At 53.1% G+C, this 70535-nt stretch overlaps 1 protein-coding gene across 3 annotated transcripts; it reads right to left on the bottom strand.

Annotated features, from left to right (window-relative positions):
• Positions 1–29865: 29865 nt before the first annotated feature.
• On the bottom strand, positions 29866–65920 carry LMO1 (LIM domain only 1). Of its 3 annotated transcripts, XM_037050143.1 has the most exons (5): positions 65566–65919; positions 60812–61070; positions 34551–34764; positions 31895–32020; positions 29866–30168 (listed from the first exon to the last, which is right to left on the bottom strand). In XM_037050143.1, exons 2-5 carry the CDS (start codon positions 60834–60836, stop codon positions 30063–30065), a joined length of 471 nt encoding a protein of 156 aa, XP_036906038.1. In that variant the 5' UTR covers positions 60837–61070; positions 65566–65919; the 3' UTR covers positions 29866–30062. The 3 variants fall into 3 exon arrangements, with proteins under 3 accessions (XP_036906038.1, XP_036906039.1, XP_036906037.1); XM_037050144.1 differs by lacking the exon at positions 60812–61070 and having other exon boundaries at positions 65566–65920; XM_037050142.1 differs by lacking the exon at positions 65566–65919 and having other exon boundaries at positions 60812–61336.
• Between the last annotated feature and the right edge of the window lie 4615 nt (positions 65921–70535).

The following is a 70535-nucleotide window of genomic DNA, read 5'->3' as shown; positions in this document are numbered from 1 at the left end:
GAAGCAGTCCAAGTGTCCATCAGTAGATGAGTGGATAAAACAACCATGGGGCATTTATACACTGGAATTCACTCAGCCATAAAGAACAAGAAAATTTTATCCTTGGCAATAGCATGGATGGACCTGGAGAACATTATGCTAAGTGAAATAAACCAGTCAGAGAAAGACAAATGCCATATGATCTCACTCATGTGTGGGATCTAATAAACAAACTGAACTAACAAGCAAAAACAGAGACAGACTCATAGCAGATGACAGCTATGGGGGGGTGGTTGGGGGTGGAGGGATCGAGCAAAAAGGAAAAAGGGCTCATGGACATGGACAACAGTGTGGTGGCTGCTGGGGGGAGGAGGGTGTAGGGGATTAAATGGTAGTGGGAAAAATATTAGAAAGATTAAATTAGAAAAAAGAATAATAACTTTTTGTCTGAGTACCTATATCTAGGTACATTGGTATATATAAATTATATTTCTTTATTTTAAATAACCCTTGCATTTTTGCTATGAATTTCATTTGGTAATTGTTATGTTTGAAAATACATCGCCAACTTGTTTGCTAATATTTTATTTACAAGTCTCTCTTTGTTGTTCAAAAGCGAGATTATCTGTAGTTTCATGTCTTGTCCAGTTTTGCCATCAGGGCTGTATAGCTTTCTCGGGGAAAAAGGAGACGGGGTTAAGAAGTACAAATTCCCAGTCATGGAAGTGCCAGTACCGCATAGGGACTACAGTCAGCACCGCGGTAACAATTCCATGTGGTGTCGGAGGGGTGCTAGGCACATCGGGGTGGCCCCTCTGTGAGTTACATAAGTGTTTAATCACTATGTTGTATACCCGAAACGGATATAACACTGTATGTCCACTGCAATTGGAACTTTTTCAAACCTAAAACAATATTTTACTAGCTTTGTGACAGATAACCTGGAGATCCCCTTTTCTTTTCAGTCACTGGGACAGTCCAATGTCAGACACCTTTGTTCCTCACAGGTGCGAATGGACTCGCTTGTAAAACTCTGTTTCGTGAGCACGGGTACAGACACGTATAAGAGAAACATTTGGGGCAGTTTTCTCAGTGCCTCCCATGATTATTAACATGCCTTTGTCAATTTTGGTAATAACATTTTCCTAGAAATAATTTTACATAGTTTTGAAACTACATTAATGTAGCATATATACAATTTTTACATTGTAATTATTTTAATTTTGTACCTATTTGCGGTTATTTCCCTGTTTTATGTGCTTGTGCTTCTTCTTTTTAATCTAATTAATTGATAATGCATGCATTTTATTTTAGTCCTTTCATCTGGACAGTTAATAAATTGTTCTTAATGGATTGGTTTCGATTTTTATTATTAATGTCTTCTTACTACTTAGGATAATTTTTTTTCTGATTTCTTTAGTTGGGTGCTCAAGTCATTTATATTCATTGTTTCCTGCCTAATGTTTAACGTGTGGCTGAGACGATGCTCTTTGACACAGGTGTGCTATTTCCCTACATAGTACAGGGCCCCTGAAGTTTGGTTTCAGCCATGTGACTAGTTCTAGCCAATGGACTGTGAGCAGAAGTGATGTACGTTTTGTCTGGGCTGAGATAGTTAAGACCCAGTAAGTTTTCTCCCTCCTCATCCTTCCACTTCAGCACAGGTTTGCAGGCCCGGTGTTTCAGGTGGCCCAGCTCCAAGGCCGAAGGTCCTCTGCTAGCCTGCACCCCCGAGTGACTGACACAGGCACGTAGCAGGAACAGGAAATAACCTCTGTTGTGTGAAGCCTCTGCAGTTTGGGGATTTGCCTGTTGCATTAGCTATTAATGATCTTGTTGAACAATGTATTTGAGATATGACTCTTCCTGTGAGTATAGCTTCAGACATACCCAGAGGTTCAGAGAGGCAATTAAAATAAAGATTTAGTTTCTGCTGCTCAGAGATACAGGTACCAGTTCTCCTTTGCTGTGTCTCACGGTTGCAGGACACATCTGCTTGGTGCAGTTCTTCAGACCACAGTCTGGCCAGAACTCCAGGTCCTCCCATTCTATCCATACAACCTGTGATTGCCCACCAGGCGCCTCCTTGCCTGCTGGATCTGCCCCTGACTCGCTCCTGCTCAAATGCCATGCCCCACCGGTTTACCCACTCTGGGCTGCATCTCTCCTTCACAAACCTGCTTCTTTGCCTTTGGTCTTGGCCTTTGCAATCCATCGTCCAATGTCTTGAGGCTCTCCTGTAGACTACCTTGGGTTCAGCTCACTCCCTTCAGATGGCCTCAGGCAGCGGGCGCCCAACCCAGCCCTGCCTGGCCATCTCCGGAAGCTGGTGTGGGGGAAATGCTCTCCTCAGGTTTCCCTGTGCATCTCACCTACTCTCCTTCCTCCTCCCTCTCACATTCCCTCTATTGAGGGTCAGATGTACATGCTGCACCGAGTGGGTGCACGGAGAGGCCTAGGTGGTCTCAACTCGGCATAGTGAGGGCTTCCTGCAGCTCCATTGGGAGGCCCGAGGGGGGATGGGACACAGTGCCCCTACCACCACCGTTTCACAGCTTTGCAACAATTCGCATTCTTCAGGGAAAAGTCCTTAAGAAGGAGTGTGGGAATACATCTGATTTATGATGCAAACCATATACACTGACAGGATTGCATGAATAAAGGGTGAATAAATAAAGTGCAGGAGTAAATAAGCCTCCTGCCTTGGCCTTGCTCTGAGCAGTGAGGGAAATGGTAGGAACATCACACAGCAGGGCAGGGCAGGGCTGCCGGCGGCTGCCGCCTCGGCCTTCCTCCTCACCAGAGCCTGGGCGGCCTCCCTACCCCCTCCATCCCCTGCAGCCCCCCTGTCCCAATCAGCCACCCAGATCCTACATTAGTAGCTGGCCTCTTCAAGCTGGGGCAGTCAGGAGCCCAGAAAAAGCACAGGACACATACTAACTAGCATCTCAACCTCAGGCAGGACAGCATCCCTCCGTCCTGTGGCCCTCCAGGCCTTGGCTTCCCCACCTGTAAGTGAAAGGATCAGACTAGATGAACTTTGAGTCCTTCAGGGAAGAGCTTTCACGGTTCCTCTTATCAGAGGATTGGCGTGATGTGCCCTATTTCTGAGCCTCAGTTTTCCCATACAGAAAGTGGGGGTTCTGGTGGGAGGTCTCAGAGGGTCTTCCCACTCCAACTCTCCGGACTTCCTTCCAGATTCCACAGGCAGGGACACACCCCTCCCCTCTGCCTTCAGTGCAGCCAGCTCCAGAATGGACTCGGTTCTCTGGACTGGTGGTCCTCAGGCAGACTGAGTACCACATCCAGGGAGCCTCCCGTCCGGACCTATGACAGGTCAGGCCCTGTGGCCCCCTCTTCCCTGCCTGGCCTGGTCCAGCATGACAGAGGGGACACACATCATTTCCCATCTAAGGGGCCACACTCCCCAAAGCCCCTGTTCTGTGCTTGCACTCTGTGCTGGGTCAGAGAGCAAGTACCTAAGGTGGGAATTTGGGGAAGAGGAACCCGAGCAGGAGGAGGACCAGTACCCTAATGAAGCACAAGAGGGTTTGGGGGGCCAAAGGAAGCTGGCAGGGAGTCGGGGAGGGAGGTTGCAAGACCAGGGGGCCTTTTCCTCGGATGGGAGTTCTGGCTTGAGCCCAAACACAGGGCAGCTTCTGGGTTGTTCTTCTGTCTTCCCAGCAGATGGCAGCGTGTGTATGAGAACCAAAGTGAAGACAGCTCCTGGGATTATCAGAGGATGATTTTACAGGCTGGAAAGCAAAAAGAGGACCACTGTCCTTCTTGTCAAAGAACTGGATGACCAGATAAGGGATCCTCTAGCCTGCTGAAGAGTCACCAACTGCCCTGGTGAGCCCCTAAGGGGAGGCTTGTCCAGGAGGTGCTGACCCAGTGGTGGAGGTCCCTTCTGTCTCCCAGGGGTCCCATTCACCTGCTCTGTCCAATGCTTGGGCTCCCCTGGGCCTGGGTGGGGCCAGGATTGGTCACAGTTCCTCCAGGCACCCCTACATGGGGAAGCCCACCATTGTACAGCTAGCTCTGTGGTTGCAGCTTTCCCCAGCCCTCAGATTAATGCCGCTTCTGGGTAGCTTCCCCCCTCCATCTGTTCCGTGCTGTCTCCTGGGCCCCATTGCAAGGCTGGGTGTGAGCCTGAGCTTATTTCCAGTGGCCCCTAAAGCTCAACCTCACTGACCTGGCCCCTTCTCCAGATACAACTCTGTATGTCCCCCATAGGGCCCAAAAGAACAGACTCAGAGAAGGAGAGAGCCGGATCTTTTCCCCGCTACCCCACCCGGAGCCCCAGGCTGGCTTCTCAGCCCAGACTGTAGGGAGGAAGGTTAACAGGTGGGCAGGGATAGAGTTCACCTGACTTGGGCTCTGTGGGGCCTCTTTGGTTTTCCTCAGGGGTCTTTGGTGTAAGAGGAACAGAGCAGCCCAGGGAGGGAGGCAAGTAAGCAGGGAGTCTGAGACTTGCAGCAACACAAGGGCAGGGCCCTAATGGTACAAGGTGTCAAGAACGTGACTGGAAATTGGCCCCAGACCCCTGGTGGCTAGAGGGCCTCAGTGGCGCGCCCCGCCCCCCCCCCCCACTGCATTGCTCTGGTGCTAAGCGGACCGAGTGCTCCCTGTGTGCCTGCTTCTCCTTCACATGCCGTCTGCGTGCCTTTTGGGTTTCCAGCTCCTTTGTACTTACCGCTTCTCAGCTTCAGCTCCCCACGACCCTCCATGGCCCTTCAGAACTGACGCCCCCCATACTCAGCTGCAAGACCTTTCTGGGAGCATCTTTTTTACTCTCTATTACCATTCACTGTTTTTTTTCTCCATATTCTATGATCCAGATTCCAAAAGCAAGACTCTCACTTGCCACCTCCTGATCAGATAGCAGACTCTTGTTTGATCAGCTATATGGGAGGGTGCTCAGTACAGCACACAACGCCTGGGGAGAGCGACTTCAGGCCTGTCAAGAGGCTACTTGCCGTGGGCAAGTGGCGCCCTGCACAAGCGTGCCTGGCCGAGGGGCACGTGGGGACTGTCATTCCATCTGCACTCCCTGGCAAGCCATGCAGCTTTGTGGGGGGCTGCATCAGCCCAGAGGAAGGGAGGAGGGGTGCCTTGGCAGAAGAGAAATGGTCCTGTGATGTGTCAGATACTATGATTAGCACATACTCTTTTTATTACTTAGGACGATGCATCTTGTCCATTTCCATTCCACCCTGTATCTGCTAGCTTTGGCTGCATGATGAAACCCCCATGCTATGCGCTGATCATTTGCATCCCCTCCAGATTCATACATTGAAGCCCAATATACCTTACGTAATGGCATTCAGAGGTGGGACCTTTGGGAGATAATTAGGTCATGAGAGTGGAGACCTCACGAATGAGATTAGTGCCCTAATAAGAAGAGTCACGGGAGAGATGATCTTCATTCTCCTTCACATGTGAGGTTACCACAAGGAGGTGGCCATCTACAAACCAGAAAGAGAATTCTCATCAGGAACCAAATCAGCCCCAGCCCCTTGATCATGGACTTCCCAGCTTCTGGAACTGTGGGGGGAAAGTGTTGGTTGTTCAAGCCAACTGGCCTATGGTATTTTGTTTTAGCAGCTCAAGCTAAGAAGTGACTTAAAATAACCACCATTTATGATTGCTCTTAAGTCCATGGCTGAGTGGATCTGCTGATTTGGCCCTGGATTTATCGGTCTAGGTTTAGCTTTTCTATGTGTCTGCCTTTGGCTGGAGGCTTAGCAAGGGGCTGGATCAATCATTCACGTGGTTGACATTTCTGGTTCTGAAAGTTGGCCAGTTGTCTTCTGGGGGACCAGGGGCAACCGGCTCCCTGTCTGACATCAGCTGGCAAGGTAGCCTGGAATTATCCACAAGGCGGCTCAAGGTTTGAAGAAAGTGAGTGGAAGCATGAAAGGCCTCTTTTGTACAGACTCAGAATTTGCATAATATCTCTTCTGTCAAATTCTTTTGACCCACAAGTCACAAAACCACCCAAGATTCAAGAGTTGGGAAAACGACTCTTCATGCAAGAGGCTACAAGTCACATTTTTTAAAAGATTTTATTTATTTATCTTTAGAGGGGAAGGGAAGGAGAGAAGGAGAAAAATATCAATGCATGGCTGCCTCTCGTGAGTCCCCTGCTGGGAACTGGCCTGCAACCCAGGCATGTGCCCTGACTGGGAATCAAACCGCGATTGTGTGGTTCACAGGCCCGTGCTCAATCCGCTGAGCTATACCAGCCAGGGCTTTACAAGTCACATTTTAAAAGGGCAAATAAAGGAAGTATAATTTGCAGCCATTTCTGCAACCTACCACACACTACTAACTCTGACTGTGAGGTTCCTTTGCAAGCAGGGAGATGGTGACCAGAGAGGGGACCCAAACATAGTCCAAGGGAGCTCTTGTGGGTAGTCCTAGGAACAAATAGGACTGCTCCTAAGCCTTGTACACAGATCTAATGTTCTTAGTTACAGGCTGGGTGTTGGGTGGGGGTTGAGGGGAGGAAACCATGGAACTTCTTGTTCACTAAGTGCCATATCTTTGCTCTCACTGTTCATGTAACATGGAATTCTCATAGCTGCCAATGGCTACCTGAAACCGATGCCCCTAGGACACACTCCTCGCTGTGCTGGGTGGTGGGGTAAGAGGCTCTGGTATCTAGTGGAGGCTCGACTTAATACCCTGACCCCTCAGTGGCTCAACCTCCTTCCTCCCTCTGCACATGGCTCCATTCCCCACCTTCACATTATTTTAGCAGCCCTTACCTAGAAACACACTCTTTTTTTAAAAAGCATTGTATTTATTTATACAGAGAGGGGAAGGGAGGGAGAAAGAGAGGAGGAGAAACATCGCTGTGTGATTGCCTCTTGGGCACCCCCTACTGGGGTCCTGGCCCACAACCCAGGCAAGTGCCCTGCCTGGGAATCGACCCAGTGACTCTTTATTTCACAAGCCGGCACTCAATCCACTGAGCTACACTAGCCAGGGCTAGAAACACACTCTTGACCCTGTCTGTACTCAAAGTATTTCACCTGCTGAAGCCTCATTCTCTAGTATTTCTTGGTGACTACAATATTCTGTGGGGGTATTGCCCCTGTTTCTACTGATTTGGCCCTTTCTGAGACTGGAAATTCTTCAAGTTCTTTTTCTAAAAATGTCCATCTTCTCCTGGCTTCAGTTCCTCTCGATCTTTCCATTGATCCATCACTTTTACCACTGGCTTGTCAACAGAGTCAATTCAATTGACCTCTGTTTTCCCACTGCCCTTGTTAGTGAACTCCTAATCCTGTGTCAATCCAAGCATTCATCTTTCCTTCTCCGAATTTAGGGAGCTGAGTTTGGGCAACCCAAACATGAGGCTCAGGGTACTACCAACTATGGGCTCCTTTCTGCAGGCTCTTAATACCGCCCATCCCTCCTTCTGTTGGTCCCCAGTATCTCTGTCTCCTGCTGCCCACAGAAACTATTTCAAATTGTTCTTTCTCTTCTTTAACTTCCCTCTTATTCGCTCATATTGGAAAACCTGAGGACTAGAGCCCTTCACATGGCAACTCCTTTGATGGACTTCCCCATCAACAACACATCGCAACCTGGCCCAGTCCACTGGCTCTGCGCTAATACTTCTCAAACTCCAGCTCCTCCTTCCTCTCCCAGCAAGTCACCTTGAAGATATGCCCACACAGGCCATCTCTTTAGGTTTAGCCTAGAGGGAACACGGCGCTGTACCTGATGTTGGGGTCTGAGTGCCATGTGGGGGCTCCCCCCCCGAGGGAAGACAGGAAAACTCTAAATAAGTCTGGATGTCAGGAAAAACCAAATTCTGTGCACTAGAAACACCCAGAACAAACTCGAAGACATCGTTAAAAGGATAGTGGCCGGAACAGAGTTTGGACTGTGGAGCAAGAGTTCATCGTCCCAGGAGATAGCACCACAAAGAAAAGCAGGTGAGGAAGGAACAAGGGGGAGTGGGTCTGGGTGATTTCTCTGAGCAGCTTTAGAACATTCAGACATTCTTCCTTGGCTTTGGGGTGCCATGGGCCAAAAGGTTGGGGGTATAGATTGATTTAAATGTGTGGGGAAAGTGGGGTGAAAGCAGGTTTCCCCTGGATTCTCCCAGAGGAAAAGAGACTGTCCCTAGGAAAAGAGGAGGTGGGTAGAGCCTTCTGCCTTCCTGCCTGGCCTGTCTCTCTCTGACAAGTGCACTGAGCTGCTCACGGTAACCTTCCCTTTCTGGGCGGTGACAGCCAGACTGAAGGTGGGATAAGGAAGAGGGAAGAATCTGGGGGTTGTGACAGGATGTCTTACACATCCAGGATGTCCTGCAGGACAGTGTGTGGTATAGACTTAATATTTATTGAATGAATAAGAAATTACTCAGGACACTCAAGCAGGTGCGGGCATATCTGGAAGAGGATTTGACCCTGTGTTGCTTTCTTCCATCCAGATGAGGGTATTTGCACCCGGCTTCCTGCAGACTCATGCTGTCTGGGTGGGTCCCAAGGACCAGAGGAGCTCTGCCCCGTTCACACCACTCTAGATCAGTCCTGGCAGAGCAGAGTTCTCCCCTCCCACCATCCCATCCAGGAGCTGGTTTGCTTTGGTGAGAAGAGTTCTGGACTCAGAGTTAAACACTGGTGTCACGGTCCCTTAATCATCACTGACTTGTTGATCGAGCTTGAAAAGGTCACCTACTCTTGGGTCTCAGTTTCCCCTGAGAATAATGATCTCTGTCTTTATAGGGTCATTGCAAATTTAAATAACTCAATAAATTGAAAGAGTTATATAGATCATAAAACATGGTACATGGGGGTAGGACTGTGATGGTAATGATATCAGATGTGGCATCCAAGATAAGATAAGGTCTTAGCCAGGCAAAATATGCAAGCTCAGTGATAGCAGAGCATGTGGCTAGTTCTCTGTAGTCCCCCAGGACACAGTGAGGGAAGTACATAGATGCCAAGTAAGTCATCAAATGGAACTGGACTTCTTTCTTAAAAGACCTTACAAGTAACACAGATCTGGAGGTTTTAGGCCCGAGAAAGGTGAGATACTCCATCACCTGTTATTCCCCAGGGACTAGCTATTCTTCCTCTGACTCCCACCACCTATCCCTCTGTGTCTCAAGGAAACAGGCTGGAGTCTGAAGCCTCCAACTGCACCAAGGGCCTCTTCTGCTATCATCACTGTGTGCAATGTAGCTGGCCACCCAAAGGGAGAGAAATGCACATCGTCAGCATCTGCTAATCAATCACTACCTTGTGGAAACACTACTCAATGCAAAACTGAAAGCAACAATCATGCTAACTACATCCATCTCTTGTTAGTGGAAGCTGTTCAATAGAGTAGCTATAATTATTGTACAGCTATGTATCATTTAACAGTTTTTAATTTCATAGCCATATTTGACCAAAACTTGATAAATATGTAAACTGTAGCCCAGCCCGCTGATTTATACCTTGCATGGGACCATGGGGCACCCCCTGAAGCTGCTGTACCACTGCCCACAATCCTTTCCCTCCCTCTAGAGCTGGCCACTGGAGATGCCCAAGCTGAACCCCTGGGCATTGTCATGGGGCAACACTGAGAGAAGAGAAGAAGCTGAGGTGTAGGTGGCTGTGGGAGAACCGATTGGAACTGAGCCCAGAGAGCAGACCTGGGGCTCAGAAAGAAAGGCCTCTCAGTGCTCCAAAAATACATGTGGTGCAAGGTCTCTCTGATGATAGTGGACCATTTCCAGTCTGTTTGCAGCTGATCTGGATGGGGCCCTTGGATACATGGAGGCTCTACTCTCCAAACCTAGTCAGTCATGGTGGCTTATGGTGTGGTGGTTCTGCTCACCTCGTCTCCCTTCCTCTGCTCCTCCCAGATGACGCCCCGTCCTAGTGCTCCACCTCAGACATGCGGTTCCTGGGTCTGTCTCCCCCAGACCACCCCTCTAGTCACGTCTGGCCCCATGTTTAACTCTACGAATGAACCTGGTTAGGGGCAGATTGGTGGAGCAGAATGTGAGGGGCCTCAGCCCAGTGTTCAGTGGCTCAGCAGTATCCGGCCAGCCTGTTTCCGTGCACCACTCTGGTCCCGGAGCCTCGGGCACCCCTGTAATCAGCCCTTTGTTCATATACTGATTTAATGAGCATCAGTTGAACACACAGTATGTACCAGGTTCAGTTCAAACACATTCGTTGACTGGAGCATGTGGAATACTTATGGGGCGTTTTGGTATCAGGTATAATGTGAGGGCTGGATGCCTGTGGAGTCAGAACTTTTGGTTTTCCAAAGATGGCACCTGGCCCCACTTATTTGCTCTGCAATTCGGGTAAATTATTTAATTTCTATGCCTCATTTCCCTAATGCGTAATGGGGTAAGAATTAAGTGAGATAATTAGGTCGAACCACGTAAGATTGCAACCAGTTGACTATTTTTGAACTATAAAAACACTGATGTTATGTGGTTTAACAAAGTGCTCAGCACAGGGCATAGAACAACTGCTTGGTATGTGGTAACTGTGTTTCTTATCATCCAAATGGTGCAGCCTAACGGTGAGTTCTGTCATCTCAACTGTTTGCCTCTTACTGACATTTGGAGATGAAGCTCTTTCTAGCATCAGGAAGGTTTTGACTCAACGATTACATACTCAGTGGCTTAGTTTTACTCAGGACCAGGGACAATCACTTAGAGCCGGGAGTGATAGACGACAGTTGAAGGCCAGCCAAGGAGTGACCTGTTGGTGTCTAGGACTTGGCATTCCATTAGGTCTTATTCAAAGTGGCACATCAGCTAAGCATAAAGTTAACTATTAATGCTAATTAATACTCTCTCGATTATTTTAACAGAGTTTTACTTCTAGGAAATCATAATGGAATGAGAATTATCTCTATACTTAATCATAGATAATGTGCCCATTAATCACAAATGTATATTTTTTTAAGTGCCAGGAAGAGGCAGAAGCAGCTCATGTTGACAGTGAGCTGGGAAGTGTGTAGTCCTTGACCTACAGGGGCAAGAAGGGGACTGGGAGATGGGAAGGGAGCCTGTTTTCCAGAAAGCTTGACTCCAGGAGGAACACAGGGCCCTAGACAAAGCCCTCCTTTCTTAGTGTCTTTTTCTCTTGAACGACCTACTTGGGTGGCTCTGTCCCCAGAAATGACAAAGGCTCCAAGCTGCCAGAAACCAGCCCACCTAACCTTGTGTCTCGAGCTTTTCCCGAAGCAGCACTGGTCTCCGCTCTGATGCCCAGGGATGAAGAGCTAGATAGCACCTGTCAGCTTTTCCAAGAGCACCTGTCGGCAAGGCAGCCTTCCTGGGGCTTCGTGGGCTTTTCTCAATGCCCCTAGGGGTCTCTTGCATTCCTTCCATCCAGGACACAATTCTGAGTTTTCAAGGAAGCGAGGCGAGGCTGCTAGCTCTGTGGTCTCCCAGGGCCTCTGGCTTGGCAGAGCAAAACTGGACCAACACCTGCTGCAGCTGCCGGCCCCTTCCTCTGCTCCCTCACCGCCCTTCTCCAGCACGTTTCCAGGCCTGAGAATGAGTCTGCTGGGGACCCTGAATTTCCTTTGGCTTTGAACAAAGAGGCTCTACTTTTATTTACAGTGCCAAGAAGCTGAGTGGTGAAGAGAAAACGGAAACACGCTGTGGTTTGCCAGTCACTCCCCCAGAGCAGAAAAGTCCACCCCACATGTTGCACAGGAGGCAATGGAGGCTCAGAGAAGGGGAGGGGCGCACCCAAGGTCACACAGCGAGTCTCTTTTCCTCGCTCTAATAAGCTTTTCTTTCCACAATTTGGTGTTAAGTGCCAAATTGTAGGCCACCCCTAGAGAAGAAGAAGAACAAGAGAACCAATCTCAAAGTCTGCATCTCAGCCATAGAACCCTCTGTGTTATGAGGCCCTAGGGAAATGCAACCGCCCCCCAAGTTTGAAGTGAGGAGGCCCCCTCTGAAAAAAATCAGTTAAAATACCCTCCTTTATGCACATGCCAACTTTGACTTCAAAAAGACTTTATTCCCAAGGATAAACAACCCCATGTTTGTGTAATATAATTAAGTGAAGGCATCTTTAAATGTCATAGTAGCTTGTGCCCATTTCAAATTGTTATGCATCAACAGAACTTAACGAGATAGCCAAGCCTTCTCCGTGCTGTGAGACTGAGATAAGCCACAGCACTGTGGGCCCTTTAATAGATTGCCAAAATAAAGCATTTTCTATGCAAATTATTCATGCCGTGGGACAGTTAATCGCTTGCCAAGAGCCCGCCCACTGCCTCTCTGCAATTAGTCGTGAAGTTGAAGGAGCTCCAGACTCTGCAGGCGCACTCAGGGCCTCCTGCTCCTACTGCTGGTTTTCAGGTGAGTAGAAACTTTCCTTCCCCTGGTGGTGGGGCCTGGACTCCCCTGCACCGAGACAGGCGAGGGGAGTGAGGGGCTGGGTAGTAGGTAGAGAGTGAAAGGTGAAAGGGGAGGGCCGTTCCTGGAGTGCTGTACTGACCCAGCACCTGACTCAGTGTGTGCGGTGCGTCCTTGGGCAGCCTCAGTTTCTTTATCTGTAAAATTGGGATGGACACTTGTCTCAGGTTCGGATGTTTCAGGGACAAGTGGCAAAGGAGATGGAGAGCAAGCTTAGCCCTTCCTCTACTCAAAGAAGCCACTTTGGGCTCACAGGAAACCGGACTCTCAAGACTAGAGACAGGAAAGAATACTCTTAAGAAGAGGGATTCAGGGTGTCCAACATGTGACCCACAGGCCACACGCAGTCGAGGATGGCTGTGAATGAAGCCAAACACAAAATCATCAATTTACTTAAAACATCATGAGATTTGTGTGTGTGTGTGTGTGTGTGATTACGTGTTACAATGTATTATACGTGGCCCAAGACAGCTCTTCCTCCATTGTGGTGCAGAGACGCCCAGAGGTTGGACAGCCCTGAAAGCCTCCCTTCCCCTCACACAAACCAACTTGCTCTCTCCCAAGTCTGTCTCTGCATCTCTCAATGTCATTCTCTCCATGTCTTTGTCTGTCACTGCCTCTCACTGTCTCTCTTTCTCTTTCTCCCACCAACCGCGGGCCAGGGGAGCCTCTCCAAGAGGGGCTGGCACCCAGCAGCCTCCTGAAACGTAACCAGAGCAGATTTTACTTGGGAAAAGAAGATTGGGGTGTTTTGCTCTCACATTGGCTAGTGCAGGACAGCACGTCCTACCTGGAATCCCACATTCACTCCCCAGAGGGCATGGGGCCAACACCCTAGCTCACCTTTGGCCTCCAATCCCAAGATTTGATGGGACGGATCAAACCCAAGCGGTCTGAAGAAGCAGAGTTGCTCAGTGAGGGACCCAGAAGACCCATGAGGGTAAAGGTCACCGGTGTACACACATGTGGGAGAAGGGACTGTTTGGGGGTTCTAGGCAGCTCTAGAGGCCAATCACTAACTTGGTAGGTTAGGGCCTGTGCAAATCCCTGGGTTCTTAAATCCATGCTTTGCTTACTTAATGCAAGGTGATTTTTCTCATTAGGGTTTGTTAATATATCAAAATGGCAGTCGTTTCACTGAACAGAAAAAAGAATGATGGATACTTGCTTTAATACTCTTCCACAGCCTTTTGATGCACCCAGAGCCCCAGGGAGGACGCCGATGAAAGGATCATTTGGTTGGGGTCCCGAGCATCCTTCCCATGCTGAGTACTGGTGACTCCAACAGCCCCCACAGGCGGAACACGCTGCTGAGCCTCATCCCCACCCCAGGGCCAGGGGCCTGTTCATTCTCCCAAGCAGAGGTCAAGGACCTGAAGGCTGCACCTCAAGACTGAAACAGACTCGAGACTCAATGGGAGGAGCAGCCCGTTGAGTCCCAGATGCTGAGTCACATTTAAAGGCAAAGGAACTGCTCGGATTAACCAGTGGCTGCTTCCTTGGGCTTCCTTCCTTTCTCCTTGGCCGCTAGACTCCACCTGTGGCCTCCATGTGGCCCAGGAGGTATCACTTGGGTCTCACTCAGTATTGCATCTGGTCCTTGCCTTGGGCCCCAGGGCTGATCACTTTATCCTAACTTGTAATGGAGCGCAAGGCCCCACTAATTCACCTGCCCAGGATGCCATCTTCCTAAGCTTAGAGCTGCTCTTTGGGCAGACTAGCATTCCCCTACCAGCCCCACCTCCAGCTTCTGTGGCTGGGACCCTATCACTTGCTGATGCCCATCCCTCCTTGCACCCGGCCTTAGTTCTTGAAGGATGATGGCCCAGCAATCTTCAGAGACTTCCCCCACTGCGTGGGATCTGGGGCACTGAGGCTGAACTTGGTTATGCCTGGTGTTTGCCCCTACCTGTGGTCTCTTGGTTTCTATTGCTTGACTAATTCTCGGGCAGCATCTGAGAGCAGGTGGGGTATAATCAAGGTGGGGATTCTCCCTACTTCCTCATCCTAGGCTGGCTCCAAATCCAGGCCCCTTAAAGTCCTTCTCCCTCAGTGACTCATGCTTGCTGTTTCATTTGTGGAGATACCACCAAGCTGCCCCCTGAGTGCTTGTGATCCTGGATAGTTGGGTCTAGGCTGGGGGAAAGCGGGGAGAAGGCAGAGCTATGGTACTCTGATCCCTAAGGGCAAGGGCAAGCCTGGGAGGCTGCAATGATAGAGGATGGTCCAGGGGGTGAAGAGAGAAGATAGGGCAGGAGGGGCAGGGAGGACACTGAGGAAACTTTGCTCACTGAGAAGGCAGCTGAGGCCTGACTCCGTGTTGTCAGCCTCAGAAAGAAAATAAATACATTCCCCTCCATCCTCCTCTTCCCTGACTTTCTCTATTTCCTCCTTTTCTCTTCTCCATCCCATGGACCTTTCTGCTAAGGAGATGTGCTGAGACAATTTCCCCATTGGTCTTGTGGTACCTAGGGGTTAGCCTGGGGAGCCATCCTCTGTGTGGGCATCATTTCTGTAGAAAATGTACTCTGAATACCCAATGGCTTCCGAGTGGTTTCTGGAGCATAAATCCTATGTAGCCAGGGCTTGTCTACATAGCTGGACAGGTGCAGCCTTCTTCCACTGAACAGGACTCCCAGTGGACCATGGCCACGGCAGCCTGTTATCCTGCCTCTTTGCTGGCCAGTCCTACCATTCCCAGAGTGCCCAGCAGTGCCCAGGACACACCTCAGTGGGTGAGGAAAAGTGACTCTCCACCCCATTACCTAAGAATTTGTGTATTAAATTCTTCCCCATCCCAGGTGATTCTAAGACACAGCCAGGAGTGGAAGCTCTGATCCTGTCTATTGCTTCTTAAATTTTAGTTCTGGCTGGGTAGCTCAGTTGGTTGGAGCATAGTCCCATACAGCAAAAAGTTGTGGGTTTAATTGCTAGTCAGGGCATATACCTAGGTTCCAGGTGTGGAGGCAACCAATCAGTGTTTGTCTCGAATTGATGTTTCCCCCTCTCCCCATCCTTTTCCCTCTAAAATTAAAAAAAAAAATTGTGCGTACATCACAACCACCTAGAGGGCTTACTAAAGCATAGATTCCTGGGCTCCTACCTGACTCAGATTCAGGAGGTCTAAGGTAGGGCCCAAGAATTTGTGTTTCTAGCAAGCACCAAGGCAATGGGTGCTGCAGGCCCACGGGCCACACTGAGAGTGGCACAGTCCTGGTCCAACCTGTCAGCCGAGCAGGGCTGGAATGCTGGCCACCTGTGCAAATCCCTGTCTACGAGGGATCGGGTTCCCACTGAAGAGATCAACAAAACTCAAGTTAAACCCAAGCAGGCCATTAAATCCCACGTGTCGGTCCTCTAGCCTGGCCCAGATGACCAGTGCTTCAAGAGTGGCAGCCGCTGCCATTGGCTGGTTCTTCAACGACTGATAGTCACTGTTGGCAGAAAGTTGGCCAATGGCAATCAATCAGGGGGCCCGCGCTGCCTTAAATACCAGCAGAGCAAACAGCCTTAGACAAAGCTGTGCCGTATATCAATTACCAAGAGGCTGCATGCTCCTCTGGGCGGAGGGAGCTGGAGCAAGCGGCCAGGGCTGCTGCCCCGGCTGATAAGGACCCGCATTGTTTGGGGACAGCTGGCGGCCCGATAAGGGCCTGCTCGCCTGAGATAATGGCAGTGGGCAGGCGCCTCACGGCAGTTTAGAATTTCTTGGGTCTCCAAGAAAGGTTCTATTAAGCCCACTGACCCCAATTGAATATTAATTAGCTAATTAACGGATTTATTGTTCCACGCCATTTCTGGAGAGGCCATTTTTTTCAAGTGCCATTATTTTTGTAAATGATTTTTTGCATTGTGCATAATTGAATCTTTGCAGCTGCCAGCATCTTCTGCATGATTTGGCAAAAAAAAGGAAGCAGAAGCACTTAGGGCTTTTTCCCCCCTCTCTCTCTCTGAACAAATGTTTCAGCTCCTCCTGCTAATGCCGGAGTGAGGAGGGGGGAAAGGGGGCTGGCTCTGTTTCACAGGTTTATTTTTTAAGCTGCAAAGTCCACACTCCTTTTTCCTACCTTTGTAGGCAGCTGAGGACCGAGGCACTCTGGGCTGTCCCGCATTAGGCCTTTGTCTGGCCGTCTTCAAACTGGCCAGACTTAGCTTTTCTCAGCCCAAACTCCTTAAAGGCATTGTGCTTTATATTAGGAGGTAGGTAGAGGGAACAAGGCCTGATCTTGTCCCACCCAGAGTTCACAATGGAGGGATGCTAGCTCTGAGCAGCAGGGCAGCACCCACTATGGGCTCTGCCTGGCTTCCTGCTCTTACCTACCCCAGCCCAGCCTCCCTTAGTGGATACCTACCCTGCATCTGGATGCTCTGGGGGAACACCTGGCACCTCTCTGCTGCTCCTTAATAAGTCTTTGCTCCAAATTCCATGCCAGGGCTGCCTGACTCCCTGGAGCTGGCAACTGCCCATAATAAGTTCACCCAGATGGTCTCACAGGCAAATGGCTGATGAATCAAACCCATTCCTGAGCAGAGGGTCTGGAGTGGGGATGGGGGATTCGTGCACTGGGGTGGGGCTGGTGTCGGTGGCTCAGCAATATTGTCAGGCCACACTGAGGAGCCCCCTTGGACCTCTCAGCCCCCTCAGCATTGTTAATGAAACTGGAGGCAGGCACAGGCTCCAGGAATATTAGTCAGGGCCCCCCTGGTGGGTGGGTCTAAGGAAGGCTTATACCCAGGACCTGCCCCTGGCCACCAGGGGCCTCAGAGCTTTATTGGGATTTTTTATTAGGCCACCTCTTCCTGCCCTCATCCCCGTCCCTATCCTGCTGCTTGTGCACAGAAAGAAGAATTCTGAAGGCTTTTCTGAGCAGAGGTGAAGCAGAAAAGAGTTCTGGCACCCTCCTCTGCAGACTGTGACTAGGACCACACCATCTGCCCATTTCCTTTGCTCTGGACTGGAACAGAGTCCCAGCAGCCAGGCTGACATGGGCATCCTCACCAAGTGCAGAAGTAGAAAGAACCCCATAGGTCTGACTAAGAACAGGAGACAGCCTTTCGAGTTGGGCAGGGGGCTTGTGCAGCCTCTGTTTGAACACCTCCAAGAGTGGGAAGCTCACAACCACTGAGGCAGCTTCAATAATAAGGGTTGTCTTTGCCCTGGCCAGGGGCTCAGTTGATTAGAGCATCATCCTGTGTACCAACAGGTTGAGGGTTTGATTCCTGGTTGGGGCACATACACAAGGCAACTGATTGATGTCCTTGCTCTCTCTCTCTCTCTCTCAAGTCAATAAACATGTACTCAAGTGTGGATTTAATAAACATATAATAATGAAAGGGCCATCTTTATATAGAGCCTGCTGCTTCTCCCTATGAGCCCCACAGAGTCTTTCTCTCCCCATAATGGTCATTCCGCTAATAACAGTAATAATTGTAGCGGTATCTAATACTAATTGAGAAACCACTATCTGCCACATGCAGTACTAGGCACCTGTCAGGCATCGCCTCATTTAGTTTGCCTGCTACACCTGTGAGGTGGGTGGGATTCAGGGGCTCCGGCATGTGATATAACCTAGGCAAGGTCACTGATGGAAGCAACAGCACCAGACCCCAGACCCCACATGGCTAGACCTGAGCTCTCACTTCTGACCACTCTGCTCTGTAGTCAGAAAAACTGTGGTCCCGAGCTGCTCTACTGCAGGGTACACAGCTCAGTTGGCACAGATGCTTCTTGTTTAACAAGATCTTTCTTCTCTCTGTTGTTACGGAACTTCTCTCTGAAGTTCAAAGCCCAGAGGTGGTCTGGCTAGGATAAAGAAGGGTGAGCCCATCACTTTCCACATTTCAGATACTCTACTGTGTTAATGCAGCCTGGTGGCAATAAGGTTCTTAGCAAGGGGCCACATCCCTTTACAACATCTTCCTACCCTCCAAGGTTCAGACTCCTTATTTTGAAAAGGAGCCAAAAAGATCAGACTTGAAGGAAAAAAGACATCAGAAATAGGGTGGGCCCCAGCTACGTATGACCCGAAGCTTAATGGAGCCACTGAGGACAGGGCTGTTTCCGTTCCTCCACTCTGACTTCCTGGGTGTCAGCCTCACTTCCAGGCTTATTTCCTCTGTGGTCCTAAGATGCCACCAGTGGGGAAGAGGGCTACCCGTTCTCTTATTCATACACAGAAATAAAAGAGAAACCCCCTCCAGTCATAGACTACAAGTCCTTAGTTTGATCAGGACGACATGGGTACTTCCTCACCCTGGTAGGCACCAGGTACACCCTTTTGCTTGTGGAATGGAGGTTGGGAGTCCAACAAATGCCCACCGGACAGCCTGTCTCAGCTGGGTGCTCGCATGTGAGAGAACGATGTTCCCACTTTGGCTCTAGCTCAGCCTCCCGAGCAGGCACGCACAGCTCCCTCCTCGATTTACCCAGGAGAAGTCCGCATGATGCTCCCCAGACGGGCGCGTGTTCCTCCTGCTGTCCTGCTTTCTTTCCTCTCCGATAATTCTGGCCTGTGATTACTGTGCCAAGGGAGTGCTTGCCTCATTTCTGATCCTGCTTTCACAGGATCCTTCCTTCGCAGAAAACGCCCCGCCCTGAGTAATTTGGGATATTGGCACCATTCTCTATCCATTTCTCTATGAGCCCCCATGTCTTCCCTGGTAATGGGGAGCAAAGGAAGTAACAGGGGTGGCCGCAGTCCATCTCAACTCACCCCTAGTTGTTTGCCCAGTGTGGACACCTTCCCTTCAGCCATTTTATTCTCTGGGCTTGGAGAGGCCCCAGAAGCAGGGTGTGGGGGGAAGTCCTCGGGAGGAGACAGGAGGCTGGGTTTTCTGAGAAGGGAAAAAGCAGACCTTGCAAGCTGCCGTGGCGGGGGCAGCGTTTCACCTTTGCATCCCCAGGAGGCTTTGAGCACACATTTTTTGAATGGACATAAAAATAAAAGAGCCCAGCAGGGGCTCATGAAGAGCAAGCCAGGCAAAACTCATTTCTCACCTGGGCAATTGAAACTGCAGGTGTTCCCACCCCTGGTGTCTGCTCCCTCTGACTCACCCTGTATGTCACCCCAGAGTGAGCTTTCAAAGAGTGCAGATCTGATCGTGTCTTTATTCTGCTTACAAAGCTCTGGCATTTTCCTGTTGTCTCGAGGATAAAGGCCCATCTCCGCAGCCTGCACAGAGGCCCTGCCAGCAGCCTCGCTGTGGTCTGCCAGGGCCTCTGTGTCCTGTGTTGCAAGCACACCGAGCTCCGGACCACCCTCCACCCAAGCCCCACTCTATGCCACTTCTGGGTCTTTGCCCACTGCTTCCTTCGTTTGACAGTTCAAGGATCCTTTCCTCAAAGACCTTCCTGTCTCCCAGGCTGAGTTAGTCACCTTCTCTCCCTTCTTTCTGATACCATGTCTTACACCGATCACACTGAACAATGACTTTTTGTTTTTACTCCCAACCAAGGACATACTTATTGATTTTAAAGACGGGTGGTGGAGGAGGAGAGACAGAGAAACATTGACGTGAGAGAGAAATATCGACCAGTTGCCTGTTGCACACGCCCCAACCAGGACCAAACCTGCAACCCAGGCATGTGCCCTGACTGGGAATTGAACCTGTGACCTTTCAGTTATGGGATGATGCCCAACCAACTGAGCCACACCAGCCAGGGCTGAGTAATGGCATATTTACAAGCTGACTCCTGACTCCCCTCCTTTCTCTGAGAGTTTCTGAGGGCAGGAACTTGGCTTAGTTTCTTTTGTACTTGCCTTATACTACATCAGACACTCAGCATATGTTGGGCAGACAGAAGGCAGCTGGGTGGAGGAATGGAAGGAGTGAAGGAAGGTAGGAGGGAGGATGAAACTAACTCCACTTTTTCCTGACTAGATCAATAGATACCCATCTATGGACTTAGTCAGGGGATGCTTTGAGATGTCTGAACTTTTGACACATTCTTTTATAACCTCACCTGTTGCTGTGATGGAAAACTGCATTGGACAGGGTACTACTCAGCCGTTTGGAGAGCTGCCCCCCAAGAGCACTGGACAATGGTACCTCATAGGAGGTGCTGACTGACAAGCCACAGGGCTCTGGCCTAGGCCATACCACACTCAATATTTAGCCAAGAGATTGGTCTTCTAATTAGTAATATTACCCCTTGGCAGAGGCCGTGTTTGAAAAATCACCATATTGTGCTGAACTCTGCCACCTGCGGAACCCTTCTGGTCTATCAGGCTTTGGAGTCCTCCCCGATTAAAGGCACCTCCTGACCCCATCATGTACCTTATTCCAAAAGACAGAGACCGTCCAGGACCTCTGTGAACTGCACCCCTCTTCCTGTAGCCTCCTCCCCTACAAGCACGCCTTGGCAGCCCCTCCCCCACCGGTACACCTGCCTTCCTGTTCCTCCAGGTGCTCCCCAAGCATGCTCCCACCTACATGCCTTTCCACTTGCTTTTGTCTCTCAGCCTGAAGTGTCCTTTCTTCATGTCTCCACGTAGATAAACCCTTGACCCGGCTCAGACAAGCCCATTCTGCTTTGTGGGCCCCAACCTGACCCGCCAGAACCTTCTTCCTCAGTAATCTTTGCTCCACTACAGGTGATCGCTGGGCCCTCACTACATAGAGCTTTCGTCAGTGATGCCCAGCGAGTTTCTCTGTGTGCCTGCAGGAAAGGACACCTCCGTAGGCTTCATGACTCAGAAAACAGGGGACTGTACACCATGTCCCGCTCAGGAACCTTGCACAGCTCTCTGTTGCCTCATACACAGAGGCTTAAACTCTTCTGCTCAGCTTCTTCCCGCTTCCTTTCCCCCACCTCAACGCCAAACCCATTCCACTCCCCAATGTCCGCTCTTTTCTTTCAGGTAGTCAAGATTCCAGACTTCCCCTTGCGCCTGCAAGGCCTCTCTCCATCTCTCTAGCTTCTTTCTACGAGAAGTAACTCAGTGTCTGCTCCTCTCAGGCCACCTCTCCAGAGTTCCCACAAGATGACACATAGTCACTCGTTCTCACCATGCATTGCTTTGTACTGACAGTGTAGCCTGCGATGCCACAGTGCAGGTACCCTGTCCCTAGGCGTGGAGGAGCTGACTTCTATTCTCTCCTCCACCCCAGCTGCATTCCAGTGAGTTTTAGCTCCTCATCTATAAAGTGGCGATATTAACCTGTGCACTCCCAGGGAGGTAGTAAGGCACAATATAGCACTGCAAGTGACATGTATTTAATAAGCAGAGACATTTGAATTAGGGGAGCCGTCATTAGCTCTGCTGAGTGGGTAAGTTCCTGAGAGTACAGACCTGTGACCTCAGGTGAGTAGACTGCCCATGCAGAATGAAGGCCCTGGATATACTCCCTCAGATTCTCTTAAGGCCCAGGGGCATCATTTTGCTGGACAAAGGGGCTACTGAGGAGCAGGAGGGGTTGGAAATGTGAGCACTCCCCTGGGGAGTAAAGGCAAACAGAAGCACGGTGGGGATCTGGTCACCAACCTGATGGAGGCGGGGGCAGGAGCCTGGGACCTACATCTATTGTGGGACTCTGGAATCGGTGCTCCTTCCCCTGTTGGAGTTTTTGTCCTTGCCTGTTTTCCTGAACAAATCAGAAGGTAGAGCTGGAAAGGTGTACAGGACTCGGAGGGTGTAGGAATCAGGGTTAGAAATGTGATGCTTTACTCTTCAATGTACTGCAGGTGGTGAGGGTCACCATCGACAAAGCCAAGGGTAGAAGGTAAAGCCTGAGCCCTATTTACACTGAGGAGGGCCTGGGGCTTCACTGCAGAGGGCTCAGGGTCCCCAGCAGGACAGGTCATACCACTTTTTTCTTATATTTCTACTCTAACGAGGCCTGGTTATGGGCCAGACATTGATGGGCATCCGCTGCTGGTAGGTCTGGGAAGAGCGTGCAGTTACAGCCCATCATCAAGTGCACCTTGGGAGGGGGCTCCAGGGCTCTCGGAATGGGGGAGGGGAGAGACCACGGATTACGTGGCAAAGCCCCCAAAGAATACAGGGGAGCAGAGCCAGGTGGAGTCAATGGCCCAAGTTGAGGCCTTAAGGAAAAGAAAAAAGTGTTAAGGCATTCCCTCTGTGATTTAAAATAAGTACAATATATAAAGAGTGAAGTAAAATTATATTTTTGAGACAGAACAAACTTCACATACGTAAGCATAAACTTACATACATGCTGAAATGAAGAACTCCCCCTTTTAGTTAGCCTGCTTTTTTATTTTGGTCGTTCCACCCTGTGGGTCTCCAACAGGGGGCGCAGGGGGAGAGTCACAACAGTCACTGTGAAGGGCAGTTCTGGCATCATTTCCTGGAGTCAGCGGGGCCTGAGCAGCGGCCTCCCTTCGTGGGATCGGGCTGCGTTTGGAGGTCGTAAGCTCCCGTTTCCAGGCAAAGGCCACCTTATGACACTTGGGGGTGCTTTCGGCCACCCCTTCCATTCTGTGCATCTGACCCTGAGCCAATGGCCTGATCCAGAAAACTTCAGGACCACGGATAGCTCCAGGCCGAGCTGCAGCGCCGGTCTCGCCCTGCCTCCAGGGTGCGTTCAAGCCTTGGATTTGGGCGGGCTAGTTTTGCGGCAGTGAAGCCCCCGAGGGGCTAGTGGCCACCATTCAGGACTAGTTTTCCCTTTCTACCTCTTCCTCAACACCCGTTCTTCCTCCAACCCCGACAGCCTCCCTGCACTCACTGAGACGTCTGCCTGGAGGGAGAAGAGCCTTTGACACTTCCACTGCCCAGAAATGCTTCTGGGAGGCGCCGCTGTCTGCAGTAGGGTGGGTAGGAGGATGTGGAGCAGGGTCCCTCTTCAGAGGGGAAGTGGTAGTAATTAGCCTTAACGGGGAGGGAAGGGTAACCCATTACACCGCAGGAAAATGGGATTTTTAAATCATTTTAAGGGCTGTGTCAGCTCTCAAATGGCCTGTAGTGGGGCCTCAGAGGGTCTGGTAATTAACTTTCTTGACTTTAATGAAAGCAGAGGGGAAGGAGGAGGGCTCACTTAATAAACACAGGGATTAGCTTCCAAATAGGCCCTAAATTAGTAGGCAGGTGCAGGGGAGGGGGTGAGGACAGGCCTTGGCCTCCTGCGCCCCAGGCTGAAGGGCAGCCAGCCCGTGAACTTGGAGAAGAAGGTCCAGGGTCTCCTGAGTCCCACAGAACCAGTGCCCACCTCCAACCCTACTATGCGCTAAGTTCCCCTTCTGTCTTCATTGTGAGAGGCTAGGGGTGAATGATGGCCTCCTCAGCCTCAAAATGAGAGGCTCTACTCTCAGCTGGATTCTAGAAGTCCATAGCCCTGCATGAAAGCTCACGATGAAGTGGGGGAAGGGGGACACAGCAGCCAGAAAAAAAAACAACACTTTCTACAGGGGGCACCTTCAGGGCATACTGTGGGCAGCAGAGGGGACCCCACACTTCCATCCAGTGATGCATACCCAAGAGCGACCCACCTGCCATGCCCCCACCACCTCTGCGCCCCAAGAGCCAGGAATGCCCATTTGGAGCCCAGGCTGAGCCTCAGCCAAGAGCTCCTCTCCCTTCAGAAAACACCAGCCAGGCCAAAGGTGGCGAAGTCTGGAGAAAAGGAACAGAAAGGCTTGTCATGCCGGCCCCCATTGCCCGTGGCCCCCTGGGCATGGCCATTTCCTGCTTTTACAGCAAATCCTCTGTATGCCTGGAAAACTGCTCCTCTGAGCTCACCTGCCCTGAGCCCCAGACAAATGGCTTGGTCTCCAGACCACCCCACTGGCACTGTGTTTTGCACAGGGTGTGGCCTTTGCAGAAAAACTGTGAGCCCTGGGGCTGCCTGTGGCACCCAGGGGTGGGGTCGGCACTCCCCCGGAGTCTTACGGAGCCTGCTGAGAAAGCCACTTTCTTGGTGTGTCCTCTGCCTCTGTGGAGGCAGTATTTCCAGAAGGTCAGACAACCAGGCTAGAATCCCTGGAAGCTGAGGATCCGGCCACCATGTCCCAAGTTAGTGGCATTATGGGGCAGGCAGGCTGGAGATGGCAGCCAAGAACACGAGCCCAATTGTGTGGTATTTTAAGGAATACCATTTATTAACCTGGAAAACAATAAAGAGAGGCACAGAGCAGGAGTCAGGGCCGAGCAGCACTTCCTCTGAGCCACACACTCTGTGCCCGGGGAAGCATCCTGGGCAGGAATGAAGTGTCAGGAGGCAGGAGACAGCACCCTGGGCCAGGCTGGGGGCCAGGAGGTCCAGCCTCCAACCCAGGCCAGCTCCAGTGCTCCCCAACCAACACTTCCTCTTTGGGCCTCAATTTCCCCAAAGGGAGCACATTGGATAAGATGGTTTCTAAGGGCAAGTGAGAAAAAGATCATTGCTTCACACTGTCTAAAGTAGGCATTCCTCCAGCCACTTTCCAGCATTCAGCACTATCTGTAGCTTGTTATTGATCTATTTATTAGTTTGCTGTCTGTCTCCCCCACTGTGCTGTAAACTCCATGTGGAGAAGGACCCTTCTGCTTTCTCTACTGGTGCTTCCACACCTCAGCACCTGGCGTCAGCCTGGCACAGAACAGGCACCTGACTCGCGTTGGCCGACTAACCGGCAGGCCAGCGTCCTGACTGACTGAATGAGGATGTGCCGGGGCCTGTCTCACTTGGAAACCTGCAGCCCAGGGGCTGGATGAGCTGCCCAGGGTTGGACCACTGCTCCACCTTGCACTGCCCTCGACTGCATCATCTGTAATAGCTCCTCCCACCCAGCACCCAGCCCAGGCCACCCAGCATTCAGCGACAGGCTCAGTTAGGATGTGCAATGAGAAACAGAAGTGCCCAAGGGCCCCCCATACCCAAAGGTCAAGTCCTCACTGCGGGTTGGGTTGTGGAGAGAAACACAGGCTTTGTTGTGGGTAAAATCTACCAGATCCTCCCCCTGTGGGGTTACTTCTATGTGTCAGTTTCACCTGGAAATAACCTGCATGGAGCCTGGAGTCAGGTTCTATTACTTACTAGAACAGCTCCGTGAGACTCAGTTTCTTCACCTAAAAAATGGGGATGAGGATAACGATAGCTCCCAGAGCAATGGGGACAATATTGCCTGAAATGTAAGAAACTCCACGTTCAGCAGGGCTCCCCACTCTCCTCACAGAGCAAACCCAGGGGGTCAGCATCTAAAAATGAGGCCCCAGGCAGAGCCCCTGGGCCAGCTCCTCCCTGGAATCTGGCAGTGCCCCCGAGAGAAGACAGGGGACCGAGGGAGTGCAGACCCCACCCTGGTGCCACAGGCAGCCCAAGGGCACCTGAGCCCCCAAGAGCTCACAGTTTCCCTGCAAGGGCCACACCCTTTGCAAAATGCAGTGCCAGTGGGACAGTCTGGAGACCGAGCTGTTTGTCTGGGGCTCAGGGAAGGTGAGCTCAGAAGAGCAGGGTCCAGCAGCACCCACGGCAGTTTCTCAGTGAAGGGCCTCTTGCCTCTGCCTTCCCCTGTGAGCTCTCTGAGCAGCAGTAGCGTTCCCCTTACTAGGTGCGGCTCCAAGCCCCCGGGAGGGCCATGAGGTCTGGCCCAGGCACAAGGAGCCCCAGCCAGGGTGTGCCCTGCTCCGTGAAGGGGGTGCAGGGGCTGAGAGGGAGAAACCACGGGGTGGCAAAGAGTCTGATGTGAAACTTACAATGCCAGCCCTGGACCCAGCTCCGAGGGGAGCAGGTGAGTGTTGGAGCCCCTGGAGCCTGGTGGGTGGTCAGCACGGTGGCCACAATGGCCACGGTGGCCGGCAGAGGCAGAATGGTGCTATGTGGGGCCGACTCATGGTAGGAGGGGCTGTTAATGCAGGACAAAAGAGGCACCAACCAGAGGGAGCTCAGGGACAGTCTACAGGGGAGGAAGCAAGAGTCTGAGAGATCTGGGCACCCTGGACCTTGCATCTTGAGCCCCCCACCCCTGCTGAGGTCAGGCAGTTTGCAAGTCTGCCCCAGGGCCCAGGTGCAGAGTAAGGCTTGCTCAGAATGTTCTGGTGAACTCCTCTCTGGCCTTCAGCTTGCCCACCAACCTGCGTGTGCATGTGTGCACGCACGTGTGTGTGCATGCACACGTGTATGTGTGTGTGTGTTTAGTTTATCTGATCATGTTCTCCTGAGGAACCAGGCTGGACCAAGTTTGTCTGTTTGTTTGTTTTCTGGACCAACTTATCTCCCCATCAGCCTATCTTTACTCATTCATTTTTAGGCATTTCTACTTCTAGAGGTCCTGTATAGCTAAATATCAACTTATACATTGACAGTGTTCTCTCTCAGGAATTTTCACCAAGGGTGATGTGAAGTCACAGCTACACAGCATCTTTCCTGAGCCTACCCTCACTTGGTGGCAGCCTCCCCAGCTGGGCAAGGCTCCCCCACCAGATTTAGTTAGTCCGACCATAACCGTTGTATCTCTCACATCTTTGAGAGAGAGACAGAGAGACAGAGCAAGCAATTGTCTCTGCCTAGAGATGAGATTCACCAGGTAGAATTTCACATGGATTCTGCCCATGGCCCCCGTGTGTCTCAAGAGGTCAGACGTGATTTCTGGGACCAGGCCCGGGAGGAGGGAGCACCCGTGGGAGATTTCATGATGGGCCCTGCAGCAGCGTCGAGATTAGAATCAAACTTCTTTCCCAGCACTGACTCTGTGGTTCAGCCTCAGCCCAAGGAGTGGGGGCACAGGCAGGTGTCACATTCCATGGGTCTCTGACACCAGGCCACCAAGGGAGACAGGAGGGGAGGCAGGGTCCCATGAGCTGGCTGGGGGAAATGCAACTTGTGCTCAGCTAGAGGTCAAGGCCCGTCCGCAGCCCACTACCCACACGCCCCAGGCATGGATCAAGTCGTCACAGCCTCTAATGGCTTGTGTTCAGTGCCCCCTTGCTCTGCTGAACTTCAGTCCCCTGTGGTGGGCAGCAGCCCCCAGGCCAGGCCCATTCATGCCCTATACTTCACCAAGTTTCTCCCATGCAGCCCTGGCAGACTGAGTTAGGTGGTTAGGCTTCTCCTGGGTCCCCCCTGGGGTTTGCAAATCCTTTCCAGGTGCACAACCCCCAGCCTCCAGTAACCATTCCAACCCTACATGGTTGCCCTGCTACAGAGAGAGCTTGGCCTCCTTCAGCTCCCTCCCCTCCCCTGACTGGTTCCGTACCTACACAGGCAAGGCCTGTGTGGGTCCTTCCCGTGGGCAGTTCTGCACTGCTATGAGCCTTCCTGGATGAAGGGTCTACTTAGGACCCCATGAGGGGCCGCAGGACGGTGACCTCTGCTCATGGAAGCACAGCACTTCACTGTGCAGACATCAGCCTCATGGCTGCCCTGGGAAAAGGGCCACCCCATTTCCTGGAGGAGAATGGCAGAACAGCGATAAGTGGGATCACGATGCTGGACCTGGCAGGTTCTGGGCCATGGTGAACTGAGGAAGGCCCTGGCAAGGTCTGGGGTGGACAGAGTGGGGCTGGGGTCCTTTTCAAAGGCCAGTTCTGCTCTTGGGGGCTTTCAAAGCCTGGCTGCCTGACTTTAGTCTATCTCATTGTGAGTGAATTAATTGTTATGCAACCTAGAGTGGTGAGACAAGTTAATTACATAATTACTACAGAATGACATGTTATTTCATGACTGCAATATGGTAACTCTGTTGGAAACAATTGTAATTGCCCAGAAACTACATTCAAGTGGCTCCGTTACCTCTCGATAACCATGCAATTAACTTGCGTTACAACTTTATCTGCAGCAAACTCTGAAGTTAGTAGTCGGGAAACTTGGGGTGAGCACGGCCATCCGGGACCTAAGGTCCCAGGGAGGGTCCGGCACTTGGGGCTCTGTTATCGCCCAGGAAGAGAACTTGATTTTTCATGTTGCGCATGGAAAATTCCTCATTAGGGACTCTGGCCCTCAAACTCACTTGCAATCTCGTTCGAGTAGCTCCCCAGTTGCGTCAGACTCACATCACACAGAAGTAACCACGGCAGCCAGGCCGACTGGCTCTCTGCCTCTCTTCTCTCTCACACACATGGATGTAGTTCCTTCCCAGGAGGGAGAGACCCCAAAGTTGAGAACTCCTACCCTGAGATCCTTGGCCCTTCCAAGCCCTTCCCATGGATGAGGCCACAGGCCATACAACTACAACTTGGAAATACAGCCTCTCCCAAGTACCCATAAGAGCCCGGCCATCCTCAGGCAGAGCTTACAGAAGCAGACTGGCTTCATTAGCCCTGGGCTCTCTTCTGTGGCCAGAATGAAAACAGTCTCTGGGGAAGGACAAGCAAGTTGCCTGATGGTGGAGGGAGCCTGTCCATACAGCCTTCCCTGTGAGGTGTTGGACCCAAGGAGCCCCCACTTTTTAAAATACTGCTCAGTGATACTTTTCCAGTTCTGGGCCCTGTGCTTGGTGCTATGGCCACAGCCAAGACAAGAGAGCAGGTCTGCTGCCCTGGGTGAGCCTGGCTCAGCAGCTGGACTAAAAACACCCTGGGTGTCTGCCTGTCTGGCTCTCTTCTGGCCTGAGTCGCATGCCTGCCAGCTTACCTGACTGCCCCAGCCTATTTCTACCTACATACCTGGCTACATGTGTGTCCATCTCTCCTGCCTGCCAGCACATGTATCTGATGGTGTGTCCACTAGCTGATCTGACTCTCCAGAGTTATCATGAGTGGTCCTGTGTCCAGTGGAGGGAACTGGCCTGTCCCAGGTCCCCCTGAGCATTCATCCTCACCCTGATATGCGTTGTTTGTCTTCCTGGCTTTCTCTCTCTTCTTCTAGCACCTAGGCTGTGCCGATTCAGGATTCATCCTCAGGCCTGGTGCTTACAGCACGGGGCTGGGATAGGGTGGGTTAAGGTGTGCCGACTGAGTGAACAGAAGCCTCCAGCATGGGCTCAGTTACAGGGGAGCAGAACTGTCCTCCATCACCCAGGAAAGCAGAAAGCTGGGCCCCAGGTCAGGCCCAGGCTGCAGGGAGGAGACAGCAAACGCTGCCCACCACCCTGAAAGCCAAGAGGGGTTTCAGGATGGGGCTTCCATGGTGGGCTGCTCAGGGTTTGGGGTCCTGCTGAGGAGGAGGAGGTCAGAACTAGATTACTGTCTAGGCAGAGAGGGGTCTCGGTGGGTGGATGTAACGGAAGAACCCAGGGAAGGCAGGGCTCCATCTTGCCTCTTCATCTTGGGGGCCCGCTCAGAATCAGGGTATATGCTCTGCCAGGGGAAGGAGAGGGCACCCCGGTTCCCACTTCTGGCTGTGGGGTGCTTGGGGGTGTCCCCTTCTCTTGGGGGTGTCCCCTTCTTCCCCCTAAAGCCCACCTGGAGAGCCCCATGCCATGCTCCATGTCCCTCCCCCACTCCCCCACCAAGGGCCAGGGTGGGGGGCCTGCCCATTCCCCAGCAGAGGACAGGGGCCCAGGTCTGTGGCAGTCACGTGGTCAACACAGAGTAACCTCCCCGGAAACATTCATAAGTTTAATCCACGCCAGTAATAAAATCGCATTACATTTCTCATAAAATAAATGTTCCCATTTATATACAGTAGACAGACTGTACAGGCCCCGCCTGGCCCCAGGAGGGTCACACACAGGCAGCGCGGAGGGAGGGCCGTCCCTCCCACGGAGGACGGAGTTCTCATCGGCGGGAGAGCGGCTGGCCGGCCAGGTGGGCGGGTGGGCAGTCGGACGGGCCTTGAGGCCGGGCGCCGGGCATTACTGAACCTGCGAGTCAAAGGTGCCATTGAGCTGCCCCTCCTCATAGTCCATCTGACACAAGATCATGTTGTTCTTCAGGAAGAATTTGTCTCCCACACAAAATCTGGAAAATCCAAGCAGGAGAGAGAGGGCATGGAGGGGTCCCCATGGGCGGTGGGGGCTCCAGACAGGGGAGGGGGACACGAGGGGCTGGAGGTCCTGGGGAGCGTGCTCCTTGAACTTTCCAGAGGGGGCCCCAAAAGTCCCTGGGTCAGCCCAGCCCTCTGCCAGGCCCTGAGACAGCCTACTGTAAAGGAAGGACAGACGGACAAGCCTGGGCTACAGAGGGGTGGGGTTAGTGAGCAGGTGGAGGAATAATCCCTCCCTGTCCCAGAGAGGGAGGAAGAGAGAGAACAAAGACACAGGGAAGACCCAGGGAGGGGAAGGGTAGCAAGAGGTAGAGGTGGAAAGGAGGAAGGGATAAAATGGTTGATTTTTTTCCACCCTTCTGTCCGCTCTCCAATTTAAGAGGATGGTTCAGTGAAGGGCAATTCTTTAAACAAATCCTATGGGCTTCCTGGGGCATCCTTCCAGGAGGAGGTGACCCGGTCCCACCATCTTTCCTCCCACCCAAAAAAGGCTCTGCTTGACCCTCTACCCAGTCTTCCTTACGTACTGGAAGATTCAGCCCTTTCCTCAAAGATGTCCCCAGGGTGGCTGAGCCTTTAGTGGGACCCCAGGGTCACAGGCCTAGTCCCAAGCAGATCCCAGTACAACCACCAGGTGGCGATGCAACTTCACAGAGCCCTCCTAGCAGCAGGCCTGGCCAGAGCCCCAGCCAGGCCAGCTCTCTCTGCGCCTCCCTCCAGGAATACTTGTATAAACTGCTTCCTGACCTGGGGACTCCTGAGAAAAGTGCCTGCCTTGGGAGGCTTGGCCTCCAGCCAGGAGGGCTCTGGCTCCACAGGTCCCTGAGGCTTCCCACAGGGTTGGGGCTCTGAGCAGGAGCCAAAAGACCAGGAAGGAGGCTGGGCTGGAACTATAATAGACTTGCAAGAGAAGGGTCTGCAGTGAGGGGCTGTTCCCTGAGGGGATTTCACCCATCAGGCCTGGGAACCCCTTCTTGCTGGAACATATGTACACATGGTACATTCACAGGGCACAGGGCATGTGCACAGGACCCTGTACATGCATGTTTAAAATAGGTTTCTTCCTCCACATGCTCACTCTCCATGTACACAGAACACACACATACCCCCATTTGCAGACAGACAACTAGAATCGTGTACATATTCCATCATGCACATGTGTCTGTGTGGACATGGACATTTAAAAATACTTGTATGTCCCAGCTGGTGTGGCTCAGTGGATTGGGTGCCAGCCTGCGAAACAAAGGGTCACTGGTTCGATTCCCAGTCAGAGCACATGCCTGGGTTGTGGGGCCAGGTCCCCAGTAGAGGGTGTGTGAGAGGCAACCAATTGATGTATCTCTCACACACCAATGTTTCTCTCTCTCTTTCTCCTTCCCTTCTCTCTAAAAATAAAGAAGATCTTTAAAAAAATACATGCATGCACACACACGACACACTGTGTATGCACAGTAAGCTCATGCATGCTCCCATCTATTACATTCACACAGAAATGTGCCCCACAAACATGCACATATTGTACTGGTGCACACACATTTGACTATAAGGCTTAGGCTTACATAAAACACACATAGGTACACATGTGCTCAGGACAGCAAGCACATAGCAGCCATACACAACCCGCATTTGCATGCAGGCCTCCACAGGAGTTCGGCTGGGATCCAGTGAGTGGGTTGAGTCTCCTACCAGACTAGCACTCACCTCTGGTTGCAGAGCTGGCAGGCGAAGCAGTCGAGGTGGTACACATTGTCCCGGGCCCGCATCACCATCTCGAAGGCTGGGATCAGCTTGCTGCAGGCAGCACAGTTTCCCGTGGTGCCAAAGAGCCTGCAGAGGGAAGGGTGCAGAGGGCTCAGGAGCAGCCAGAGATCTTGGGAGAGGGTGGCAGGAGCATTGCCTCCACCCATGGCCCCACTTGTCTCCCTAAATTCGAAGAGATCAGGTTTCAGAGAAATTGGCACGTGGACTCAGGGAGGGGGATGTGGGGCTCCAGATTAGCTAACACTGCCTGTCCCTGGGCTGGGATGACAAGGCCTCCTCCCAGGTTCCCATGGGGGTCCCTCAAGCCCCCAGGGGACCACCAGAATACTTGGCTGGACCGTGAGCAGGACTTCAGTCACACAAGCCAGAACATAGAGGCAGTTGGCCAATCATGGGCTGCGTGTTCTCAGGCAAGTCACGTAGTCTCTCTGAGCATCATTTACTTTGACTAAATCAGGGGCTGAAATACAACCTTCACATGCTTTTTGTGAAAGTTCCTGTAAATGCTCAGTTGCAGCCCCTGGATTGTAGCAAACACCTACATAGTGTTTACTATGTACCAGGCCCTGTTGTAGGGGCTTTACAAAGATCAATTTCATTTAATCTTGACAACAACCCTATGAGGAAGTCTTTTTCAGCTACCACCTCGACTCTGTGACTTGTGTAAGGACCGTTTTCCTTCCCCTGGACCCCAGTCCATCCTTCTTTAAAATGGGGATACTGGACTAGATAATCCTGTTCAAAGGTGTTTTTTACAACAAGACTGATGTCAACGGGAAGTTCTAAGGACTTCTGGCACAATGCTTCTTTGAGACAGACGACAGACAACCCTTCTCTTAGCAGCTGGTTGCAAAGTTCTAAGGGCAGGGAGCTGACACTCTCCCCGTGCAGGCCAGTCCTTGGCTGGACATTTCAATAGTCTGAGCCAGCCAGGCTCCTCCTTGCTTCTTTTCTACACACTGGCAGAGAAAGCCCCAAGTGAGACAAGGGGGCTGAGAGGCAGGCGGAAGGCCCCTCTAATCCCTGATTTGTCCAGCTCAAGCACTGGCGTCTGCAGGCGAGCCTGGCTCCATTATTCATCAGTCCGAACTGCCTGGTAGCTCAGATTAGGGCAGACAAAGGCTGGGCCACAGCATCTGCCTGCCGAGAGGGGCCAATGTTGCCCCCAGTCCAATGAGCATGCTGCAGAGGGGGCAGGGTCTGGAGAGCCACTTTCTGGGGCTGAGAAGCTCAGAGAAGTCCCACCCCCATTCTGGACCACTGGCCTACCTGGCCCCAAAGTCCTTCGGTGGCCTCTGCCAGAACCCAGCAAAATACCTTCAGGCTCCAGTGGCTGGCAGGGCCCAAGATGCTTGTGGGTGCTTCAGCCCTTGCTGACAAGCCCCTCCTGCACTGAGGCCTACATCCCCGAACCCTGTGGACCCATCAGATGGGCAGGTGCAGCCCCCAGGCAATGGCCTAAACCTCCGAGCTCGGATGCCCTGTTCAGGTCATCGAGGGGCAAATCCCCATGAGCCCCTCCTGAACCTCTCCTCCTGGCCTCAGCCTCCCTCTTCTGGGCCCAGCCAGGAGCACTGAGTCACAGGCCCTGGTTCATTGCATCTCTTAAAAAAAAGAAAAAAGAAAGAAAAAACTCCTGCAAAAGGCAAAAGTTAAAAGAGAAGGTACAGGCAGGTAAGTTTTAGGCTCTTCAGGTTGATAAACCCCACAACATACCCATACCTGAGTGGAGAGAGCCCCAAGAATATCTTGTCCCGACCCATTAATTAATGAGTTAGGCCTTTCTGCCCTCCACAAGGCCCAGACACCACCCAACAGCCTGTGTGAGAGCCAAATGCAGGTGCTGGGTCTCAGCCAAGGCCCTTGCTCTGTGGCCTACTTCCAGCCCTGCTGATGTCATGGACGGCCTACGGAGGGTTAGCTGGGGGAGACAGCCCCAGGGAATAGGATCCAGGCTGTGGGGGAGGATAGGTAGGGGAGCTCTGATGAATGTCAAGCAGGAAGTTATTCTTTTCGCCACTTCACAGAGGGGTAAACTGAGGCTCAGAGGTAGTTCAAACCCAGGTCTTTCAGCTTTGACATCGGCAATCCTCCTCCAGGATCTGGCTGCCTGTCAGGATCCCCAGCATCAGGGCATCGAATTCCAGGACCCTCCTAGAAAGGCGGGGGGAGCTGGGCCCTGGGGAGAGGTGGGAAGGCGGTCCCACGGAAGTGAGAGCTTTCCCACCTGCCACAAAGCCCCTCTGAGACATCCTCTCCCAGACCCAGGCACAGGGCAAGTCAGAAGCCCTTGACAAAGGTGGGGCAGGGACAGGCTGGTGTCCTCGGGACGCTCATCTGTGCCCATGGTTACTGACACCTGCCCAGAACCTGTGCTGGCCACTGAATCCCAGGAGTTAAAGACACGGCCCTGCCTTGGGGGACTCCTGGGTGTCTAGGGGGACAAGGCAAGGGCGGGGGCAGCACAGTCCGGGATGAACACACAGTCAGGCTGTGCACTCCAGGTACTGGGTCTGTAGCCAGGGCAGGGCCATGCTGGGCCCAGGAGGACGGGCACTCTCTGAGCAGAAGGACCAAGCGACAGGAGGTGGCCCACCTCAAGTAGTCTCGGCGGCACAGGATGAGGTTGGCCTTGGTGTAGAGGGTGGAGCCCACCTCGCCCAGGCGGCAGTCGCAGCAGGCGCACTTGAGGCAGTCCTCGTGCCAGTACTTGTCCAGAGCCTTCAGTAGGTAGCGGTCCTTGATCTTGCGGTTGCAGCCGGCACAACCCTTCTGCTTCCCTTTGGGCTGGACAGACAGCATTGGTACGCCTGCAGACGGACAGACAAGAGGCAGAAGGACATGGGTGGGCCCTGTGTCTCTCCCCTCTGAGAATGGGAGTCCATGGCTTCTCCCTCCCTCCAAAATCGGGGCTCCAAGGTGCCCTTGTTTCTTCACCAGCAACCCCCTCCCCGGTCTTGGGTCCTGCCCTTTGGGCTGTGTGGCACAGCCTGTTCCCCTGCCCTGTGAAGGTCCACCCAGAGGCTCCAGGTGCACGGGGGAGCCCCATGTCTGCTCTGCTGCAGGGCACACAGGTGGCCCAGAGGCCTGCCCCGCCTTAGGTGTTCCCTGCCATACGACACTGCCTCCTCTGCAGCCCGAGCTACAGGAGGCCCTAGCCTCCTCATGCAGTTGCAGTCTCATTGGCTCTTTCTGCAGCCCAAGGACGAAACCTCCTAACAGGCAGGGGGTCCACTGGAACTCCCATGTCCTTTTGCTACCTCAAGACTTCCACACACAGCGTGTGTGTGTATCCCTTTTAAGCCAAAAAGTCAGGCTACAGCCTCTTGGTTTATTCCTGTAGAACTGTGGAGGTGAACCTGCCAATAAGATGCCCCTATGACAGTCCCAGGGGGGAGCGGGAGCGCCAGAGGCAGGTGTGTGCTGGAGGCAGCCGGGCCAGGCCCAGGTGGGNAGCTACAGGAGGCCCTGGCTTCCTCATGCAGTGGTGTGTCTACCTCAAGACTTCCACACACAGCGTGTGTGTGTATCCCTTTTAAGCCAAAAAGTCAGGCTACAGCCTCTTGGTTTATTCCTGTAGAACTGTGGAGGTGAACCTGCCAATAAGATGCCCCTATGACAGTCCCAGGGGGGAGCGGGAGCGCCAGAGGCAGGTGTGTGCTGGAGGCAGCCGGGCCAGGCCCAGGTGGGGCTCGCCTCAGCAATGCTCCCAGCTGGGGTCGAGCTCCCTACCTGCCCTGGCCCAAGAGAGGACAGGTTCCCAGGCTCTGGATCTTGGCTCTTCCCAAAGTTCTGAGTCCCTGGCCCCCTCCCAGGACTCAGAGAGCTTCTCAGTACACAAGGAAGTGCCAAGTACGCGGGGCTGGATCTAAGCCTGGCATTCACCGAGGAAGGGGCAGACCTGCCCAGAGGAGAGCATGTGCATCACTCGCACCCCGTACACACAGGCACAAGGACTGACCACAGGGAGGGACTATTGAAGAGGAGATGGGGACAGATGACAAGTGTCACTCGGGAACTTGGGCATCCACCTGGAGCCCTGAGGCTTGAGTGTGCTGAAGACTAGGCTTGGTGAAGAGTGCAGGGAGCCTCAGAACCCCGACCTGGGGGGTGGAGGTGCCTGTGAGCATCTCATGAAGGGGAGGGGGAGGGGGAGGGAAGGAGGTATTGACTCGAGAGAATAGCTCCCCACTTCCTGCCTCCCTGTCTTTTCAACCTGCTCATGAACTCTGCCCTCCTCTTGGCCCCATCTTCTCCAAGGGGTCCCTGCACTCTCCAGGTCTCTGGGTTCAGCTCCCATCACCTGGCATCCCTGCTCTCACCCCACCCCCACAGCCAGCAGCCCAGACTCTGAGCTGCTTCCTCAGGCTTCCAAGGAAAGCCACAGCCTCCATGGGGCCTCGGGCTCAAAATCTACGGGTGTCAGGTCGGATGTGTCTTCAGATTTCTTTTAGATAAATGGTCTCACTCTACAGATGGGGAAACTGAGGCTCGGACAGTCCAAGGGGTTAGTGTAGGCCACCAATTAAGCTGGCCCCAGGAGCCCTTCCCTCCTCCTGAGCTTTCTCAGCCTCATCACCTCCTCTGACTTCTCTGGGAGAGGTGGTGGCCCTTGCACCCAGGGGGGCCTCCAGAGCCCAGAAGCAGCAGGACAGGTGAGGGCAGGGAGGAGATAGTGCAGGCTGCTGTGGGCTCTCTCCGCCCTCCCTCCCTCCTCCGGTCCCTGCAGGGCTGTCTGTTAGCTGGGAAGTTCACTGCCTAATTTCCTTAATGCAGCTCTAAAGGTTAATTGGTCTGAGAGAGTGATGGGGCTCAGAACGACTGTCCTCAGGCCTGCCTGTGTCTCTTCTGGCAGGGTTCAGCCCAGTCATGTCTCTGAGGAGCCCATGGATGCCACCTTGGGACCAGGCACCCCTGAGAGCTAAGGGGGACCCGAGGGGCTCCTTTCAAGGCCTGGCCTACAGGTGTGCCCAAATGGTGGAGGGGTTAAGAAAGCTGGACGTGGGATCGTCTGGGGGTCTCAGGACAGCAGTATTTTTCTCTGGCACCTACAGAGGGAGCATGCAGCCAGCATAGCTACCAGTTTGGAAAACCTCAGGCGAGGCCTTTGGTGTACAGCCCAGGGCTGATTTCCATGTAGTTACCTGGGCTGGCTGCTCTCCCTGGTAGGGATAGGAGGCGTGAGTGGCTGGAATATCCATCCATCTGAGGGGATATACCCGACCTACTAAATTATACTTGAAAACGATGTAGGATATCTCAGCACTAGGAGCATCTGCCCTCTCCATCTTCCTCCGGCTTGGATCCTGGACAGAACGCTTAGCCATAGAACCTGCAGGGCCGTGAACTACAGCACTAGCCGGCACCTCCATCATTGGTGGGACCTGGCACCTAAAGGACCCAGGGAGGCCAGGAGGAGCAAAGCCACAAGCTCCCCCGGGTCCCCCGCCTCCTACCTGCACCCAGGCTGGGCCTGGCACAAGGCAGGTTCTTGGTAGGACTTGGGCGCCCTGCTCTAGGGTGTTGGACTCTGCTTCCTGGGCCCTGCAGAACTCTTAAGGAGCCATGCAGCTTCTGCCAGAAGTCCGCTGAGACACGGAACACCAGGGCCGGCCTGGCTGAGGAGGTCTCACAGTGTCTGGGGACCTTGAGCTTTCTCTGCCTGAAAAGGCTGAGGCCCTGGCAGAATTCTGACTCACCGCCCTTCTTGGTGATGCCCCATACTGGGGTGGGTCCCACTGGGCTAGTCCAGGAGATGGAAAACACTCCTGGAAAGGTAAGGAGGCTCTAAGGGGGCACCTCTGGGCTCCTGCTCCCCAGGGGTCCAGGCTCCCCCTCCCTGCACTGCCTCCTCAGCTACCCCCCTGCCAGCCTGCTGGTTGGCCCTGCAGACACCTCTTCCTGCCCCACCTCCCCTGCTTGGCTCTCGGAGCTGAGCCTCGGGCCATGCACTTTCCATTAAGGAGATAGCATCCCTTTGCTGAAGTCCATTTGGGATCCATTTTAGTGTTATCTAAAAATCAAATCTACATGGTAATCCTTTTAATGTACTCCTGACTTTAGAAAAAAAAAGCAGGTTTGCACTCCTTCAGGAAAGGTTTTAAAGCATTACGCAGTAATTACCGCTCACCCGTGAAAACACTGATATTTTACGATGAAGGATGCATGCACCTCCCCGCACACACCTGCCTACACCCAGACCCACTCAGGGACCCGGCAAAACAAACGGGTTCATTCAGCCCGTGGGTGCCCCTCAAATCTCAGGGTGTGGAGGGAGACAGGCCAAACGACTGCCCTGCCACTACCCGGGGCGGGCTGGCAGGGGACGGAGGCAGCCTCCCAGGCTGACTCATCCAGCTGCCAGACACTTACCCTCAGCTCTTTAATCTGGGGGAAAGCCAGACAGTCCAGGTGACTGGGAGGGACTGCCAGAGGTCATTCAGCCCTTCCTATACCCTCCTCTTCCCATGGCCTCCCCAGGTGGTCTGCCAGCCCGACCCATGTCCTTAGCAGTTCCTGCCCACCCATTCCAGGCCAGGCTGCCTTTCAGTCACTGCAGGTGGACTGCTCGGAACTGCCAAGCCCGTTGGCTCCTGATTCTGCCAGAGCCTCCAGCGTGGCTAGGAGGCTGAGCCCGGCAGTGGAGCACTCTTGCCCCCTCCCAGTGAGCTGCTCCACGGTCTGTCCTCCTACCCAGAACCCACACCCCGCCCAGCCCCAGGTCACTCCAGGCCTGCCCTGTGGCTCCCCTGCCCGCAGCCATTGACAACTCCACCTGGCATTTGAGGCCCCCTCCCACATACCAGCACGTCCTACTGGGCACTGTTGGATCCGCTACCTGCAGAATCCTGGAATTACATCCCTCTCCACCAGGCAAATGGATCTTGTTTGCTTCTGTCCCAGGACCCTCACTGCACTGCTGCTCCAGGACACAGTGCCTCGTCCTGCACATCCCACTGTCCCTCAAAGGTCAGAGTCCACAGTGGGGCTGAGGCAAAGAGCACACACCTTGAACTCAAAGAGTCTACTTTCCAGTCTGGACACTGCCCCAAGGACCTGGAGGGTCTGGAGCAAATCCCAGCACCTTTCTGACCTGCCTCTGTGGAATGGGAGCAGTGATGGTCTCCTTCTGCACCGACTGTGGTGAGGCTGGAACAAGGTTATGCACAGGAGGCCACGGCACAGAGCCTGGCACCCCCAGCGGGAACTGGCCGTGTCCTTGACGCACACTCCAGGTCGCCTGCCTTCCCTGGTCTGTCACTTGTTTTCTTCTTGTCTTGATAGAATTCCCAATGTGCAGAAAAGTTGCAAGAATAGAAAGAATTCCTATGTATTCTTCATCCAGATTCTCTAAATTCACACATTTTACATATTTACTTTCTATCTATAATATTTTTTTCTGACCCATGGGAGAGTTGGCTTTGGAGATGAAGCCCTATACCCTCTAACACTTGGGTGTTATTTCCCCAAACAGGGACATTCTCTCAAATGATCAGAGCACAGTTATCAAACCCAGGAAACTATCACTGACATAATACTATTATCTAATCTGTAGACCTTATTCAGATTTCAGCAATGTTCCCAGATATCTTTTATGGCAAGATGCAATTCTGGGTCACGTATTGCATTTCATCATCAAGTTCCATCTACTTACATCTGGAAGGATCCCTGAGCCTTTGGGCTTCGAGACACTGACATTTTTGAAGACCAGTTAGTTCATGAGATATCTTTCAATCTGGGTTTGTCTGACATCTTTGATTGTATGTCTTCAGCTCCTCGGTGCCTCCGTTTTCTTTGTTATCCAACGAGAAGGGAAACACCACTCATCTCATGGAGCTTCCACGAGGAGTAAAGGAGTTCACAAACGTCCTTAGGACTAACTGGACCTGGCAGTCGAAAGTTGGCTCTCACTAGTGTCATCCCACCTCATTCATGGGAAGGATGACCTTAGTCACAGCTCCATCTCAGGTCCCTAAAATTGTACTGGACTCTTATTTCGAGGAGAGCAAACTGACATGAATGTGTCACTGGGGTAAACGTCACACGGGCACCAGCTAGAGTCCAGCAGGACCTAAAGGACAGTCCTGTGCTCACTGCAAACGTTCAGGAGGAAGTCAGCCCCCTCTGTCTGACAGGCGGTTTCGTGTCCAGTCAAGTGGGAGGGGTTGTCGTGGTAGCTCAGGGGGTGCTGGCTCAGGGCAGGTCCCTCTGGCTGCTCTGGAGCGAGGCCTGGGGGCACAGGCAGGTGGCCTTGGGGTTTCTCATCATCTCTCTCTGTGCCTCAGTCCTGGTTCCAAGCCCGTGCCCAGGTGGTGCAACACAGCTGCTCAGCACAGCTGTGGGGCTTCCCTTTGTCACCAGGGCTGCCCGCCCGTCCGCGGGTGCAGGCGGGGGCCCTGGGAGCCTGGGCTGGGGTTTCCCAGGGCTAAGAGAAGCGTGCAGGGAGAAAACACTGGTGGGACAATGAGCAGCGCTCAACTTCTAAGTGCTTGGCTCACAACTGCCTCATGAGGTGGATACCACTATTACTCCCATTTAACCACAGGAAAATGGAGGCACAAGAAAGGTTATGACTTGTCATGGGGGACACAGTGAGTATGAAGTGAAGCTGGGATTTGAACCCCGGCAGTCTGTGTTCAGGGCCCAAAAATGGGACTCAACTGCTGCGCTGCTAGCCTGGGTTTGCTACCCTCTGAGGCACTGTAGACCTAGGTGGGAGGCATTACAGAGATTAGGAAACCCGGAAGGTACACAGATGTAGGACACACATGCATGTGCCTGCAATGACACACACGTATACTCTGCAAGAGGCGGGACTGTGTCTGTGTGCTCTCCCCAAGACAAGTGTATCCCAGTGCCCAGCACAGTGCTAGATATAGTAGCTGCTCAGTGAGTTGCATAAAAATGCATATGCATCCATGCCAGTCATACATACATGCTTGGCTGAGCTTGTGTAAATATACACACAAAGGCACAAGCAGTCACATGCACCTTTATTGCCTTTTGAAAAACCACATTTCCAAAAAGTGGAACGTAGCTGGAAATCAAGTTGTAATTTGAACAAAAGGCCTCAATACCACCTCCCCCAAAGAATGGAAGAGAGGGAGTCTCTGAGGTTTCACCCACGTGGACTCATTATCCGCAAAGTCCCACAGTTATCACACCCACTTCTGCTGCCATGTGTGTGTGTGCGCGTGGGTGTGGGTAGGTGTCTGCAGCCTTCAGGAACCTGGGTCCCTACCACCTGCAAGGTGTGTGTACCCACCTGGGTCTGGAACTGCAGAGTAGAGTCCAAAATGGAGCCAGCCAGTGCCCTCTCCTTGGCATCAATCCCGTTTAATAAGGAAATTTGAAAGTGTAATCTAATTCTGCAGAATCTCTTTAAATCTCGTTTTCTCAGAAGTAACTTCATTTCCCATGGACACATCCAGCCTTGTGAGAAGGCTTCCATTTCACACCAGTTTTATCTCCACAATTTCTCGTCTCGCTGAACTCCTATCCCAGGGCCGTGCCACGCGGCAGGCGAGGCCTGAGCTAATGGCATTTCCTACTCATTTGGAATCAAAAGCCAATGAGAACAACTGTTGAAACGCAAGGCTACAGCCACCTAGAGCATGCTCACTGCCGCCACTCTGTGCACCCGTTTGCAGGTGGCTCGCTTATTGGGTTAGATGGGGGAGAGAGGCAAGGTCCCTGTGGCCTTTGACTCCCTGTTGGGGCAGTGAGGGCGGCTGGCAGGCTCTGCTCCCGGGGTGGCGGTCAGCTCAGTGGTGGCACTAGCCCCTTTCTCTTAAGGGGATGTGAGAGAACAGGTGGGCAATGGGGATACTGAGACCATGGGCCCTGCAGACGGATGGCCTCAGCTCAAATTCCATTGCTTCCTAGCTCTACCTCAACTTACTCACCTGCTAAATGAGCACAGCCTACCTTAAAGGATTATTCTGAGGATTAAATTATGTCATGAACAGGAAGTCCTTATAACCATGCTTGACACAGTAGCTTTATAAAATCAGCTGAGAAAACTTATGTAGTCTATATTTCATGACCCACCAATTCTATTCCTGGCTATACGCCCGACAGAAAGGAGAGCTTATACCCACCAAAGGAGATATACGAGGATATTCATAGCGATTGTCTTGATGATAATTCCCAACTGAGAACAACACAAATGTCCATCAACAGTAAAATGGGCAATAAATTATGATATATTCATATAATAAAATAGCCCACAGCAATGAAAAAAAAATGGGCCACGACACACACGGCTATATGGATGAATCAGACAGCGTAATGTTGAATGAAAGGAGCCAGACGAAAAAAGGCACATGTTATATAATTCCACATACGTAATCCCCAAACAGGCGAAAGCAATCTCCAATCATAGATGTGCAACGGCTGGGGTGTATTAGCGCCGGGTGGGAAGTGTGCAGAAGCCAGCTGAGCTACTGGAAGTGTCCCCTATCTCGACCTGGGCGGTGTTTCAGTGGATGCACACAGGTGTAAAAATTCACTGATTGAACACTTGAGACAAGCGATTTACTACATGTATTTTATACCTCAATTCAGAAAGAAAAACGAGCTAAGGTGGAGGGAGACCTCTCAGTCAGGACGTTGCTCCTCAGAAAACCCACCACTTCCTCGGCCTCTCACTGAATCTTCATATTAATTCCAAGGTACGAATTGATTAGCCCCACTCAATGGACGAGGAAGCAAAGGCCCAGGGAGGTTCAGGCCCTTCCCCAAGGTCACACAGCTGGAAGGTTGCAGCCCCAGCCTGCCAAACTCCAGAGCTCAGGTTCTCACCCAGCACACGCCACGGCCTCCCTGCCCAGCCTTGGTAAGGAAAGCTTCCTGGGCAGCATCTGGGTGCCCCTGTGCAGCCCGGATGCCAGACGCTGCCGGGCAGGGGGTGCAGGGGCATGGGGGCATGCCCAGGGCAGGACTGGGCCGAGACTGGGAGGAACTATGACCCCTGCAGGACACTCTGCGTGCTCAGGTGGGTCACAGGTTGTTTCTGTTCATCTGTGGTCCTTCAAAAGCTACGGCTGCTGTGGGACCTTAAAAGGACATGTGGGCAAGGTCACATAGGAGACATGGACCAGAAACTACGGCTGGGAAGGCACAGGGGCTGGGAAGGAGCAGGAGGGCTGTGTGGAGGCAGACCTGAGATGTTTACGTTGTGGCCTTGACAGGGACCAAAAAGCCTTGAAGTGGCACATGTCCTCAAGGGAGAGGGTCAAGTTGTGAGGGGTGGGGGGTTCCAGACCCAGAGCCACAATGGTGGGCATGCCCTCAACCAACAGCCACGTGCTTGTGTGCCAATGAGGGGACAGCGAAGGGAGAGGTCCAGAGAGGGGCGGGCTCAGGGTAAGACATTTAAAGGCAGCCCAGCCCTGCTTGCCTTCTCTAAAGCCCCCAGTTCGTCCTGGTCTCCGCAGACCACCACAGCGGGGGAGGCTGGAGGAAAGCACTGTCCACTGGGGTCCCCAAGCATCTGCAGCCACTGTAGCCACACTCAATCGCATAATAATACACCTATTAAATGCCTACTATGTGCCATTGCTGAGGTCCGGGAAAAGTGCACAACCTGTGGGTGGAGAGGGGCAAACCTGCAGGGGCCCAGGGGGCTTCTGACCCAGGCTGCTGGCCCCAGTCCCTCCCTGCTCTCTCTCAGGGCCAGAGGCAGCACGGCATCACCTTCCTGAGCCACAAGGACAGTGAACTTCTGCCTGGACTCAGTCTTGATCCTGCCAACATAAGGCGGCTCTAAAGGCCCTGTGCAGGGATTCATCAGTCAGGGTGGGCTTCTGGCCTCCAGTACCTCCAGGGGAGCCATTCCTGCGTAGGACTATGAAGCAGCGTGCATTTTTGCAGCATGTTTTGGTGGAGGCAAACCTTCTTAGGAATGGAGTGTCCTAAAGCCTGAACATGCAGCGACCTTCCAGTGTCAGTAGATCATGGGGCTGAGGAGCTTCCACACACCTCGTGCGGGGGGAAGCCAACCCCATCACAGCCCTGGGTCAGGCAGTCAGGGGCCCAGTGGAGAGCTTACAGGGGCCTGGCCAATGCACTGAGATACTGGAGCAGTTACGAATGGAACAGGCAGGTACACACAGTTTTCTCAGCTCTTCGTTGAGGGGAGCTTAAACATCAGAAGCTACATGTGCTCTTTGGAGCTTGTTACTATGAATGATGCTGAAATTAATTGTGTAGTTATCTGCAGTGGGGTGAGGGGCTGGGCATTTTCTTCCATCTCTCTGCTGGTCTCTGTGAAGCCCCAGCTATTTCAAAAGCAATAGGCCCACTGTAGGACTTCACACCACCTCCTCAAAACCCGGGCCCTGAACTCTCTCTCACCCAGGCTTCCCTCTGCCACACTGACACCACCATCCACCCAGGCACTCAGGCTGGAAACTCGAGTCACCCTCAGATCTTTCATCACCCTGAACCCCCTTCCCCGCTGACTCCCGCTCTCCATCCCAGGTGCTTCTTTTCACCTCCAAAGCTACTGCCACCTTTCACCTCATTACCAGCTTTGCTCCCACCAGACTCTTGTGTCTAGTATCCATAATCCATTCTCCACACAGCAACTGGAGGAATCCTTCCAAACGAAGTAGGTCATGTCACTGCTCAGCTTGAAACCCTTCCATAACTGCCAGTGGTCTGAGAATAACACCCACGCTTTCATCAAGCCTGTGATATCCTCATGTGGTCCTACCCCTGCCTCCCTCTCTCACACTGTGCTCCAGCCACATCGAAGACCTCCTTACTGCCACAGGGCCTTTGCACGTGCTGTTAGCCCTTACACAGAACAGCCTTCTGCCTCTTCATGGGACTGGCTCCTTCTCATCTTTGGGCTTCAGCTTAAATGTCATCTCCCCAGAAAGGCCTTCCTTGACCTACTTATTTCCTTATTTAATGGATTCCCTGTTCATTTCCTTCTGGGTTTTAATTACAATTTGTAATGGTTTTACTTTTCCGTGATTTTATTTATGAAAAATGAATACAGTCTCTTACAGTCTCTTTCCTAAGACTCTAAGCCCCGTGAAGGCCTATTTAGGGGCTCTGTCTGTCTTGTCCACCATTGTGTCCCCAGCACTGGGCCCCATAGCCCAGCTCACCTTTAACCAACAGTTCAGTGAATGAATGAAGACCCTCATATTCCCGGCCAAAGCCTTCTGGCCAGAGTGGGCTGATGCAGACAGGCAGGTTCCCCAGAGACAAGGGTCTTAGTCAGACTTGGTGCTGCCTCTCGACACATCCCGAAAGGCACCTGAAGCTTCATGGCCCTAGCAAAGCAATGTCTAGGTCTTGCCTGCCACACTCTGGATTTGTGAGAGGCCCACCCCAGGGCTCCAGCCAGGACCAGACAGCTCCTGTGCAGATATAAAATGTCTACCCCTTAGATAAAGTGAAAGCAATCTTTCCCTTAGCCCCTGCAGACCCGGGAAGAACGAAGCCCCCTCCATACCTCCCAGCGCGTGTGACTACCCCGCCCGGCCCTCCGGGAGTGGGGGCTGGCGCCCGAGCTCGGCCATCTGTGTGACGTCGGCAGCTCGGTCTTCCCCTCTGCATCTGTGGCCTGGGCGCCCTCTCCTCCCCGACGCAGACCTAACCTCCCCAACCCCCACCTGGGGTGTCCTCTTGGCTTCCAAATACAACCACTTTTCTGGCCAAGTCTAAGCTCTGGGGGCCCGGTGGGAGAGAAAAGTCCCTGAAATTGGCCATGGAAAAACCCCAGGCCCAAGCTTTTCTCCACATGTAGCTTCTACCAAGCCCCATTCCATCCTGGGCCTCGGCAGCCAGCCCCTAGGTCCCTTGACAGGATGCTGCCCGGAGCTGCACAGTTGTGAGGACCAGCAGAGAAGTGTCTGGAAGGTACGTTCCCCAGACAGCAACTCAGCTGCTCCCTGGGCACCCGCACAGCCCGCATCACCCATCTAATGAAACAGGGCTCCCAAGGGGCCTGCAATCTCCATGGAGGGGGAGGAGGGCACGGACTCTCAGACGAGTCTCAATTTCACAGCATCAGGGACGTGAGCACCAAGGCGCTGAACCAGAAAACGAGAGTCTGGCAGGAGCAGCAGACACACCGTGAGCGCCAGGGGATCTGAGATTAGGGCCCTTCAAAATCAATTTTGAATTCAAACTTTTAAATGTGTCCTCCAGACGCAAAGAAGGGACCCTCCAGTCCGGCTTGGCCCAACCAGCTGCTAGGACCTGCTTCTTCCATGAAGCAGCCTGGGCCCACCTGCTGGCCACTGGGGAGGAGACTCCAGACCCTGCCCCAGAAGCTTCAGGGAAGCAGCCAGGGTACAGGAGGCCCCTGGGCTCTTGCTGACACAGCACAACCTCGGGGGCGCCTGCCCGAGATGCTGTCCTGGGGCTTCCTGATGCGGTTTTGGGGGCTTCTCCACCCTCCTTTGCAGACCTGGATGAGAGGAGCTGAATGCAAAGCCCGCGTGGGCTGGATCTGCATCCCCAGCCTGGCTGAGGAAGCTGATGGGGTGCCAGCCCTGGAAAGCACTTACAATGCTAGCCTTGGAGTCAGACAGGCAGAGATTTGCAGCCTATCTTGGCCCTGGGCTCCCGGAGAGAAGATTCTGGTTCGGAAGAGAATTTCTCTTCTGGAAACCTGGCAGGAGAAATCCTGCAGTGAGGGTCTTAGAATGCGGGTCCTGTGAAATGAGAGTGGTCTAAAGCCCCCAGTGCGAAGGGAGGGAAAGTGTCGCCTGGGTGTGAGTCAGCAGGGCAGCCTGGCTGCTGGGAAAGCTGGTGAGGCCACAGACTGCATTATCCGAGGCTTGGTGCCCACAGCCAGGGAGCTGAGAAGCATGTTGTCTGGTACTTGTGTGACCACGCGTAGAGTGCTGAGTACCGCTCTGGGCCCGGCACTGTGAGGTGCACAGGGATACACAAATCAGCAGGCCTCGTGTGGAAGCAGAGCAGAACAGACTGCTCCAGCCAAACCTTGGAGGAGGCCCCAGGGCCCACAGTAGGAGAGTCCTGGTAGCCCTAGCTATGAGTCCCCCACTCAGCCACATTTGTTCCTTCAAGCCTATGATCTGCCCACCACTGAGGCCTTCCCCATATCTGGGCAGGGAAGCTGGTCCATGACCAGCCTCTCTGACCCCACTGACCTCACAGCCCCTACTCTCCAGTTTTCTAAGCCCACGACTAAACCCCAACTTTAAGCCACACTCCTGAGACATAAACATGAGTGACCATGAATGACTCTTCTGCTGACAGGCAACAGGAGGGGTAACCAAGGCTGTGGGCCTGCAGAGACCTCACAGGGAGCCCATCCTGGAACGAGGAGTGCTGGGAAGGAGCTGGAGCCAGAGACCACATCCCAGAGAGGAGGCAGGGACGCCCTAACCCCTCCCGCCCGGGCTTGGGAGTGGGCTGCAGGCTCCGTGAGGAAATTACAACACAGGCCTGGGTAATGCTCCTTTTAGTTACAGCATAAACTGCAGCAATAAAGCGTACCTGGGGAATGTTTAGAGAAAGCACTAATGATTTCTTCCCCAGTGGTTAATAAATTCACTTCCAGATCAATTTGTTCGCGATAGAGCCCGGCGAGCGGAACCCGCGCGGCGGGCACAGCCGAGTGTGTCTTTTTCAGTATAAATGATTTATTACGATGATTAGCAGCACATAAACAATTTAAAATACAACGCTAATTAGTTTGGGGAAGAAAGGAGGGGAAAAGCCACCCTGCCTCTCTCCCCATTATGTTCTACTTCCCTAAGTGTGTACTTTTTAATTAAATCCAAATGTCACAATAAATTTAAAGTGTTTTATTACCATTCAGGCTAACTGAGGCAGTCATGCAAACCCCCCTCTAGAGCATCTGCAGGCTGGGCTGGGGGTGAGGACTGGGGTACCAGCAGGGTCTGCCCACAAACTTTCCTCAAGGCAGGAGGTTTTCATGAGACCCCTAGACACCCCTCCCGAGTTCTGGCAGCCCCAAGCTTGAACTTCCTCTGAGACTTCCCACTTTCTCTCACCTTCCTGGCTGGCCTTGGTGATAGCTCCTCTTTAATGCCGGCTCTGAGCAGCCCAGAAGCCAGGCGTGTTTCCCCCGCGGTCCCACAGTACTCTGCACCCTCTTCAAATCCTCCTCCGGTGCTCTAAAACCATACACCTAACTCCTTCTGCAGGCCTGGCAGCAGGCTTGGCATGTCCCATACATCTCACCATGTTCTTGTTCCAGTGTTATGAGTAGTAATTATTGATTCAGTTTTGTGGATGAGGAAATTGAGGCTCAGAGAGGTGGAACAATTTATCTGGAGTCACACAGCTAAAAAGTAGACTTTTGCAATATCTTTATTTCTATAGGACCCTTCTGTCTCAGAGCCCACACCTAACCACATCTGGTCCCTGGCTCCCCAGCACGCAGAATGAAGAACAGAACACAGTATACCCCTGAGTACGGAGCCCTGCCTTGGCCAGAGACACATTTGTGGCAGAATTTCACGCCAGGGGCCTGGACTCTGATGAATCTGGGTTCAAGTTCAGGCTCTGCCATTAACCTACAATGGGATAAACTCACTCAAGTTCATTCGCCTCTCCGAGCTTCAGCTTCCCTGTCAGCAGAACTGGAGTAATAACATCCAACTCACGAGCAAAAGAACCAAAGCAGCTAAAGTAAGCAGCAGAGTGCTCAATCCTTGACATGCTATGTAAGTGGGAATCACAAATGAAAACCCTTGCAGCAAGCAGGGCTCTACAAGCACCCCGTTCATCAGAAAACTGACCACGAACCAGAAAACTGAAGCCGGCGGGGGAAAGGACTTACCCAAGGACCCACTGAACCTGAGAAGCCCAGGGCACCAAGTTGCAGGCAGCCTCCCTCTCAAACGCTCAGACAGCCAGGAATGGCTTCTCTCCTAAACACTCTTGCACTGTTTATTTCACGTTAAAAACTAATGTCCCTAAGGGCAGAGTTACCATAGGTCCCAGCAATTCCATGCCTAAATACACACCCCAGAAAAATGGAAACAGGTGTCCCCAGAAAAACGTGTCCACAGCAGCGTTATTCACAACAGCTAAAAAAAGAGATGCAAATCCAATCTCCATCAGCTGACACACGGATAAATAAAACATGGCGCCTACATACCACGGAATATTATCTGATCGTAAAAAGGAAGCACTGCTACACGTTACAACGTGAATGAATCTTGAAAACATTATGTGAGGGAAGGAGTCAGCCACAAAGACCACACCTTCTGGGATCCATTTGCATGAACCAGCGGGAATAGGCACCTCCACCAAGACGGAAGGTAAATGAGCAGATGAGTGGCTGCCAGGGAGGAGGGGAACGGGGAGGGACTGCGTGCTAACAGGTGGGGAATTTCTTCTGAGGGCGATGGAGATGTTCTTGAATTAGATGGCGGTGATGGCACAACTCTGTAAGTATCCAAAACTCACCCAACTGTAGTGAAAAGAGGTCAATTTTGCGCCATGAAAATTGTATCTCAATAAAACGGTTAATAACCAACAAAACCAACAAAACAAATATGCCTCTGAGGACAGGAGAAATCAGTTTACAAAAAATTAAGTCCTAAAATCAGAGAGGGGCCCTGGGAGGTTTGGCAGCCAGGCCTCGCGGGGGGGGCCGGGCCCTTGTCGCCACCATCCCCCGCCCCCCCCCCCCCCCCCCCCCCCCCGTGTGCTGCTCCACGGGAGGAGAGAACTCCAGAGCACGGCTGTGGCCCCCTCCCGAGTCTCCCACATCCAGAAGTCTGACCAGACTTACTTTCCCGGCCATGCTCCCCGGAAAACTCAGAACCTGCTGGATCCACCACTCCCTTCGACTTGTCTTCCCAGATCTCTGTTGAAATTTCTGCATCCTCTGAGGCCTACGCCAAACCTGCAGTGCCCTACTGCAAATTCGGCATGCCCGTGGGGAAGGGTTCCCCCTTCAGACCTTGAGCTTCTCCTACATTGAGGACCACAAATTATAGTATGGGCACAATGACCAGACCCCAGGCCTAGCCAAGTTTCAGTAAGCAGTGCTGCCCTCTCCCAGGACCTGTAAACCCTTCCCCAGACAGGAGTGTGCAAGCTCAGGTCCAGGCCATGGAGGCCGGAAGGGAAGGTAACATCTGCCTTTGGGTCCAGTGAAAACCCCTGGGGGGAGAGCACACAGTGCCCAGGCTCACCTGAGAGGACGACTCAGGAAGCATCCTGGCCGGCAGGGGGCTAGTTTCCTTGGGGGCTCCGACCAGGCTCCCATGTGGCAAGACCAAGTCCCGAGGGTGGGGGTCACCAATGCTCGCCCCTGGGATCTCTACTTTTCCTGAATCAGGGATACCAAGCCAAAGAACCCTCATCGGGCGGTTTTTCTCCTGGTTTTGGCTTCACCACACCTGTCCCCACCAACTGCCATGTCTCCATACACAGCACCACACACGAGGCATCTGCAGCCAGCGACCCTTGAAAAGGGGAAACCCAGAGCCCGAGGAGGGAAGCCACCTCCCAGGGACACACTGGGAGCTGGTAGCAGAGCCAAGCAGTGGCTGCTGGAGGTCCAGATCCCAGCCCTGCAACCCGCTGGAGAGCCTCTCTCAGCCCTGCTCCCACTCAAGAAACTGCTGAAGCGGCCTCTGCCCAGGACACCTCGGATGCTGGCTCCACTGCACCTGGCAACAGCCAGCAAGGGGGTGAGGCCCTCAGTCCAACTGCTTCAGGGAGGGCGTCTCAGGAAGGAACGGCCTTCATCTCTTCCGAAGGTATGGTCGCCACTGAGTGAGAAAAGAAGCACTGGGGTAATGGACGGTTGCTTCCCAGGTTCCTAGTGGCCCTGGCAAACTGGCCATTTATTTAAAAAAAGAAAGAAAAAGGAACGCAGCAGCTCCCACTCGCAGCCCGACCCCTGTGTGTACGTGTTTATAATCAGTGCCACCCCCTCTCACCACCAGGGACAGGGAAGGCCCGAAAGTATATTTGCCACCACCTCCCGGGCTTGTGGCAAGAGGCCTGGCTCTCATCTGCACTCTGCCACATACCAATGTGCTGGGCTATCCCAGGCAAATGTCTCTACCTCTCTGGGCACAACCAATTCCTCTGCAAAATGGGGCTAGCGCTTGATTTCCCAGCCTCCCATGGATGCTGTGAAGATGAAATGAAAGGCTCTGAGACATCTGGGGCCTTCCCTGGCACTAGGTGAGGCAGGAAGCAGAGGCACTGGGCCTCCCAGGGACGAGGCTGCTGATTCATTCCCTCCGGGCCCCGCTAAAATGCAGGTCACCTGGAGCCTGAGGGGCTATTCTAGAGGCTGACCGTCCCCAGTAGGCCGACCTCTGAGGTGGTCCCCAGTGATCCTGTCTCTGGATAGCAGCACTCTTGTGTAATCCTCCCCCGACACTTCCTTGAGTGTGAGCTGGACCAAGTGACCTGCCCCCAACAAAGAAAATACAGCCAGAGTGATGAAATGTCACATCTGTGATTAGATGTGTCCATCTTATAAAAGACTGTGACTTCCTGCTTGCTAGCAGACACTCCACTAGCTTTAAGGAAGCAAGCTGCCAGGCTGGAGAGGGCTGTAAGGCGCGGAACTGAGGGCAACTTCTGACCCACAGTCAGTGAGGAATGGAAGCCTCAGTCCATCGGCCCATGAGGCTCTGAATCCAGCCAACAATCAGATGAGTGAGCTTGAAAACTCGGTTCCCAGATTTATCTAGATGGAAGGCCACAGCCTCGGCTGATGCCTTGATTACGGGCTGAGAGACCCTAGTGGAGGAGGACCCAGCTAGGCCGTTCTGGGACTCCCGAACCACAGAAACGGTGAGATAACAGGTGGATGTAGTTTTAAGCTGCTGAACTGTGATTTGTTACAGAGCAATATGACTAGTACATGGCCTCACCACATACACACACGGGTCAGGGGGCCTCCTCTCTCCCACCGGACAGGTCTCTGCCCCGCCACCCATGTCGCTGTGACCTTCGCCTGGAGCCCAGTCCGTGCTAAACTGTTGGACATGTGGGGCCTGAGATGCTGGTCCTGCCCTGGAGTCTCGTGAGGAGAGGTGCCCAGGGGACAGAGCCCGCTCCCCAGCCTCCTGCTCTAGCCAGACTCTCTGCTCTCTGCTGGGTCCACCTCATTGTGGTGCCACAGCCCTGGGGCCTTTCCAAAGCACACCCTCCGAGGGCTCTGGACCCCAGGCACACCCGGAGCAGGATAAGCATTTCAAAGTTACACCCACTTCCATTCCCCCACCCCGCCGCCCTCACCAAAATCCTAGGAAGGTTAGGGAAACTGTACCAGTCACCTTCAGGACCATCGAGAACTTTGCCCATGGAAGGCTCCACAGGCCTAAAAGGTAGTCACGATCACATCCATTTGAGTGGTTAGAATTACTATTATGATTTACTGATAAGAATGACCACGTGGCAGAGGCGGGATTTGAACCGAGTCTGTCTGATGCACAGCTCATGCGAGTTCCACGTGCTTCACACACAGGAAAACTGAGAAACACAGAGTTCAAGCATTCTGATGGCACTGTAGGCAGCCCCTACACAACCCTCCGGGACAACCTGCCACCAGGGGTCAGGAATCGGAGCTTTTAAAAATTCAGGGGGAGGAGGGACAGGATGGAGCGGACGCTGGCGGTGGGCCCTGGGTGCTCCCGCCAGACCTGCTCCCACTTATCTGGGAAGGGCGGTCTCCCTCCCCCTCTCTATCAAGTCATTGCGCCAACCGGCAAAATTGAATTATTAAAACTCCCTTCTGGGGTACCGCATGGATTTTTCTCCACTGAGACTCGGAGCGGAGGGGCGGCCGCTCCCGCCACACAATATTAAAATGTCAGGAGTGTGAGGCCTGCATTGGTTGAGTCATAAGTTACCAGCACCCAGTGAAGGCCGACAGAATGCCTCCCTTAAATTATTAAGCAGAAAGCGTCAGACTGTAATATTTTGCTAAACCAAAGTACAGACACAGACAAAGATGTCATTTCAATATTTGAAACCAGCGAGTTTAATTTAAAATAAGAGCAAACCAATAAGCTCAGAACACAGCAGCGTATGAGAGGAAAATTATACTGTGAGAGGAAAAAAAGTGGAAGGACTTAAGAAATTTATAAAAGTAATCTCCAAGTGGAAATTAGAAATCAAGGCCTAGAAACAGAATAACACAAAAGAAATATTACTGTCCACTTTCTAAATCAATATAACACTGCTCCACGCCAGAATTACCATGGTAACTCAAGTAAAAAGAATCAAGCAATTCTTATTATTTCAAAATAAAATCACAGCCTGAAGCCTGGGTTTTATTACAACCACTGATAGATCGCTGGCTTGTATTTATCTGAAATATTGCTTTTCAATCAGCTGGTTTATGAATGTACACAGGCCTCTCACCAGCCCACTCACCGCCCCATTCTGAGGCAAGGGGCTAACCAATGAACTGAGTCCCGCCTGGCTGCATTTGCATATATGCCCAGGTTTAAGTTAGCCACAGAGCTTCACACCCTTTCCAACTGTCCAGTGGTTCTGCAGAATAGAGAAGAAAATCTGGAGAAGGCAGTGGGGGCAGACCTCCTTGTGGGCTTCCTCCCCTTGCTGGTGGAAGAATGGGTCCAGGGCTCTGGTGGCTGCCCCAGATAAATGCCCCCACCAGCAGCCTCCCCTCACCATCCTCCCGAGTCATTCACTCACTGGCTCCTTCTCCCCGTGTCCTACGAACTCTCCCTGAGTGTCCTTCTCCCCATCCCCAAGCCTGCCAGCTGGAACAGGGAGCTGGTGGAGTGCAGAGAAGAACAGCACACTCGATAGGCAGCGTGAGTCCACAGCCCAACTCTGGATTTGCGAGCAATGGGACCTGTGGCCAATGACACAGCCTCTTTATACAGCAATTTTCTCATCTGCAGAATGAAGATCATAGTAGTAGCTTTTTCCTCAGGTGGTTAAGGATATTAAATGAAATCATGCATGAAAGATGTTTTGGTGGATTGAGTATAGACATGGCCCCAATTCTCTACCCCCCACCAGTCTCCACACCCTTTGCAATGTGACTTTTCACCTTCTTTCTTCAAGGATATAATCTATCTCCCCACCCCTTGAGCTTGGGTTGGCCTCATGATTTCTTTTGGCCAATAGAATATGGCAAAAGTGACAACATCCCAGAGCCAAACCTAGGCCTTGAGAAGCTCTGCATGCATCCATTCTCTCCTGGACCTGTCACCACCACATGAACGAGCCAGGAGAACCTGCTGGGTGAGGAGGGACATGTCATCTTGTCACTCTCAGCATCCAGTTGATCAACCACCTGCTAGGCATGAGCGAGACCCCCAAAGCCACTCACTCAAGTGCAGCCTAAATCACTGACTTGCAGATTCAAGGGCTACATAGACACTTATTTTGAACCTCTGAGTTTTGAGGCAGTTGTTTATGCAGCAATAACTAATTGATAAACAGGCACAGAACAATGTCTTATTTTTAGTAAGGGTTCAGTAACATGACAGCTATCATGTTTTTCAGATCCCCTAAAGACTCAAAGTAAAAGAGCTCATACCGTAGCTGTGCAGAAAGCAACGTCCCTTCACACTGGCACGAGGCTCTCTGGCTTATCAAGTGTGTGTGTGGGCACTGGGTACCAGTTAGGTGCTGTTCCCATTGCAGAGATGTGAAAATTGAGGCCCAATAAGCAGTCCGAAGTCACACAGCAGCCAGGTGAGACTAGAATTCAGGTCTCCTGATTCATGCCAGCAGTGAGGAAGGGGCAGGAGGAAGGAGCTGGGGCCCTAGGCCGCCTCTGCTACCTGGACCAGCTGCTTACTCCTCCCACACCATCTGCTTTGACTTTGCCCCCTTGTGTCAGCCACTGTGTGCTCCTGCCTTGAAACAGAAAACAAACACATCCAACCCAAATGAGAGAGGAGTTTGTTGCTCTGTTTGGTGGATGTGACTCTGAGCATGGCCTGGAATGGCTTTGGTCACATGTAGGCTCCTACGAGGCTGACCAAAGGGGCAAAGACATGCCAGACAAAGGGGTCAACGTGAGCAGGGTAGAAAGGCAAAGATCTACAGGGCAGTCGGTAGGCTGGCTAGGGCTGTGGCTGGGATGCCCAGGCACATGGTGCCAGTCCAGCTGACATTCTCTTCATCAGAGTTTTCTGTCCCCCAGTCGCATCATGCCTTGGGGCCAGGGCAAAAGGCACACAACCCAGAAAGCTGCTGAAGCTCTGGGCTATAACTCACTACGTGACTCTGGGCAGCTTTCTTACCCTCTTTGTGCTTCACCCATTCCCCTGTGAATGGAGGGCCTTGTAAAAAGCCATCTTGGAGGCTTCTGCCCATAATGCTAATCACCTTGGCCACCTGGGCAGTGGCGAGTAGTGCAGCCAGGCTGCCTCTGGGACAGCAGTGATCGGTGGCCATGACAGATAAATAAACTGCGAGACAGAGGCGATGTCCCAGTGCCCAGAAGTGAGCAAGGCACCAAACTGGGCACAGGGCTGTCTCAGATCCTACTGTGGCTGTGAGGGAGCAGCATCACCTCACACAGGCGTGAGGCTCCTTGGTTTATCGAGTGTGCGCACAGACATTATCTCGGTTAATCCTGATAACAACCCAGCCCATTAGATGTGGTTGTTCCCACGGTAGAGATGAGAAGGTGCAGGGGCAAAGCAGCCTTGGTGCTGGGTGGACATGGATCACAAAGCCACAGTGGACACATTGGACCTGATTAGTCTAGCAGGATGGCAGAGGGGGCAGCCAGGCCAATAGCACCCGGCACACAGGGGTACCCATGCCCTTTCTCTACCTTCCTTCTTAACTCCCTTCTATCGTCCTAATGCCCCTGATCAGAAGTTCTTGGAAGACCCTCTGGCCCCTGGTCAGAGATCGAAACAGCAGCCTTGACTCCTGGATACTTGAGGGCAGCCCTGCCCTGAATGGGCTGTAGGTGCAGGCTCCTGCAGAGGACCCCGACACGGCTCGAGTCACTCCCCCATCCGCCGCCCCTCACTGCACCACACAGCCCACCTCCTGCACAGAGAAGGCCCTGCCTGTCCAACCACAGTCATTCCCCAACCCCAGCAGCCTTGTGCCAGCAGCCCAGCTGCACCGAGCCGGAACCTCACGTCTCCTTTGCCCAGGACCACAGAGAATCAGCCGCCAATGCTGGATGGAAATCATTCATCTGTTCCAAGGGAGAGAGACCAGAATAGACCTTCTCTCAGTCCTGCTCACACATGGGGCCTGCTGAGGGGCTCCTTAAGTGGAAGCGGGTGGGGCAGCCGCTGGGTCTGACTCTGGGACACGGGGTGGGGTGGGGAATCCACTCTCAGGAGGGATAAGAGGCAGGCCCCGGGTCTAGGGAAATGCACACCTCTATGTGCTAAAAGCATCTTTATGGGACACGTTCAGAGAATGAGAGACAGCAAGAGAGAAAATCGGCTCTTGTGGCCACAGAGGCCAAGTGAGCGGCCAAGCTAGCGCCAAGGCCGCCCGGCATGCAAAGGGTGAAGCTTTTAGGCGAGCAGCAGCCAGTGATCTCAGCTTCCCCCAGTCCTAATGCTCCTGAAAGGCTCTCTCCCACTCCCTGTAATTGGGCATCAGTAGTTAATGCAGTATTGACTGCATTACACGCTCCCGTGCCTCCCCTCGCTAATGCCAATTGCATCACCTTGTACAGTCACCGGCTTGCTTAGCCAATAGCCGTTAAAAGCAATCCAAATCATGAATCATATGGGAAACTTTTAGCAAGACACCGCCATCCAAGGAGACAATTTACAGTTGAGTTAATCTGGGTACATTAGTGAGACATGGATTCCGGACGACAGACCAATTTATGTTGTTTCCCTGTCCCCCCGCCCACCACCACTGCCCTTAGTGCTTCATGTGGGCAAATGAATGGAAGAACAGGGAGCAGAGAAAAGCACCTGCTTCTTAACCCAAGGCTTGGGGAGGGGCTGAGGGAGACCTATCTTTACAGACTTTCACCTGGCTGAGTTTGGGCAAGTAGGGGAAGTGGCTATATGTGCTGCTTAAGATTTGCGATGCTTCATTCCCAGCAGTGAGGAGGTGGCTGCTGCTGAGGCTGGCATGGTAGGTATAGATGGAGACCCTCCTCTTCTGGGCACAGGGTGAGTGCCTGTTCCCCATTCTTCCAGCCTTACAAGGCCTTTCCCAGGCCTCAGAAGGCAGCAGTACCCGCTGGGGTCTCTGGGAGAACAGGGCTCACTTCTTGCCTCCACTCCAGGGCCAGAGAGGTACTGGCCACATTCTGCCAGGAGACCCTTTGTGGTCCAGAGCATGATGGGATATCCCAGGAAGTCTTGCAGGTGAGCACCTAAGCATAGACAAGAGCCTTCCCTCACAGATCAACTGAGTCAGCTATGGAGGCTGTGTTCATAGAGGTCATTAATAATTGAAGATTTGCTGTCTGGTCCTCCTGAGGCCAGTTCTACTCTTCTTAGGCATTTTCACTCATTAAAAATGCTCTGGGAATCACGTCTGGCGTTCAGTTCTACAACCTGCCTGCTGCTTCCTGTGGTCACCTAAGCCCTCCTACTGGGCCTTTGCAGAGGCGGCTTACACCCGCACTCACCCAAAGAGGTGTGTCTTCAGCACCTTCTCTTGCCCATTCCCCCACCCAAGGCTCTCATTGTTCTTGGGGTCACTTGGACCCTGTGCTGTCTCCCCGTGTGCACGAGGCCTAGTTTGACTCCTGGGACTCAGGGCAGTAGCTCTCTCTGCTCCCCTGGGACTGCAAGCCTCACCGGACAGCCCACAGCCTGGTGCCCATCCAAGCGCAGGTGCCAGGGAAAGAAGGGCCATTTCTCCGGGAAAATGGGAGCCAGGCTCCCTTTGCTGACAGGCAGGCCCGACAGCTTTTAGGAAGCCTGGACCCTGAGTTCCAGTAAAGTGGAAACGGCTAGGCCAAGAGCAAGCATCCAAATGAAAGCAATTAATCTTAAAACCCGAGGTTTAACCGTTTGCAAAACAGATCTTTCCTCTCTGTGGTGGCCCTTCACTGCTCGACCTAATGGATTACTTTATTAATAATGCACTGTGCTTAAAAGCAAAAAAAAATTTTTTTTCTGACGATTCAATACTTCAGAAAGTCTCTTAAATCCGTTGCTACGGCAAAGCGATTGATATTTTATTATCTTTCAGAAGTGCAACATGAAAGCCCAGCAGCCCAGCAGAGCAGAAGCTTTGGTCCGAGGCAGCTGGCAGACCTGACTTCAACCAGAGGGGCCCCGGCCTCTCCCAACAAGATGCTGTCAGGTGGAGAAAAGGCGTTGGGGGTGGTTAATAAGAGCCCTGAGTCCCTGCTGCAGCCAGACAAAGGGTGCAGGGCCCCAGACCCAAGGAACACACTCTTTGGGGGCCAATGCTGCCACCCAGCGAACAAGGCCACCTGCTGGGAGGGCCTAACTGCTAGGAAGAAATTAGGCAGCAGGTTAGAGGGGCAGGTGAGTGCACCCAGAGCCTTTCTCCCTCTCCCAATTAGAGGTGCTGACTTCAAGGTTTCCTGCAACCAGGAGAGGCCAGACTCCAGCAGGGAGTGCAGGTGGATTTATGAGCAGAAAGGTTACTTTTGGATGACAGTTCCGGGCTGGGCAGGACAAGAATCCAGTGCTCCTTAGGGCTCCAGCTGTCTGTCTTCCTTGTGCTGTAATGGTTTACATGCCAGCACTCGGTCCACTGAGCCACATCAGCCAGGGTCTTGTGCTGGAATGGGCCTCAGAGCTCACTGGCATTGACAAGAATGGGCACCATATTGTTTAGGCTGGACAAGGTGGGGGACTGGGGGGCATCACATGCTCTCCACCACAGGTCTGGTGAGGGTAGACGAAACGCATATGTCTGGGGTGGTTGAGGTGCACCGCAGGCTGGAGGCAGGAGATTGGCTAAGATGACCTCCAGAGAGCCGTTCCCACTCAGGGCTCATCTGAAAACTTTTGGTATCACAGAGCCTGAGGCACTCTGGGACGCCGGGACAGAGAGCTGGCTCCAAGGCTCAGGGTGGCAGTATTGGGGTCCTCTTGTGGGCATGAGGCCAATCTCCCCGCTCGAGGTCTCTCATGTAGAGGGTTGGGACTAGCAGATTTCTGGGTTGGGCCAAATGACTGCTGCTAAAGACATAGCCTGATTTCCACATGCTTCCCACAGTGGGAACACCCTCCCACACCAAGTGAGACCTCCTACACTGGCTTCCCTGAGCCCTCACATTACCAAGAGGCCAAGTAACATCTAGAGAAGAGCATGACTGCTCCAAGATAACACAGGGAGTTAGTGACCAAAGGGGCTCATTTAAGGCCTCCTCCCTCCCTGTGTGGCCTGAGCCCAGCCCCTTCTTCTCCTTTTTAATCCATAAACAATGGCATCAGTCTAGTCCTCTGATGGGCTATGTAGGGCTCCAGCGGAGGGGTCCCTGAAAGGAGAAGGGCAAACTGGAAATGGGTGTCACACCCCAGGTAGATGCGGCAACTGGATTCTTTTGACCAAAATCATCTAGCTCCCCCTTCCTCTCTTACTACGCATATACCGAGAAACCGGCCTTCCCAGGTTTCCTGGCCATAGGATCCTACCGCATGCCACTCTCAGGCCAGACACTTTAACCATCCCTCCCTGCTACATGTCTCAGAAGGTCATAAGGAGTCCAGGGGCGTCAGTGCATTGTAGCAGCAAAGTGAACATGCTGTGTGACCTTGAGCAAGTCACTTAACTCTACATTTTTACCAAGTGACCATATCAATAGAGCCATTGACCTATTGACCTGGGATCCAGTGGCCACTCCCTGCTAGAAAGTCAGAGCACAGCCCCCACAGTTGCTGTAAGAGGAGTCCCTCTGACTCACAGAAAACCCACCCTCTCAGTTCCTTTCAAGTAGAAGGCATGTGGCAGCCTACGTGGTAACAATTACATACCCAAACGTCTCCCTTCAACCTAATGAGCAACCCTCCCAGGAGGGCCTGGGACAGCCACTCTTCTGACCCTGGGGGCTGCACTTGGGTCACAGGGTACCCACTTGGTTTTCCTCTCAACAGGGGTGGATTCCCCAACCTCTCTTGTGCACACACCTACTGCAGGGCAGTCCCGATCAGAAAGGCTTTAGGGAAAGTGAGGCCACATGCTAGTGGCCTCCAGCAACCACGGGCCCTCTCCGTTCTGACCTCTGAAGCACCCAGAGGATCCTGACCACAGCTAATCCATGCACCTTTCGCGGGCCATTCCTGCAAGAGTGCTATTGGCCTGTAGCGGGACACTTTCTTCCTGTGGGCCAAACTCCTGCCTCCGCGCTGAGGAGACAGGGAGACAGTGGGCCCGCACGGGAGGCATCTCTCTTTCCCACCGAATCATACTTGCGGTAGCTGTCTCCCTGAGGGTCCAGCCGGCCCAGCACCCCGGGGCGAGCGCCGATTTCCTGAGCGCGGCTTGCCGCAAGCCCTGGGGTCCAATTTTCTCGAAGCCACTGATTTGCCCAGCGCTCAGCACCTCTCAGGTTACACCGCGGCGCGAGGGTGATGGCTGCGGTGAGAGGAGCAGCCGCAAAGACGAAACGCTCTGCACAAACCGCCGCTGCGTGGAGACCGGAGGGGAGCCGGAGCCTTCCCGCGGCCCGCAGAGCACCACCTGGCCGGTGCACAGCTCGCGGGGCTGGGGGGGCGCAGCCCCGGGTTCGCTCGTCGCGCTGCTCTCGCGTCCCACTCGGCCCTCCCCGCTCCCCTCGCCCCACCCCGGCCCAGCCCCGCCGCGGGCCGCCCTCCCACTCCCCAGTCCCCGGAAATCCCAGCAGACTCTGGCAGGTGCGCGCCCGTGTCCCGGCGTGTGTGTTCCCGCGCACCGCGGCGTAAGGCCAGGGGGTACCGGGCGTCGGGACCCCCGCCCGCCACCTACCGTCCTCCTTGTCCAGCACCATCATCTCGGGCGCTCCGTGTCCAGCCGCAGCTCGGCTCGGCCGGGAGAGGGGCACCGACTCCGGGCGCGCTTCGGCGGGGCGGCCGGTCCTCGGGCAGCGAGCGGGCTCTAATTACCCGCTTGTCCGGCTCTTAACCTAGATTGCACTCAGCTAGAATTACATTCAGGAGTGAAGCACTTCGCAGATACAAAAGCAGTCTCACCTACTTTTGTGCCTCAGAATTGAAGGAACTACGAACTGCAATTTAGAGAGAGAGAGGATGAGGGAGAGAGAAGAGGAAGAGAGGATCAGAGTCGTTTCTTTGATTCTCACCTTCTAAATGGCTCAATTTGCCCAGTATAATCTGTCTTAATGTAATTGCCTTAGATAGCTCATAACCCTGGCTCTGGCAACGACACAGCTTTCAGCCTCATAAAGTGTTTTCCCTTCGGATTTAATCTGAATCTCAATCTAAAATTATATTCAAAGAGATGGGGGAATCTCGGCGGCCGTCTCCCGCTGCCTTTCTCTCTCAATGTATGAGGTTTGCACTCCTGCTACTGAATAAATGCACACATTTCCCGAGGCCCCCCTCCCTCCCGGGTTAATGGGGAATGGAAACGCTCGGCTGCCTGGCTCCGCAGCGCCACCTGGAGGCCGCTCTGCTCCAGCTCCGCGCGTGTCTCCACGCAGGACCCAGGGTCCGCCTTGCCTCATCCTGGTGATTTGTCTGGTGGACCACCGGTCTGTCACTCCCAGCCTCTCACCCTTGATTTCTGCTCCTTTCCCACCCTTTCAATCTTTCTCTGACTTCCTACCCTCTCTACCTACTTGCTCTGCCCTGGGGTTTCTGGTTGTTTCCTAGATTATTTGGCAAAGTTAACACTGTGCAGGGCAGAAACTCTCCCACTGTGAGTCTCACAGGACTACCTTTACCTCAGCAACTGCTCCCCTCCCCAAGAGCATCCTAATTCCATAGAGACCAAGACCCCATCTCGACTTCTCTCTGAGCAAGCACAGCATGGCACTGAAAGCTTTTCTCATTCCACACCTGTTTACTGAGCATGTATTATGTGCTAAGCACTATTCCAAGGCAATGGGGACACAGGAGTGAACAAAGCAAAGATCCCTGCTATCACAGAGTTGACAATTCTTGCTCTGTAATTCAGGAGGCAGGAAGGGAGATGGTCTCCAGCTCCTTTCCTCCTGAACTCCGTTTCTCCCCAGAGCACCTGGGAATGGTGCTCAGGCTGCCTATTCCAGAAAGACCACTCAATAACCAAGAGCTTTTTTTTTTTTTGACAGTACAGAGTTCCAGGATGGGATGGAAATCTTAATGGCTTTATTTCAGCTCCAGACACATATGTACAGTCCTGGCAGTCAAAGGTACAGTCCTGGCAGTCACTTATGAGGACTTCTCCAGGCAAGGAGAAGGAAGCTGAAGGAGCAAAGGGCCACCAGCTGTGATTTCTTGCTGTCTCTGCCTATTAACAACAGTGGACCTTTAACAAATCGCATTCTATCTTTGGGCCTCAGTTGCCCTGTTGGTGAAGTGGGAGACCTGTTCTTCTATCTCTAGAAGGTTGCTGTGGAGATCAGATAACACAATGCATGTGCATATGCTTTGCAAGCTGTGGCACCCCAGACAGCGAGGGGGTTATTGGGTACAAAGGAGACCTGGCGGCCAGGCGGTGCCCCTTAAGCCCTGGGTGGCTGACAGGGCTGGGGAGTGGGGAGCTGGGTGGTGCTGCAGCCCGTCTTCCTCTATCGAGGCAGGGAAGTCAGACTCAGAAAACAGGAGAGAGGCTGCTTCTAATGAGATGCTTCATTCGCAGCTCAGACGGTTTCGCTTTCCCCTTCATCTTGAATACTTAATCCTAATAGTCCTTGAGTATATTTGATGTTAAATATATCATTTTTCTCAGCCTGACTGTCCCTCAGGACTGTGAGCTTGATCTCTCCCCTGCCACTGCAGCTGGAGCTGTACCCTGAGGGCCTGAGGGAGGCTTTGGCTCTGCTGCCACTGGCTCATCTAGTGTGAGCCCCTCACCCCAGCCTGAGCTGGGGGCCGACAGTGCAGCAAGCAGACAGGCTGTCAAGGGGCAGCTTCTTGCCATAGACACCTCTGGGTGACCTGGAGGCATTCACTCCACAAGAGCTGCTGCTTTACTCCTGACCTCCAGGACCTCTTCTTCTCACTTTCAGGGTCTGGCCTTGACCGACAAACCAGGATTTGACAGCTGGAGCCACTGTCCCACTGTTTTGTCCATGTGCTGTACTTGGGACTCTGTCCCAACATCAGGTCTGCCAGGCTCCAAGGTACCCAATTAGCAGCCACATAGCCAGCATCCCTCTTGGGAGTCAGGAGCCCCTGTGCCCCAACTCAGCGACTGGAGCAGGCCTGGGGTATTGAGCAATGGGCTACAGAAGCAGGCTGGATATGTCAGCAGGGGTTTGGTGCTGAGTGTGAAGGGCTGCTTGTGCCCACAGGTGGCTCTCTCTGCACCGCCAATTTTGAGCATTGAACTCTCACACTAATCTGGAAAGGGGCCTCCACAGAGGCTTTCTGAGTGGTGTACAGAGCTACCCACTTTGAGGGTGTGGATGACCAGAGAGCCTGGCCAGGAAGGGGCCTGCTGGGTTGACAGCCAGGCACAAGCCTCCTTCATCCAGCGGCCTCCCTCTCCGCTCACAGGGAACTGCTGGGCAGGCAGGGAACCCCTGTGCCCATGCTCACCCCCACCCAAGCTGCCTCCAAGGGCATGCCCACAACACCAGGGTGGAATCCTCAGATCCCCCAGGTCTGGAGGAGGTAGCTCATACCTGCCACATTGCACAGGTGATGAGCATTCACACACTTGGACACTGCCAAGAGTGCTCCAAAACGCCCCCGAAATGCCTCTGGGGACAATGGAGGGGGGCCACTTGATCAGCACCCATTGTTACACTGAGGAGAAAGGGGTGCCCCTGGCTGTCTTACAAAGTTCTGGGCAGGTCCTAGCAGTTTGTCACTGCACCTGGCAGGAAAGTACTGAAGAAGGAAGGGTTCCTGGGCTGGAGGTGGGAAGGAGGCAGGGAAAGGTGGTGCCTGAGGGTCTGAGTAGACCAGATATTCCAAAACTCTTCAGTGGAGGCTGCCGATGTGTCTCTGCCTGAAGGCCCTGCTCCCAACACAATGCAACTGTCTTCAAGATAGGTTTACAGGCTGGTTTTACTAGTGATACGGAGGGTATTCAAAAGACAAGGGCCCCTTCCCCGTGGCTACCACAAATGACAGGACAGAGTAAACCTACAGTAACATCAGGACGCCTGCTGGCCAAATTCAGATGCTCTGCCCTGCCCCTTACTCATAAAATCAGCCCATGCACAGGAATTTGCAACCAGCTGGAGTGGAGAAGTGCACACTTTTCCCCTTTGGCTTCCTGAAGCCCTGGACAGGCCTTCTAGGAGCTGTAGTCATAATTCATTAGGCCTAATTCATTAGATCTTTTGGAGGCTTAGACCAAATGTGTACCCCCCCCAAAAGAAGTCTCTCCCACCCCCTTGATGAAGGCCAACCCACGCCTGCACAACAGCTCTGAGAAAGTTATGGAAGTTGGCTGGCCAACTGTCCTGGTTTGCCCAGGACTGAGCAGTTTCCCAGCACGCAGGACTTTCAGGGCTCAAATTAGGTGGTCCTGGGCAAACCAGGGCACTTGGTCACCATAAGGGAGGTGGTAGGGTAGGACAAGGCACTAGTGGAACCAGAGAGAAGAACCAGGCTGCCAGGCCATTCCCCATGGACCAGCAGCTGCCTCCCTACCCCAAATTTCTCAGCCACCCAGTTCAGGGCTTTCTTTCCCAGTCGCTAAGGAACTGCCCTAGCCCCTGGGGATGGCTCATGGGCCAGCATGGCTGTAAGTTGCCCTGAGAGACTGGCAGTTAGAATGGAAAGGGTGTGAGTTGGATCCAGGGCTGGATCCAGATTTTGTGAGAGCCAAACTTATACAATTGTGGGGAGCGAGGCTCTTCTAAGAAAAGGAATACAAGATTAACAACAAAGGACTGAAGCTTAACCTTCATTCGCTTCAGGGTAAATCCTCCCCTGATGTTTTGGATATATGGCCCACCTACCTACCAGAGACCCAGTAGGGCATCTCCCAACATGCTAGGCCTGGGAACTGATGGCGAGGGCTCTCCCCAGCCTTGCAAGGGGGAAGCAATGTCACCCTTCCCTCAGCTGTAAGTTCCAGACTCTTGGGACCCTGGGACCCCAGGACCATGCAGATTGACTGCACCCTCGCCCCTAGGTTCTCTGGGCCTCCCCCTGGGGGAGCCACTTCGCAGTCCGGTGCAGAAGTGAGACGTGCAGATACCCAGGGAGGCTGCAGGGGGAATCTGAGGGTGGGTGGATACTGCGGAGAAGCCTCCGGCACGGGTCGGAGAGGCGCTCCCAGTGCCTGCAAGGCAGCAAGAGCTGGTGAGAAAGTTCCTGGGCGGAGCGTGTGGGACTAGCGGGCTCAGAGTGGTCCGTGGGGCTTCCTAACGTCGCTGAGGAACCTTGGGGACTGTGACTGGCACTGTGGTCACACACCCTCAAGAGCGCGTCCAGCACCGCGCTTCCGGGAAGCCGCCTAGCGGCCCCAGCTGCTGGGACTGGCGGGGGCGCTGCCGCCGAGAGCTCGGTGGCCTCCACGGGGCCCGCGCTACCTCCGCCCGCCCCCACCCCCGCACTACCCTGCGCCCCACGCCCCGAGCGTCCTCTGGCACCTACCGTGCCCCTGGCCAAACACCATGGTCCCTTGGCGGCTCCAGCTAGTCACGGGCGGAGGACACGGAGGGCACTCGGTTCCGAGTCCGCAGCTGCCCGCCTGCCCTGTTCCTGCTGGCCCCGCCTGGGCTCCGCGCCCCGCAAGCGGCGGCCGCGGACCGGAGCGGGCGGACCGGCTCCGGGAGCTGAGCCCTGCCGGCAGGGAGCTCGGGAAGTGGGGCAGGGGTTCGGGGCAGGGGCAGGGACGCGTCTGCCGGGCCGGGATCGCGGGAGCCGTGCAGCTGGGTGCCAGCAGCCTTTGCCCGGGACCGGGCCGGAGCCGGAGCCGGAGCCGCGCTCCAGTCCTTTCTACACGCCCGCCACGCTCGCCGCAGCGGAGTGAAGCCTGCGTTTCCCAGGGCCCCTCAGATTCCCCCTGTTAATTAAATCAATTCATTATGCTCAGATCTGATTAGCGGCCCTTCCCCCCCTTTGAATCAATTATTCAATACACAAACATAATTGCTTGGGCCAGAGGTGCCCGCCATTAGCTTATTTAACTCCAAGGACACTAATTACCCGCAGGGCACGGGAACTTTTCTCATTAATTCTGACAAAACACAAAAGCACGCCAGAGTGTGTGCATGTGAGCTACTGTGTGTGTGTGTGTGCGTGTGCTTGTGTGTGTGTGACCGCATGCCAGAGTGAGGGCCGTGTGTGTGAGCTGAAGATGAGATGGGGGTGGCGGAATGTGTGCGACTGCAGGTGGGAGTTTGGGGATGTAGTTCTGACTCTGTGACTCTGCCGTCGGGAGTGTGGGACTCCGTGCGTGTGATTGTGAGGACGGGATTGTGTGCCTGCATCCGGCTGGGTGTGGCTCTGGGTCTGAGGACTGGGCCAGGGTTTGAGACCCGGCACAGGAATGTATGAGATCGTGTGTGTGCTTGCTTCTATGCGTGACTTTGTGAATGTGAATCCGGGGCTACTGTCCCAGGCGCCCCACCCCCTTCTTTTTTCCTCACTGACCCACCGTTGTCCATTTCACGCTCAGACCCACGGAGAAAACTGCGGACCACAGAAGAGAAACCGAAGAAGATCAGGAAAGTGGGGGTGGGTGGGTAACGCTGGAGCCCGGTTGAAGCAGCATCCCCTTGCCCACCTCATCCCCCATCACCTGTTTGTGCTATTCACCCCCCCCCCCAATTATAGACCCAAGGTTCCCGTTGCTCTCTTCCTCTTGCTCTTCTCGTTGCACATCCCAATATTTCCCCCACTCTCCATTTTTATCCCAAAGCTCTCCGTGCCCCTGCACCCTCCCCCCGACATTTCCACAAGTGCCTGACACCCAGGGACCCCAGCCCAACTCCATTCACCCTATGCCTAGTGCTTCATCTCCTGTCTGCAAGGCTGAACCAAGGGTGTGCCTATGGTTGACCAATTTCTCCACATTTACCTCCCAGAAAATCTCTATTGAGGAGAGGAGTGAGAGAGCCCACAGAAGCAGGGACACAGAGGGTAATTGATTCCCCCAAATTAGGTTTCTGCTTTCTAAAGACAGGCATTGTTCCTGTTCTCAATGTGCACAGAGGTATTGAAGGTTTCCTTTTTGTTTCCTCCGGCAATGAATGAGCTTAATCCATTTGGCTTTATAAATCAGGAAACTAATATTCGCTCCTTCCAAAGCAGCTTTTTAAAAAATTTAATTGCTGGGGGAGGCACAGTTTGTCACCCTTATGCTGTCCCCAAGCCCCCACTTATAAAAACACATTCTGATTGAGGGGTGGAGAGAAGGCTGGAGCAGGGAGGGGGGGAAGGCTCCTCCGGATTCCTCCTGCCCTGCTCCATCCTGGCACACGGACACACACAGCATCTGGAAAAGTTTGTGAAATGATCGGATGAATTATGTTCAACTCAGTGGTGAAAAGGAGGGGGGATTTTCCAGGGTGTTTTTCAGAAGCATCTTCCAGATCTTCTGTTCTCAGTCTCCCACTTGCACTGAAGGTAGCCATGCCATGCCCAATTTTGGCAAATCCTTTTCCTTACCATCCTGCACAAGCCTCTAGAGACATCTTGGTGCCGATATCTGATCCTACTACTTTCCTGCTCAGAAATCTTCCATGGCTCCACATTGGCCATTGACAAAGCTCCAACTACTTATTTTTATCGTTTTAGGCCCTTCACAAGATCTGAAGAAGACTTTGTGAGCTAACCACTACCCTTCACTTCAGTTCAACTGGTATCTATTTTTTAAGTATGTTTTTTAAATTCTCACTTGGGGATATGTTTATTGATATGTTTTTTAGAGAGGGAAGAAGGGAGAGAGGGAGGGAGAGGGAGAGAGAGAGAGAGAGAAAGAGAGAGACATCTGTGTGAGAGAGAAATGTTGACTGGTTGTCTCTTATAAATGCCCTGACCAGGAATCAAACTCCAAATCTAGATATGTGCCCTAATAGGGAATCAAACCCTCGACCTTTCTGGTGCATGGAACAATGCTCCAACCAGCTGAGCCACCCAGCCAGGGCCTACTGATACCTATTGATCAACAAAAATCTTACCTCCCTGCCCCTCTGGACTGCTTTACTGTAATGGGCCATGCCTTGCAGGTGCCTGCTCCAACGACTCTTCCTTTAACACCCCTCTTTCTAGAAAACCCTTGCCCACCTCTCAAAGTGTGCTGGGGAAATAGCTCCCTTATGTTTCCTGATGTGGGTGTCTCTGTGTGAAGGCTTGGTTACTGAGTGGAGTGTGGATTATTCCACTGAGTGCTGGGGCATAAGATCAGCCCTTGGGGGCCCGGTTTTAGCGCTCCTCTGGAGCAGGAGGACAAATATGGTATCAAGAACTTACATGGGTCCCTGGAGAAAATGGGAACTGCAGAGGCAGGGGAGGGATTTAGATACAAGGATGCAGGCTCAGAAGGAGAGACCCTTGAGCACCATAATGTTCCCAGGGTCTCAGATGGCAGGGGAGCAGAACCCAGGCACAGGCTTCCTCTGGAGGCCCACTAGTTGGATCTGCACGCTGTTTAGTTCTTTGTGCAGCTACACATGGCCACTGCCTAGATTGGTGCCAGCTGTTCTCCGCACGAGGGCATCTGGCCGAGGGGGCAAAAGGCGGCTGAAATTCTGCCCTCTCTTTGCTCTCCAAGCCATACACCTGGTATGGACTGCACCCACCCCGAGAGGGCACCCTTTGCTAATTTGCACAAAGGCACCCCTGGACTAGTACGGCCCTGCAATTGGATATCTGTGCTTGGCCAGAGTTCACACTCAGAGAAGCCAGCCTGAGAGGAGCAGCCAGGCTCCCCTTTCTCCATCCTCACTGGCACCAAGGGCCTGCGTGCACTCTTAGAAAACCAGCCTCCTGGTTTTCATAGAGGAAGAGAAATTCAGAGAGACAAACCATTTTGGAGCGGTCAGGGACACTGAAACAGATGCCCAGTCCCATCTCTCGATTTATATGGGGCTCCAAGCTCTGGTAAAAGACACTGAACTCAATCCACAGCTGGGATTCAGACAGGAACAGACCCACTCCAAGGACTAATTCCCCAACAGGGACCGTGCCGGGGGGGAGACAGTGAGGTTCCTGGGAAGAGACCCTCATAGGGGAGTTAGACTGAGCTGCAAGGCCTACAGTTTGCAAGGGCAAAGCTGGGCCTGACCAAACAAGACAGTGGATTCATAAGGGTTCTACCGCTTTGCCGTGAGATCTGCCTCTGAAAGAGCTGGTCACTAGAAGCCAAAGGTGTCTCCCTGCTGAGCTGAGAAGGACAGAGGCAGGCAGGGTGAGCAGCTTGGTGGCACTGGCAGTAGCGCACACGTGAATGGACACGAGACAGCAAGAGCATCAGTCAACAGCTCTGACTACACGGGAGGTATCTATCTCCTGGCCTGTCAATCCCACCTGCCAGCTCTGGAATCGTTTGTTAGAGAGAAAATGACTACCCAGAAGTCCAAATCTAGTGGTGTCCAGCGGGTACTTGGGGCACACGTGTAGACATTCCCAGAAGTTCTCACAACTCTTTTGGAGAGAAAGATCCTGAAGAGGAGAATCAGAACACCAGAATTTCTTGAATAATTATTGTAAGTGTGTGGGGTCTGGCACTGGGCATGTATGGCCTCTATGTTCCAACCTGTCTCAGCTCTATGACAAGCATGAAGGGAAAGGCAGCATGAGTAAGAATGGACCAGAACAGTAAGAGGGCAGCAGCCCCAACACCAGCTTTGCATGGTGGCAGCGGAGCTCAGCAGGAGATGCAAAGGGCACCACTACATCCTTGCTAGGAAGAGCAAAGGATTTGCCCCTCCTGCCCCTCCCCACCTGGAGGGCCTCCTGAAGCCACGCTTGCTTTCCCAGGCTCCCGAACTTCCATTTCACGTCTTTTCTCTTCTCCCCAACTGTCTGGTCCCCCCGGGTCCCATTTCAGTCTCAGCAGATGCCATCACCTCCTACCTCACTGGGATGAGAGAATCCATCACACGGGAAGGCCCTCCTCCTGCCTCCTATCTTCATCTTCAGCATCTGCAAGAGGCATCTGGTCACACGCACCTTTGGTCCTGAAGCATTAGAGAGTGTGGCTTTCCTATCTGCCTGGGTCATATCCCTCAGCGTGTGCGCTGGCCCGACTGCTGCCGCCTGCAAGGCGTGTTCCCCTGGCTCTTCCTTTCCCTTCAGTCTTCCCATCCTGCGGGGCCTTTCACCACAGCAAGCAAGCTCTGTTTTTTTCACCCAAAACCAGCAAGCACACAAATTCCCTGGACTGCACATCTTGAGATAATTCATTACCTATTTCCCTTTGTCGTGGTGCTTTCTCATCTCTCACTTTCTTCTCGCCTGCTCCTAACTGGCTCTGGCCTCCACAGCTGGCCAAGGTCACCAGTGACTTTCATATCACTAAAGGACTAATTTCAGGTCTCACCTTACTTGATCTCTAAGCTCTTAATTCATTTAACTCCTTCCTTTTTAAACATGTTTCTTCTTTAGGCTAATATGTT

This window comes from Sturnira hondurensis, unplaced genomic scaffold (genome assembly GCF_014824575.4).
Source record: "Sturnira hondurensis isolate 20B ecotype Veracruz unplaced genomic scaffold, ASM1482457v3 Scaffold0006505, whole genome shotgun sequence".
Classification (NCBI taxonomy): Eukaryota; Metazoa; Chordata; class Mammalia; order Chiroptera; family Phyllostomidae; genus Sturnira; species Sturnira hondurensis.
The sequence above is the reverse complement of the archived record's forward strand: the minus strand, read 5'-3'. Positions and strand labels throughout refer to the sequence as shown.

What these genes read in the sequence shown, in the direction of transcription:
- LMO1 (XM_037050143.1), bottom strand. Translation starts at nt 60,836, where the DNA reads ATGATGGTGCTGGACAAGGAGGACG. An exon ending in TGCCGCCGAGACTACTTGAG is followed by an intron (nt 32,021 to 34,550) that starts GTGGGCCACCTC and finishes TTCCCTCTGCAG; the next exon opens with GCTCTTTGGCACCACGGGAA. An exon ending in TGCCAGCTCTGCAACCAGAG is followed by an intron (nt 30,169 to 31,894) that starts GTGAGTGCTAGT and finishes TGGATTTTCCAG; the next exon opens with ATTTTGTGTGGGAGACAAAT.